The sequence below is a fragment of the Anomaloglossus baeobatrachus genome, chromosome 12, assembly GCF_048569485.1.
Source record: "Anomaloglossus baeobatrachus isolate aAnoBae1 chromosome 12, aAnoBae1.hap1, whole genome shotgun sequence".
Lineage (NCBI taxonomy): Eukaryota > Metazoa > Chordata > Amphibia > Anura > Aromobatidae > Anomaloglossus > Anomaloglossus baeobatrachus.
In genome coordinates, this window is record NC_134364.1 from 93113661 (window position 1) to 93185749 (window position 72089).

The 72089-nt window shown below is 43.4% G+C and overlaps 3 protein-coding genes across 4 annotated transcripts; all 3 read right to left on the reverse strand.

Annotated features, from left to right (window-relative positions):
- Positions 1-19605: 19605 nt before the first annotated feature.
- LOC142257570 (olfactory receptor 5G9-like) lies at positions 19606-25954 on the reverse strand. Its single transcript, XM_075329712.1, has 2 exons — positions 25062-25954; positions 19606-19786 (listed from the first exon to the last, which is right to left on the reverse strand). The coding sequence occupies exons 1-2, from the start codon at positions 25952-25954 to the stop codon at positions 19606-19608; spliced, it is 1074 nt and encodes a 357-aa protein (XP_075185827.1).
- A 5927-nt stretch (positions 25955-31881) lies between these two features.
- Positions 31882-32814, reverse strand: LOC142257572 (olfactory receptor 5AS1-like). The gene has a single exon (XM_075329713.1). The coding sequence runs from the start codon at positions 32812-32814 to the stop codon at positions 31882-31884; it is 933 nt and encodes a 310-aa protein (XP_075185828.1).
- Positions 32815-41861: 9047 nt separating this feature from the next.
- LOC142257804 (olfactory receptor 5AP2-like) lies at positions 41862-45230 on the reverse strand. Of its 2 annotated transcripts, none has more exons than XM_075330027.1 (2): positions 45206-45230; positions 41862-42757 (listed from the first exon to the last, which is right to left on the reverse strand). In XM_075330027.1, the coding sequence occupies exons 1-2, from the start codon at positions 45228-45230 to the stop codon at positions 41862-41864; spliced, it is 921 nt and encodes a 306-aa protein (XP_075186142.1). The 2 variants fall into 2 exon arrangements, with proteins under 2 accessions (XP_075186142.1, XP_075186141.1); XM_075330026.1 differs by having other exon boundaries at positions 41862-42766.
- Between the last annotated feature and the right edge of the window lie 26859 nt (positions 45231-72089).

Genomic DNA, 72089 nt, shown 5'->3' on the forward strand with positions numbered 1-72089 from the left:
TCAGACCAGTAGCGTAGCTAGCAGGGGGGCAGAGGGTGCCGCCGCCCCGGGCCCCGTGCTCAGAGGGGGCCCACCCGGAGCTGCAATACCATTACCTATATCAGCGTGCACAGCGCGCCGATATAGTAACCTCTGTGGCAGTGCGGAGGAGACATGATCTCCCTGCACTGCAGTGCACACGCAGGACACAGCGTGGTGACGTCATCGCACAGCGCCGGGTAGGGGCGGGGAGGCAATTGCACCCCAGGCTGCTCTCCCAGCTATTATTAGAGGGCCGGCCGCCTGCTGCATAATGTCATTATAACACACATGGCTGCGCACAGTGAATTGCGTGCGGCCGTGTCTCTTATACTTACTATGATGTGGCCGGTCACACTGACAGGCGCAGACAGTATAGTAGAGGAGACTCGGCCACTCACTGTGCGGCCATGTGTGTTATAATGACGTCATGCAGCGCGCGCTGCCTCCATCCAGCCGAGGAGCATCAGGCAAGATCCCAGTGGTTAGGAGCTGCCTGTGTAGTAGGCGTGACCAGCTTTGTTAGTGGGCATGGCCATGTTTTTCCCGTCCACTATAATCATGCAGGCTTCGCCCTCCACCTCCCCCCCTGCGCCCCCCTGCACCACACATCTGGAGGTCTTACCTCAGTTCCCGCTTCTATCATAAAGAACTCCAGGACACCTGGAGTTTCTTTCTGTTATCAGCTGCGTTGCTGAGGCCCCGCCCCTTCTGATCACATGGGCGTGACGTCACCACAGGTCCTTTAGCCTAGAGGGATTAACCATCAAAGTCTGTGGCCGCACAAGAGAGAAGAAGTGTCCTCCAATCATCAAAAGTAAAAAGCCCCCCAGCATGTGAGTGTGTGTCTGTGTGTATAGGATTGTGTCTGTGTGTATAGGATTGTGTCTGTGTGTATAGGATTGTGCCCGAGTGTATAGGATTGTGTCTGAGTGTATAGGATTGTGTCTGTGTGTGTATAGGATTGGGTCTGTGTGTATAGGATTGTGTCTGTGTGTATAGGATTGTGTCTGAGTGTATAGGATTGTGTCTGTGTGTATAGGATTGTGTCTGAGTGTATAGGATTGTGTCTGAGTGTATAGGATTGTGTCTGAGTGTATAGGATTGTGTCTGAGTGTATAGGATTGTGTCTGAGTGTATAGGATTGTGTCTGAGTGTATAGGATTGTGTCTGTGTGTGTATAGGATTGTGTCTGTGTGTATAGGATTGTGTCTGAGTGTATAGGATTGTGTCTGAGTGTATAGGATTGTGTCTGTGTGTATAGGATTGTGTCTGAGTGTATAGGATTGTGTCTGAGTGTATAGGATTGTGTCTGTGTGTATAGGATTGTGTCTGAGAGTATAGGATTGTGTCTGTGTGTATAGGATTGTGTCTGTGTGTATAGGATTGTGTCTGTGTGTATAGGATTGTGTATGTGTATAGGATTGTGTCTGTGTGTATGTGTACAAATGAGGCATTTTACCATGTAAAGGGCATTATTATGTGGGAGGCACAGTGGTGGCATTATTATGTGGGGGGCACAGTGGTGGCATTAATATGCGGGGGGCACAGTGGTGGCATTAATATGTGGGGGGCACAGTGGTGGCATTAATATGTGGAGGCACAGTGGTGGCATTATTATGTGGGGGGCACAGTGGTGGCATTAATATGTGGGGGCACATTGGTGGCATTATTATGTGGAGGCACGGTGGCATTATTATGTGGGGGCACAGTGGGGCCATTATGTGGGGGCACAGTAGTGGCATTATTATGTGGGGGCACAGTGGTGGCATTATTATGTGGGGGCACAGTGGTGGCATTATGTGGGGGCACAGTAGTAGCATTATTATGTGGAGGCACAGTGGGGGCATTATTATGTGGGGGCACAGTAGTGGCATTATTATGTGGGGGCACAGTGGTGGCATTATGTGGAGGCACAATGGTGGCATTATTATGTGGGAGGCACAGTGGTGGCACGGTGGCTCAGTGGTTAGCACTGCAGTCTTGCAGCGCTGGGGTCCTGGGTTCAAATCCCACCAAGGACACCATCTGCAAGGAGTTTGTATGTTCTCCCCGTGTTTGCGTGGGTTTCCCCCGGGTTCTCCGGTTTCCTCCCATACTCCAAAAGACATACAGATAGGGACTCTAGATTGTGAGCCCCAATGGGGACAGTGTTGCAAATGTATGTAAAGCGCTGTGGAATTAATAGCGCTATATAAATGAATAAAATTATAAAAAAATTATAATTATTATTATGTGGGGGCACAGTAGTGGCATTATTATGTGGGGGCACAGTGGTGGCATTATTATGTGGGGGCACAGTGGTGGCATTATGTGGGGGCACAGTAGTAGCATTATTATGTGGAGGCACAGTGGGGGCATTATTATGTGGGGGCACAGGGGTGGCATTACTATGTGGGGGCACAGTGGTGGCATTATGTGGAGGCACAGTGGTGGCATTATTATGTGGAGGGCACAGTGGTGGCATTATTATGTGGAGGGCACAGTGGTGGCATTATTATGTGAAGGGCACAGTGGTGCCATTAATATGTGGGGGGCACAGTGGTGGCATTATTACGTGGAGGCACAGTGGTAGCATTATTATGTGAAGGGCACAGTGGTGGCATTATGTGCAGGCATTACTATGTGGGGGCATTATTATGTGGAGGCACAGTGATGGCATTATTATGTGGAGGCATTACTAGGTGGGGGCACAGTGGTGGCATTATTATGTGGGGGCACAGTGGTGGCATTAATATGTGGAGGCATTACTATGTGGGGGCACAGTGGTGGCATTATTATGTGGGGGCACAGTGGTGGCATTAATATGTGGGGGGCACAGTGGTGGCATTATTATTGGGGGCACAGTGGTGGCATTATTATGTGGGGGGCACAGTGGTGGCATTATTATGTGGGAGGCACAGTGGTGGCATTATTATGTGGGGGGCACAGTGGTGGCATTATTATGTGGGAGGCACAGTGGTGGCATTATTATGTGGGGGGCACAGTGGTGGCATTAATATGCGGGGGGCACAGTGGTGGCATTAATATGGGGGGGGCACAGTGGTGGCATTAATATGTGGAGGCACAGTGGTGGCATTATTATGTGGGGGGCACAGTGGTGGCATTAATATGTGGGGGCACAGTGGTGGCATTATTATGTGGGGGCACATTGGTGGCATTATTATGTGGAGGCACGGTGGCATTATTATGTGGGGGCACAGTGGGGGCATTATGTGGGGGCACAGTGGTGGCATTATTATGTGAGGGCACAGTGGTGGCATTATGTGGGGGCACAGTTGTGGCATTATTATGTGGAGGCACAGTGGGGGCATTATTATGTGGAGGCACAGTGGTGGCATTACTATGTGGGGGCACAGTGGTGGCATTATGTGGAGGCACAGTGGTGGCATTATTATGTGGAGGGCACAGTGGTGGCATTATTATGTGGAGGGCACAGTGCTGGCATTATGTGGGGGCACAGTGGGGGCATTAATTTGTGGGGGCACAGTGGTGGCATTATTATGTGGAGGGCACAGTGGTGGTATTACTATGTGGAGGCACAGTGGTGGCATTATTATGTGAAGGGCACAGTGGTGCCATTAATATGTGGGGGGCACAGTGGTGGCATTATTACGTGGAGGCACAGTGGTGGCATTATTATGTGAAGGGCACAGTGGTGGCATTATGTGCAGGCATTACTATGTGGGGGCATTATTATGTGGAGGCACAGTGGTGGCATTATTATGTGGAGGCATTACTATGTGGGGGCACAGTGGTGGCATTATTATGTGGAGGCACAGTGGTGGCATTATTATGTGGAGGCACAGTGGTGGCATTATTATGTGGGGGCACAGTGGTGGCATTATTATGTGGGGGCAGAGTGGTGGCATTATTATGTGGAGGCACAGTGGGGGCATAATTATGTGGGAGGCACAGTGGGGGCATTATTATGTGGGGGCACAGTGGTGGCATTACTATGTGGGGGCACAGTGGTGGCATTATGTGGAGGCACAGTGGTGGCATTATTATGTGGAGGGCACAGTGGTGGCATTATTATGTGGAGGGCACAGTGGTGGCATTATGTGCAGGCATTACTATGTGGGGGCATTATTATGTGGAGGCACAGTGGTGGCATTATTATGTGGAGGCATTACTATGTGGGGGCACAGTGGTGGCATTATTATGTGGAGGCACAGTGGTGGCATTATTATGTGGAGGCACAGTGGTGGCATTATTATGTGGGGGCACAGTGGTGGCATTATTATGTGGGGGCAGAGTGGTGGCATTATTATGTGGAGGCACAGTGGGGGCATAATTATGTGGGAGGCACAGTGGGGGCATTATTATGTGGGGGCACAGTGGTGGCATTACTATGTGGGGGCACAGTGGTGGCATTATGTGGAGGCACAGTGGTGGCATTATTATGTGGAGGGCACAGTGGTGGCATTATTATGTGGAGGGCACAGTGGTGGCATTATGTGGGGGCACAGTGGGGGCATTAATATGTGGGGGCACAGTGGTGGCATTATTATGTGGAGGGCACAGTGGTGGTATTACTATGTGGAAGCACAGTGGTGGCATTATTATGTGAAGGGCACAGTGGTGGCATTATGTGCAGGCATTACTATGTGGGGGCATTATTATGTGGAGGCACAGTGGTGGCATTATTATGTGGAGGCATTACTATGTGGGGGCACAGTGGTGGCATTATTATGTGGAGGCACAGTGGTGGCATTATTATGTGGAGGCACAGTGGTGGCATTATTATGTGGGGGCACAGTGGTGGCATTATTATGTGGGGGCACAGTGGTGGCATTATTATGTGGAGGCACAGTGGGGGCATTATTATGTGGGAGGCATAGTGGGGGCATTATTATGTGGGAGGCACAGTGGGGGCATTATTATGTGGAGGCACAGTGGGGGCATTATTATGTGGGGGCACAGTGGGGGCATTATTATGTGGGGGACATAGTGGGGGCATTATTATGTGGAGGCACAGTGGGTGCATTATTATGTGGGGGACACAGTGGGGGCATTATTATGTGGAGGCACAGTGATGGCATTATTATGTGGGGGCACAGTGGTGGCATTATTATGTGGGGGACACAGTGGGGGCATTATTATGTGGAGGCACAGTGGTGGCATTACTATGTGGGGGCACAGTGGGGGCATTATGTGGGGGCACAGTGGTGGCATTACTATGTGGGGGCACAGTGGGGGCATTATGTGGGGGCACAGTGGTGGCATTGCTATGTGGGGGCACAGTGGGGGCATTATGTGGGGGCACAGTGGTGGCATTACTATGTGGGGGCACAGTGGTGGTATTACTATGTGTGGCAGTAAGAGTCGGTTTTTGTGCACACAGCAGGAGCAGTAATAGGGACACACACGGCAGCAGCGGCTCAGTATTGGGGTGACGGCAGGATAAGGAGTTTTTGCAGGTTGGGATTAGATGGGGTTCGGTGCCGGAAGTGTGAGGAGTCAAGTGTCTTTGTGGTAATTTCTGTAGATGAGTTGTGGCTGGAAGAAGTTGTCATGTCGGTCTGGGCCAGATGGAAAAGACGGAAAAGGTGAACAACTCCATCTGAATGAACGTCAGCAGTAAGTCACCATCTATAACTGCACTGTGATCTCTTGTATGTGCTGCAGCACCGATATCTACCACTATATAGTCACCATACAGCGGTAATATCAGTGTCATCTGCCGAGGTTCCACTATACCCATGATTAGTCTGCGCCATCATAGTTATCATAGTTACCTGGTAAGGGGCCCACTCAGATGTTTTGCCCCCCCTGAGCTGAAACCCTAGCTACGCCACTGAGTCAGACCCAAGTGATTAAAATCATAACAACCGTATGCATAATTGTCCTTTTTTGGTTCTTAACACACTAGGAACCAATTGAATACTAGGAATACATGATACTGCAATTCCTTCACAATACAAATTAGGAATAATCGGAACAATCTCACCCGATCTTAGAACTTGCTAGGGTCCAATTTTTTTATTTTACTGGAACCCAAAATTTGCCATCTGTTTCTCCCAATGCTTCCTCAGGGAAGTGACCTATATGGCATTCTTAGGCTTAGGTATTCCTACACATTAGTCCAAAACATCCGGACTTATTCCAAAAACATGCATGTTACAGCAGTGGTGGCGCTCATATCTCTCTATTGCCCCACTCAGTCCACTTTTAGGCATTTGGCAGTAGTGACGGCATTCCTCGTTCTGTACAGTCACTTTCCTGAGGCGTCTTGTGAGGAAACGCGTTGGGAGAAACAGATGGCAAATTTTGGGTTCCAGTAAAATAAAAAATTGGACCCTAGCAAGTTCTAAGATTGGGTGAGATTGATCCGATAATTCCTAATTTGTACTGTGAAGGAATTGCAGTATCATGTATTCCTAGTATTCAATTGGTTCCTAGTGTTTTAAGGACAAAAAAAGGAAAATTATGCATGCGGTTGTTATGATTTTAGTCACTTGGGTCTGACTGGTGAACTTTTTAAAAAGGTAGTATTAAAAGATAAGTTTTAAGTGCTTTTTTCAAAAATCATTCTAATTAATCACAATTTTGCTTGTTCAAACGATAATTATTTGATTGTGGTGCTACCCAGTAACTGCATTTGTTGTTTACAATTAACTGACTATAGAGATTATTTTTAAGTCATGAATTTATCACCTAGCCACATATGACATCTGTAGCCCCCACCGAGAGCATTAAATGGAGAGATTTCACCACTTCATGACTTGCCTAAGGGACTGTAGGTGGTAGCCAAAAACTACTGCCATAGACGAGTAAGAGTGTGGTGGCCCCTTCAAATGGAGTTTTTCGGTGCCCTATGTTTTTTTTTTTTATCTATTTGGATCTTCAGAAATAAGACAGTTATCACCTATCCTTTCGAAAGACCCTTTAACTTAGACAGTCCCTATAAAGACAGCTTTATTATAGGAAACATTTCTTTAATGGAACCTGTTTTTTTTCACGTCATTGATTTTTGTATTTGAGGGGTTAAGCTGCTTGCTTACTAAGACATATAAGCATTCTAGTTGTGGTCACATGATGTGAAAGCGCCCATCACTAACGCAATTTGGCAATTTTAAGGCACCATCTAGTGGCATAATTATATAATGCAGTGGTCTACATGTTTTGCTTTACAGAACACAAGTGACTGTTTCCTTGAAAACAATGTTTCAGGAGAAAAACACATACTTGTAGATGAGATTATGCCTATATAGGTAAGAGGCAGTGGATCATGTTGTAGTGTCCGGGTAACCCGCCTAACCTAATAGTAAGGGCGTGATAATAGGTTGCTGGCTGGATACCATGCGCATACGAATGTGAACAGTGCCCTATGCGCGCCACTAGTGTGCAATTTACCTTGCACCTGTGAAGTGTCCATCATGTTGAGAGGTTTGTCTGCATCCTGTTGGTGCATTAGATGTGTTGGCCTGGGCTGACTGGACTGGTTGCCCTCTTTTTTGCTGTGAGTATATTAAATTTTTGGAGGAGTTTTTATCTCCTCTTTCTGTTGCTATTTCTTGAAAAGACAGTCAACTCCCATGTCTGTTGAGCCGCCATTTTTCTAGGGATCCCTAACATAAGGGACAGCATAGGAGCCCCTGTCCCTCACTATCTTACAGTCAAATCGTACCAAACTGTTTATGGGAGGGATTTTGCATGCCCTTGACTCTCTTATCAGGGTTTTAAACACCCACATTTTTGGTTGCCATAAATTTCCTTGGTTTACAAATATGCAACCTTCTATTATTTCTGCTTGGTTTTCATCCCTTTCCCTTTAGGACACTATGGAGTTCATCAACCTTTCAACTGTTTTTCATCAGCACTTCCCTTAGTGTCTTTATCCTCTTTACAACACAAGACGTACTTGGGTATGACACGCCCGCCCCAGGGCCTTAGGGATACTCAGAACCGGGCCGGACTAGTCCAGGGATGTCAGCGGTGGCGGGGGTCTGGCTCCGTGACCCTGGCGGTGTCTTTTAATAATTAAAGGGAAGATGATGATGGGAGCTGTAGTTAATGTTTAGTAAAATTCGTGACGCCACTTGTGGTATTTTGCGGCTATGTGGGCCGCCACTGCGCTGTGGGTTTCCCGGGGCATTTGGTGATTGCACAGCTGAGGTGATCTCTTGCTCCCCACAGGTGGAGCGGGTCCCCGGGGTACAGTATCAAAGTCGATTTTGCGAGCCTGGTGGACTTTAGGGTGCAGGGTCTGGATACGGATAATAACAGACCAACACAGCAGTTTCTTTACCTCCTTCCTTTTACTCTGCAACAACTGGTGAAGTCCTGGGAGACCGGTACAGATGGTGGTAGCGTTCCGGTTGGCCTGGAAGCAGTTGGGGGGTATCTCCCTGGCCAGGTGAATATTGAGGCCTTCTCCCTACGCCCTTCTTCTCTTCTACAGGACCCCGCTGCGTTAGTTCGATGGAGTCCCTGCCTTCTCTGCTGGGAGTTGTGGTACTTTCCGTTCCTGTATGGTAGGCTGCGTGGGCCTTCACTGATGCCACTCTGCTGGAGACAACGGACCCCTGAAGTGTGGCTGTACCTTCGGGTTGTTTTTGGGACTGGAGACCTGCAGTCCTGCTGCCCTTCGAATTCGGTTACCGGGACTCAAGCACCCTGGCAACCACGGACTCCGATGTCCGGTTTTTAGCGTTTCTTCTAAGGCGAGCCGGTTCAGCTCCGCTCTCCCCATAATCTTCCTCCTGTGCCTCTCTGCAGACCTCACTTTTCTGGGCTGAGCTATCTTAGCCCCAGACCCCAGCTCGCATGCCCGCACTACTCTAGTTACTCACTCAAGCTCCTCTCTCCTCAGCCATCTGCTTTCAACTTCTGACCGGACTGGACTGGACTCCTGTCAACTGTCAACTGTCACTTTTCTCACATGTCCACACTACTCCAGTTCCTCACTCAAGCTCCTCTCTCCTCAGCCATCTGCTTTTAACTCCTGACTGAACTGGACTCCTAGCAAATACAAAATGGATACAGCCGCACACTAAATGCCATCAATGTATAAGTGAACTCTGGTACTGCATTACTGCTATATGAAAAAATGAGATTTTTAGTTTATGAATTGGCCAATGCATGTAAGCCCAGAAACCAAACGGCAAGGTAAATCTCAATATTCCGGGTCCCTAACTAAAATGCCACTATCTAGGTTAAAACCATCCATGTCTGGGCAGCTAGACTAAAAATCTAACTCAAAAATCTCATTTTTTTCATATAGCAGTAATGCAGTACCAGAGTTCACTTATACATTGATGGCATTTAGTGTGCGGCTGTATCCATTTTGTATTTGCTAGGTTTTTTCAGCTGGCACCTATACACACTTGTAGGATGTGTGGGTCAGTCTTTTGAAATATTTGCAGTGAACTGGACACCTGTCAACTGTCACTTTTCTCTCTAACTGGAAAACTCACTCTGACGAGACCTGGCTGGTTCTAACTGGTTCTCCTCACTATCTCACTACTCCTCCCCCAGGTCAGAGCTCCCCCTGCTGACGTGAGTAGGAACTGCATTATTTGTAGGTAATTACTGGCCAAGGGACTCCCCCTCTTGCTTCCAGACTTAGTATTGACCTTTGTGGGACAACACTACTGTGGCAACCAGACCGCTGGGGCGCCACATTCCCCCTTAGTTAAAATTAGTTCTCCCGGACTGAGGAAACATAAATAAAACATAATATTATAACTTTTTCACCCTTTTGGGAGGCATCATCACTTGAACGTTACAAACTTAAATGACAATAATACAATACTATTTACAATTATTATGAGTCCAGTGGGGCTCCCTGCAGGGTGTCCATTAGACTGTTCCAGATGTAGGTAACAGTCCATGAGGGACCCGCAGCGAGAAAACCCCCAATGTAGGCTCTGGGCGTGCGTCAGAGCATCGATGCCCCATTTCTATGCACGCCGGATGGGTTTTTCTTCTGGGGTATTCAACCGAGCATCCTACCCGGTGCTTAACTATTTACAAATAAAGTTTTGGATATTCATTGTCCATACCCTACAGTCTTTTCTCAATAAATTATATTCATTCAAATAAACTAGTATATTTACATTTTTATGCAAGAAAACATTTTAACTATATACATTTTTTTTACAGATGCCACTTTACTATTCCCTGTATCTAAGGGGAAGCTGTCCCCGGGTGCTACGTTGGGACCTGCGTAGTAGTGGTTGTAATTCCTCACTACCTGGTGTGTGTACTACCTCAATGTTGCAGGTTGGCCTAACTGGTAGGGTTGGCAATCTCCTATGGGTTCTTAGATTCACCATAGGCATTCACCACTGGCAGGGGGTTGATTCTCCTGTTCCACTGCTGGTGTGGCATCTGGTGTTGGGGCCAACAGGTCTTCAGGTAGATCTGGAACCTCTACTTTTTCTGGTACTATTACTTGCGGGAAAGTCAATACTGGTACCACTATAGCCTGGTTTATCTGGGTCCATGTTCTGGGAAATTTTCGAAGTACTGTACATCTCTTCTTTTTCTTGAGGTTGGGAACTTTCTTGATCTTCTTCTTTATTTTTACACCGTTCAGGGCATACCTTCAGACGATCTCTGGAAACTGCTTGATATGTTTTGCCTCCATCTTTACTTATGAGACACACTTTGTTATTGTCAAAGTTTGAGGGAATAATTGTGTAGGGCTCAGTTTCCCACTGGTCATCTAATTTGTGCCTTCTCCGCTTTTTCTTGAGGACCTGTTCTCCAGGTGCTAATGGAGTTGCTGGGGCTGTTTGATTGTAGTTCTTTTCTTGTCTCATTCTTGGTTGGGACAGGCTCTTTTGTACACATTCCTGAACCTTGCCGTACTCTTGTTGCCGCTCTATATTCCAATCTTCCTTCTGCTGGACTGCTTCAGGTGTCAGGTTTCCCATGTCGAAGTCTACAGGTAGTTTACCAGGTCTTGCTCGCATCAGGTAAGCTGGGTTGCAGTTGGTGGAGTTTACTGGGATATGATTGTACAAGTCCACCAGATCTGGTAACTTCTCTGTCCATTGGTTTCTTTCTTCTAGAGGCAGAGTTTTGAGCAAGTCAATAACCACCTGATTCATTTTCTCACACAGTCCATTGATTTTAGGGTGGTATGGTATAGTTCTTATTTTCTTACAGCCGCACAGGTTACAGAATTCTTGGAACACTTCTGCCTTAAATGCAGGGCCCTGATCAGTCAGTACTTTTTCAGGATAACCGTGGGGCCGACAAAAGTGTACTTGGAATGCCTTAGCTGTTGTCTTTGCTGTTTGATCTTTCACAGGCACCACTACCAGGAAAGGGGAGTGATGGTCCACAATGGTGAGAGCATAGACATAGCCTTACCGGCTTGGTGTTAATTTCACATGGTCCAAGGCCACTAACTCAAGGGGCTGCTTTTTGATGATTGACTGCAGGGGAGACCTCTGGTTAGTATCATCTTTCCGCCTCAGGTTACATGGGCCACATTCTCGGCACCACTTCTCGATTGGTTTTCTCATGCCAACCCAGTAGAACCGGTCACGGAGTAGGATCTCCAACTTCTTCCACCCGAAGTGTCCTGGTCCATCGTGGTAAGCTTCTAGGACCATAGGGGCATCTGTTACGAGGGGGACCCGGGGAAGCGTGCCAAGATGGGAAATGGACAGCTTCCGCCGGTCAAGGTCCACTGTGCGGTGTAAGGGACTGCTGCTATGGTCAGGAAAGAGTGAGCGGGTTGCTGCTAGTGATCGTCTGGAACGTCACAGACGATCTATGTACACCGGTCCGCCCTAACACGTGAGGGTTGTATGGCTCGGGGCTTCTCGTACGGTGTACCTGTTGCACGGGGACGCACAGAGGTGCCTACACACGTGTGCCAGCGGGAGTCACAGGAATATGGCACGGGGGTAGCACAGAGGTGCCCACGCACGTGTGCTTCAGAAACCAAGTGAGTCCGACAGAGACTCGAGGAGCTCATCTGGGACAGGAACACAGCCTGCTAAACGGGATACTGCCGGAGCAGCAAGGCAGGGGCAAGACCTGCAAACTAGGTGCTGCCTGAGCAGCAAGGGCAAAGCCCACAAAAGACAATAATGCCTAAGCAGTGGCGTGGCAGCACGCTGCCAGACATCCAAACATAGAAGGACGGTCGCGCACCGCCATGATGGCAGGGGGAGCTTTTAAGGAGGTGTAGCTCCACCCAAGGGCGGGCGCGAGACGGGCGTGACCCAATCAGGGTTCGTGACGTCCTGGCCCAGCCAGTCAGGATTCAGCACATCACCAGCCTCGTCATGGGGCCGTGTGACATCAGTGAGCGAATCAGAAGACGTCACGTGGAGCACATGCTCATCTTCCTGCCTCTGGGTCATAAAGGCGGGATCCCCGGTTTCACAATGTGCAGAGACATGGGAAGTCTTGCTGCTTCCCTGAGCATCTATTCTTTGCACACTGCGCAACCTCCCAGAACCTCCGTGATGCTGAGCAGGAGAGCTCGTGGCAGGCAAGGCAAGGGATGGGAGACCGCTCCATTCCTTGCAAGGAGAGAACCACTAGGTGTCACCCTTCTGCTGTGTCTCTGAGAAGGCAACTCCTGCAGACTGCGCAGTCTCCCAGACCTTTGGTGCTGCTGAGCAGGAGGGCTCGTGGCCGACAAGGAATGGGGGACCACCTCATTCCTTGCAATAAGAGAGCCACGACGTGTAACAGGCATCCCTCTGTGGAACCACTATTTTCCAGACGAGCTCATTGGTCCGCCAGGTAACATATCTTTTTAATAACTTGCCCTTGTAGAGAAACAGTCATCCCCTCTCCTTCCACAGCTGTTGGGCTTCTTGTGGAGCATCAGGACCAAGATGGAGGTCAGCTTGCGCCAGCTTTTCTTTGACTAATCGATGGCCGGGTCACTGTTCTGTGTTTCCTCCCATCCATGTTGAGGCAATGGGTTGAAAGAGACCCCTTGTTGGCTCGAGCGCTTCTCTATTACAGCATGCACATACTGTTGGTGGAAAGCTGGTAACTCTATCTCTTCCAGTTCATCCAGGTCTTCTCCAGACTCGAGTAAGTGAGGCATTCTAGACAGCGCATCAGCATTGGTATTCTTTTGGCCAGCTCTGTACTTGATGGTAAAGTCAAAGTTGGACAGTCAAGCCATCCATCGCTGTTCCAGCGCACCTAGCTTGGCTGTCGCCAGGTGGGTCAATGGATTGTTGTCCGTGAAGATGGTAAACTTGGCAGACGCCAGGTAATGCTTGAAGTGTTGGGTCACTGCCCAGACAATAGCGAGGAACTCCAGCTTAAAGGAACTGTAGTTTTCTGGATTCCTTTCTGTGGGACGAAGCTTTCTACTGGCGTAAGCTATCACCTTCTCTCTGCCTCCCTGTACCTGGGTCAGAACTGCTCCCAATCCCACATTGGTGGCATCTGTGTACAGTACAAATGTCTGGCTATAGTCAGGGTAGGCCAGGATTTCTTCTCCTGTGAGAGCCATCTTCATCCGGACAAAGGATGTTTCTACTTGACTGTTCCATTCAAATGGAGGACTTGCTTCTTAGCCTTCTTTGGCTGACCCACCAGGAGATCTTGAAGGGGGGCTGCTATTTGCGTGAAACCGTTAATGAACCTTCGGTAGTAGCCCACCAGCCCAAGGAACTGCCACACCTCCTTAATCGTGGTGAGTCTTGGCCAGTCATTGATTACTGTGACGTTCTCTGGATTGGGTGCCACACTTTCTGTGCTGACTATATGATCCAGGTACTGTACCTTTGGCTTCAAGAGGTGTCATTTTGACAGCTTTACCTTCAGGTCAAACCCGGACAAAGACTCAAACACTTAGGCCATTTGCTTCAGGTGGTCTTCATAGGTCTTTGAGTAGACTATGACGTCATCCAGGTACAATAGCACGGTTTCAAAGTTGTAATGTCCCAAGCAACACTCCATCAATCTTTGAAATGTTCCCGGTGCGTTGCAGAGCCCAAAAGGCATACAGTTGAACTCGCAGAGGCCCATTGGTGTCGTGAATGTGGTCGTCTCCTTGTCCGCCTCTGCCACGGGAACCTGCCAATACCCACTAGTGAGATCCAAGGTGGAGAAATAATTATCTAATTTTAAGGCTGCTAACGACTCCTCTATTCTGGGTAGTGGATAAGCATCTTTATGTGTAATGCGGTTAATCTGCCTGTAGTCAACACACATTCTCATTATGCCATCTTTTTTCTTTACGAGCACCAGTGGAGCTGCCCAGGGGCTACAACTATCTCTGATCACCCCAGCCTCCTTCATTTCCTGTAACATTTCTTTGGCACTCTGATATTGAGCCGAGGGTGCAGGGCGGTATCTCTCTTCAATGGGATGATGGTTACTAGTGGGGATTTGATGCTGAACCCCTTTTACCTGCCCGACGTCTAGAGGGTGTTTGCTGAAGACCCGCTCGTATTCTTGTACCACCCGGTAAACCCCTTGCTTTTGATGTGAAGGGGTGGAGTCTGTGCCCACATGTAATCTCTGACACTAGTCCTCCAGCTGTCCCTTGGAGCCGTTGTCTTCCACCTGGTCAGACGGGATCAAGGGTTCCACTGTCTTGATGGCGTTATTACTGACAGTGTACAGCTTAGCTACAGTGGCGTACCGGGGTAATTTGGCTTCCTTTTCCCCACAATTCAGGATGCGGACGGGTACTCTCTCCTTGCGGACGTCTACTACCCCTCTGGCTATCAGGATCCCAGGCCTACTGTCTGAATACACAGGTTCTACCAGGGCCTGGTAATCTTGACCCTTGAGGCCAATTGCTGCCCGACACCATATTAACATCTCACTTCTTGGGGGTATTGCAATGGGGAAGGGGTCACTTACCCTCACACTGCCAACTTCACCTCTGGCCAGCTCTACCTGCTGCCTCCTCATTAGGGCTTTGATCTCCTTCTGTAGGACACGCAGCTGCCCGGAGCTGGCAGTTTCAGCCACCTGTTGCAACAAAATTATCACCTCGGCAAGACAATTTTCTATAACATTTGTACCAATTGTTAACATTGGGTTAGATTCTTTGCGATCAACGTCCACAATTATTATTCCCTGGGATGACAATTCTACCCGACCCACTTTAATGGTTACCTCTTTGTACCCAATTTGAGGCAAGGGCTGACCATTACTGGCTAGAATTGTTAAGTCATCATCTGGGCCACGGGTGATGTCTGAATCAGCCCAGTATCTTTTGTACAGTATATAAGATATGGTCATTACCTGGGACCCCGTATCCAGGATGGCAGTCATAGGGATCCCATCCAGAACAATAGGAAGGACTGGTCGTCCTCCCACATACTTGTTGCGCCAGGAAGATGAGCCGGGTTTCCTTATACCTGGGGGTTGGCTCCTGACCCCAGGTTCTGCCCATTTAAAGGACAGCGCCTTGCATAGTGCCCCGCCTGGTTACAGCGGCGGCATATCGGTTGTCCAGTTGAATCGTAACGGTCTGTGTCTTTTCCTCGGGTTGGTGGGATCTTCCTTTGCCGCATCCATGGGACATTATCTGGACTGGATGCCAACTCGATGCTTGCAGGCGAAGGGGTCACCTGTAGAGACTGCACTGTTTTTGTGAGGGCAGCCACACTCTTGGTCAGTTCTTGGACCTGATGTCTGAGGTCTGCAGAGGGGTCATTATCTAGGGTATGTGCCTCTGGCCCTGCAGTTGCTTGGGTTGCGGGCACCACCTCCGGGTATGTGATGGCAAGATGCCAGAGGGATACTGTGTCATTTGGTGTAGATTCTCTCAACACCCGAATGGCCTGGTCCTTAAACTTTGCAAAGTCCAGGGAAGGGTTCTGCAGGACCATAATATGCAGCTGTGTCCTGTGAGCGTCTAACAGGAGCCCTTCTATAAACTGCTCGGTCAGTAGTTTGTCTTCATCATGCACACTCCCTGGGTCCACCTGTTTAACTTCTCTCAGTGCCTCTTGCAAGTTTAAGGCATAGACCCGTATAGTCTTGTGCCCTTTGTTTGCACCCAAATAATTTAATTTTAATTTCTCCCGTGCGGGTGTCAAAGTGTCCTTTAACCTGGCCAGTATATGGGTTACTGTCCCTTTATCAGTGTCAGGCCAGGACTTTACTTCACGCTGGGCTGCACCAGTTAACTGTCCTATTATTATGCCCACTTTCTGGCTTTCGCTCATGGGGTATACTTCAAATAGCCTTTGCAGCCTCTTTTTAAACTCGCTCAGAGTATGCGACTCCCCTGAATATTGTGGTAACCAGGCCGCTCCTGGGAGATATGACATTGTGAGCGGCATTACGGGCACTGCAGCTGGAGCTGTAGCGGCAGCCTCATCTCCACCTGGGCTGGACATCTTCTTCCCCCTTTAGTGGATCTTTCCAGGCTCCGCGTTTCTCTTCCAGGTCTCTCTTCCAAGTAGCGCAGGGTTAACTAACCGTTGCTCTGATGGCGGGCTTTTTCCGCGCTCTTTTTCTGGCACGCCCCCTTTCTTCCTGCGCCTGTCAGTTTTAATGGTGGCGTCAGTTTCCGCCAACAGTAAAACACAGTCTATTAAATACAGTTCTGAGGCACACAGTACCCAGTGGTACTGGGCATGATGATCCTGTTCGTGACGCCAAAAGTGACACGCCCACTCCAGGGCCTTAGGGATACTCGGAACCGGGCCAGACTAGTCCGGGGATGTCAGCGGTGGCAGAGGTCCGGCTCCATGACCCTGGCGGTGTCTTTTAATAATTAAAGGGAAGATGATGATGGGAGTTGTAGTTAATGTTTGGTAAAATTCGTGACGCCACCTGTGGTATTTTGCGGCTATGTGGGCCGCCGCTGCGCGGCGGGTTCCCTGGGGCAGTTGGTGATGGCGCAGCTGAGGTGATCTCTTGCTCCCCATAGGTGGAGGGGGTCCCCGGGGCACAGTATCAAAGTCGATTTTGGGAGCCTGGTGGACTTCAGGGCGCGGGACCGGGATACGGATAATAACAGAACAACACAGCAGCTTCTTTACCGCCTTCCTTTTACTCTGCAACAACCGGTGAAGTCCTGGGAGACCGGTATGTGTCGCCCCCACGCCAGTCGTCGAGCTGCTCAGATCCGGATCTGCGGTGTGGCTTGAGGGGTTCTTCCGGACCCGGGGGTCGCGCGGACACTTTGAATAAAAGGGGACGTACAGTCATATGACTGTATTTGAACGGAATTTGCTGTAATTAGTATGCGACGCCACACACGGTGTGTGGTGCACCACTGCTGCTGTTATAGGGTACCCGGGGATGATGGGATGGGCAGCTGGATATCTACCCCTGGGTAGGGATGGATGCCCCCGGGGCCCAGCGTTGTGCAGGGTTAGAGGGACCAGTAAGCTCACAGTTTGGTTGTCCTGGTGCTGGATGAGGCTGCACCGATGTGGGGAGTCAATAGTTGTTGTGGTGCTGGATGAGGTTGCACTGATATGTGGAGTCAATAAACACAAAGTCCTTTTGATAAACCAAGGTATTGGTGGCCGGCCGCCGTGGCCGGGTGTATCTGATCCCACACCCGGGCTGGTGGTCAGTGTCTCTTCCCTCTGCACTCTGTGTTTGGTGTGTTGGACTTCCCGGTGTGAAACACGGGAGTCCGCTCCCGGTCCTTTTGTTGGGAGCCTTGCCCGCTGACGCTGACCCTTGGGATCTACCAGGCCCTGGCGGATGCCCTATCGCTCTTGGTGGGTGGTTGTCTGCTTTTGGGACTTTGTTTGTGACAGGATCTAAAATCCTGCCCTCAATTGGTTAATTAGCTAGGCCGTTGGTTCCAGTCCTGGCTTCAGGGTCCAAGTACCCCCTCTGTGCATGGTTTACGGGTCGGTTCTCCGGTGTTGATACCGACGGGCTCCAACCCTGTCCCGGTCCACCTCGGATCTCCGGCAGCCATCTTCCCGTCTCCTGCAGACATGGACCACCGTCTGCCACCTAGCCAAGGCGTCAGGGCTCTGACCCTGACGCCTGTCCTCTCTCCTACTCCTCTCTCCACTTGAACTTCAAGCACGAACTGACTGTTTTTCCGCCCCGGGCTCTCCAGACCCCTAGGTGGGCGTTTCTCATCCGCCTGGTCCGGACCACTGGTGTGTCCGTCCTACTCTAAGGGGGGGTGGCTAGGGTTTCAGGTCGGCTGTATGTAACCCTGTGTGGGAAGGTATTATGCGGGGGCCTCTCTGTGTGACTACCTGGTTTAGGTAGGTCGTCACATGTACAGATGGTGGTAGAGTTCCGGTTGGCCTGGAAGAAGTTGGGGGGTATCTCCCTGGCCAGTTGAGTATTGAGGCCTTCTCCCTACGCCCTTCTTCTCTTCTACAGGACCCTGCTGCGTTAGTTCGATGGAGGCCCTGCCCTCTCTGCTGGGACTTGTGGTACTTCCCGTTCCCGTATGGTAGTCTGCGCGGGCCTTCACTGATGCCACACTGCTGGAGACAACAACGGGCCCCTGAAGTTCGGCTGTACCTTTGGGTTGTTTTGGGGCCAGGAGACCTGCAGTCCTCCTGCCCTTCGGATTCGGTTACCGGGACTCAACCACCCTGGCAACCACGGACTCCGATGTCCGGTTTTTAGCGTTTCTTCTGAGGCGAGCCGGTTCAGCTCCATTCTCCCCAGAATCTTCCTCCTGTGCTTCCCTGCAGACCTCACTTTTCTGGGCTGAGCTATCTTAGCCCCAGACCCCAGCTCACATGTCCACACTACTCCAGTTCCTCACTCAAGCTCCTCTCTCCTCAGCCATCTGCTTTCAACTCCTGACTGAACTGGACTCCTGTCAACTGTCACTTTTCTCTCTAACTGGAAAACTCACTCTGACGAGACCTGGCTGGTTTTAACCGGTTCTCCTCACTACCCACTACTCCTCCTCCAGGTCAGAGCTCCCCCTGCTGACCTGAGTAGGAACTGCATTGTTTGTAGGTAATTACTGGCCAAGGTACTCCGCCTCTTGCTTCCAGGCTTGGTATTGACCTTTGTGGGACAACACTACTGTGGCAACCAGACTGCTGGGGCGCCACAGGTACGTCATGGCTCATGTTCGGGTAATCACCACCGGCTGCTGCTGTGAGCCAGCGGTGAGTCCCGCACATGTCAGCTGATTTGAACAGCTGACATGTGCGGCTTTCAGATGCAGGTGGATCGGCGATCCACCTTTGCCTGTTAACCCCTTAGATTGCGCTGTCTAAAAATGTGACAGTGCGATGTAAATGCCCATAGCGGTGAACGCATCTTTCCTCGCTGCCTTCGGAGGCCCTGTGACGTGATCACGTGGAGCCGATGGTGCTATGGTAGCACATCATGTGATGACTTCTTTCACTATCATGACTCTCTTCCTCTTACTGCTGGCAGAGTGCTGGCTTTAAGAGAAGTGCAGCATATCTGTAGATCAGAACTCAGCAGCTGTGATCTCCAGAAATGAACAAGCGATCAGAATAATGATTCTTATAGCCCCATAGGGGGACTAGTAAAATAAAAAAAAGTAAAAAGAAAGTTTTAAAAAATTGAAAAAAGGAAAAAAAACCCCTGAAAGTTCAATTCACCCTCCATTCACTCCATTGAAAATTAAAAGGTTAAAAAAACAAAAAATATCGACATATTTGGTATCACTGCATTCAGAAATGCCTGAGCTATCAAAATATAAAATCAATTAATCTGATTGGTAAACTGTGTAACGGCAAAAAAATATCCAAACGTCAAAATTAGGTTTTTTGGTCTTCCCAAATTTGGTGCAAAATGCAATAACAGGCGATTAAAACGTAGCAACTGCGCAAAAATAGTTTTTCCACACTTGGAATTCATTTTGCTGTTTTCCAGTACACTATTTGGTAAGACTTGTGGTTTCATTTAAAGTACAACTCGTCTCGCAAAAAATAAGCTCTCATATGGCAAGGTTGATTTTAAAATAAAAAAGTTACGGCTCGCAGAAGAACGGGAGCAAAAAAAAAAAACAAATGGAAAATCGCATGGGGGTGAAGGGGTTATATACCTTCACTTCCTACTACTTGGTGCTACTGATAGCTCTTATACCCTAAACAAATCTTCAGTGCAAGTAGTCGGCTTGTATACATCTGGAGAAACTTTGTAGTTGTTGCAGTTCCTCTCCCTGAGTCATCTGCAATAGAGTTGATTGAACCCACCAATAACCGGGACTGGCGGACCACAGCCGGATTTTAAAAAGAGTCCGATCCGCTCCGGAATCCAGTGCCCATATAAGTTAATGGGGACCAGAATCCGGAGATTAAAAAGTTTGTGGAGGGGATAGGGGGGTAGTAGGAAGCGCGGCATACTCACAGAGGCACTGTCATGGCGGCAAACTCCTTCTTGGTCACGCTTTTCCCTTCCGGAGCCGACAATTCAATATTTACTACTTAGCCCACCCACCGGCCCGTGTAATTGGTTGCAGTTAGATGTGCCCCCACCCTGAGTGGCAGCGTGTCAGCTGACTGCAACCAATCACAGGCGGCAGGATGGTCGGTGGGTGGGGAAAGCAGTATATCTCTCGCAAGTGTGACTCCGGATTTTTTTTTAATGTAAATAATTAATGAAAAAAAAACAAAAACGTGCGGTTCCCCCTAATTTTCATCCCCAGCCGTGATAAAGCCAGCTGGGGGCGGGTATGTACAGCCCGTAGCCGCCCAGTATTGCCGCATCTATTAGGTGTGACAATCCCGGTGCAAAACTGACGACATCTACAACTCCTGCGTATATTCATACTCCTGGCTCTTTTCTTTCATTTAATGCTCTTTATCTGCCAGCCATTTTGCATATTCTGCTGTCCTGGTCCTTGCTAATTTACTACTTTCCATCAAGTTTTGCTCACTGTTCAATCGCTTTCTGTCCATGTTCACCTTGACTTTCCTGGCAAAAGATTGATTGCTCTCAATGGGAGAACAAATTAATAATCTTATCATTATGATACATTTTAATGGCTAATAAAAATAAAATAATTGATGTTACAAACCAAGCTTTCGAGACTACTTAATTGTCTTCATCAGTAATGGTACCATGCCTGATGAAGATACCTTAACAGTCTCGAAAGCTTGCTTTGTAATTATTTATTTTTATTAGCCATTTCTTTTTACAAGAGTCAAATCAAATTTCCCCTTTTAGCTCTGCCCCAGACCGTTATTTCATTATCTGCTCAGCTGCTCCTGACTGCTATCCCGCAGAAATCAGTTGGTGAAAGAATCCAGCACTCTATGTGGATATAATAGGTACTATTTATTCAAGTGATTTAAAGGGTATAAGAGTAACGATTCAGTCCTACGTATCAGACATAAATATGGTAATACAATAGACTTAAATAGAAGGAAAGTTACTATGGGAAGGTGGAAAAGTGAATAATGTGATTATCATCGCTATGGGGTAAGCTCCTCAACAAAAATAACCTCATGGGTTTATGATGAATTGGACACATCAGACTAATCTAGTAAGCTTCCATTAATATGTAAGTTCCAGAGTGGTCCACGGTAATGCTCTGAATGTTGCATATCATCTGTTGTAGCGCCACTTAAGAAAAAAATTGAGAAATAAAATGAGAGAACCAAGGTTAGATGAAATATATATAATTGGGTTAACAACTGGTTCAGTTTAAAAAAACAGAGAGTAGCTATTAATAGAAACAAACTTTGATTGGGTCATAATTAACATTGGGGAAATACAGGGGTCAGTATTGGACTCTCTTCTTTTTAACATATGTATTAATGGCCATGTAGCGGACATTCAAAATAGAATTGCAATATTTGCAGATGATACTAAACTATGCAGGATAATCAACACAAAGGAGGATAATTTAATATTACATACGGCTCTAATCTGGAGATTCGAGCTAAAAAAATAGCAAATGAAGTTTAATGTAGATAAATGAAAGGTTATATTCTTGGGAAAAGAAATAACATACACTATTACACAGTATGTATCAAGTGGCAAAACACTGGGTAAAACTATCACTGAAAAAGACTTGGGTGTATGAGTGGATAACAAACTCACCTTACATGACCAATGCCAGGCAGATGCTCATAAGAAGATAGTTTTGCTCTTATAGAAGTCCCTAGTGCGACCACACTTGGAAGACAGTGTATTAGACTTCACTGTATACGAATTACATAGCTGAACTACATTATACTTATACATTATAATGATGCCATTCTCTACATGCTGTCGACATGTTGAGGTTTCCAGCTTCAATCTCAGCTTATTATGAGTATTGAAGAGTTGACATACAGTAGTTATTTTCTCTTTTTTTCTATGCAGGATTGAAAAACAGCAGAATTACCCTTAAGACTAAGTAAACCTCATATCCAGAAAACAAGTTAAATATGAAGAAAATACCATGTACCATGACTAGGGATGAGTGAACCCAAGCTTCGGTGTTCGTATTAAACACAGACTTTACAAAAAAAAAAAAAAAACAGTTTGGTGGCTTTACGCATTCAAACCACTCACGCAAGCATCACTGTGCTCGGGTATGCCCGATGCTTACCCCAGTCCTTGAATGGATTCGCTCTGGGGGTAACAATAGTGTGATAGGATGTAGTGTGTCCACAAAAAATGGAAAATCCCACGCACCCTGCCCCAGTAGTGTTCTGTTTATGGCTGGCTGTATGTGGGCAGAGACCCGAACTGCCCAATTATTGATATCCATTGGAGTTCAGGTCAAGTCTAGGTCCCAAACCGAACTTTATCTCAAGTCCGGATGAAGCTGCTAAACCGACCTTCCACGGGTCCGCTCATCTCTAATCATGATAGGTCTTGTAGCTGTTCTGCTCTGACTCAAAGGTCAGATTACGGGATCACCAGTGAGGTCCAAATTGATCTTAGCTATCAAGCGCTTGGAGAAAGGACATGCACACTTGTTGTGAGCAAAATCAGCTTCTGTTTATTTATCAGTGGATGCATAATTTATATAATTTACTGACCAATGTACTACTGTACCGCCCCCATGGAAGCAGCCGAGCTGTTCGGATCCGGGTTCGCTGTGGCTTGAGGTCTCCAGACCCGGGGGTTGTGCGGCCACTCGAATGAAAAAGGGGGGTATTTACAGGGCAGTTATAGTTCGTGACGCCACCCGTGGTGTGTGGTAATTTGGAGTACCACCGCTGCCGTTGAGAGTACCTGGGGATGATGGAGCGGGGGCAGCAAGGTGTTGTAACCCTCCACGGGTAGGGGGTGCCCTGGATCTCAGTGAGGGGTGCCGTGGGAATGCAGGGGTCACTCTCGTACTCACTCAGTTCATAGGCAGACACTGACAACCAGGTAAACCAAGTCTCTGGATACCGCTGCCGCTGAGGGGAGCTCGTCCGGGCCCCGTCCACAAGAGGTGCTGCCTAGTGATACGTCACCTGCCTCCTGGCACTTAGTTAGACTTCAACTTGATGGCCCGGTATCATGGACGTAGATGGTCCTCGCTTCCTACTATGGCTAAGCATGGGAGCTTGCTCTCAGGGCTCACGCTTGGGAATTTCTGGACCATTTTGGTGGAATGGATTGTGAAGGCTCTGTTCTCCTGAGGTGAATTGTCGCGTTGCCTGAAGCTACTCCCCGACCTAGGGTCCGTGTACCCCGTCGTGCCTTCGGTCCCGGACCGGTAATAGGGCTAGGCTGCCAGCCGTCCTCCTCGACTGGTCCGAGCACCTTACCACAATCCCCTGCGACTGGGGGTCTGACTTCTCTAGGCCCAGACCACCGCACCGTCTTCAACCTAGGCAGCTACTTCAGGAGTCACCACTCCCGACTTCCTCTGAGCTCTTCTCAGCTTGAGGAATACTTCCAACTCTTTCTCCACTCACAGACAGACTCTACTCTCCACACTCCTCACCTCCCCTCCCTAACCCCCCCTGATGGGCGACTCTTTTTCACTCAAGCCGGCCACTGGTGTGTCAGGTGGGTGTGGTGCAGGGAGTCTCTAGGATTTGATTTGCTGTTGGAGGCAACACCATTTCAGTAGGGACCCAGAACCAAGAGAGAGGCGGAATACTGCACGCTGCACGGAAGGGCAGCTTGTACAGTACCCTGTGATGACCTGATAGTCCAGGGGCGTCACAATATTGCATAAATGCTTCAGTGGAAATTTACCAGTTACACCCCCCCCGTGTCATATATGACCTTTAAGTCTCAGAAATACAAAGACAGAGTCTTGCATATGAGATAGGAAAATAAAACCTTGAATATGAGACTATGAGGCTGGTATGTACTAAACAAAATGTTATAATTAACACTAAACGAAATAATAAAATATTTAAAATATAGAATTATAGAAACTATTATCCTTCTATATCACAGGTAATGTGGGGGCCCTGTGAAATGGACACTCTTATTAGGTAGGGATGTAATCTCTTATCTTAAAGGAACCTAGGAACCTATTACCGCATCTTGGGCCACTAAACCACCAGTATGTTGTTATGCATATGGGATTCGCCGTGACATGGCAGTGGGTTTTACACAGTCTTATCAGAATGTTAAACCAAGAACCTCATGTTCAGGCATTTCATTTTTGCCTAGCGGCTTTAGATCAAAGTGTGGTTTTGGGATGTGTGAGTCATGTCTATTTCTACAGTTGTTGTATATTGTTATGCATATGGGATTTAGTTTATAAACATGATCATGTTGGAACTATACATTTTGGAATTTGGCTGTTGAAGAGCTTTTATGATACCTGAAATGAGTTCCGGACTCCGTTCTCTTTGACATAAGGTAGAACCATGGGCACTATACTGCAATTATCTGCACATGCTCAAGTCCCTTTATGCACCATTATCTGCACTTTTTGCCTCTTAAGGAGAGTTCCGGACTTATCTTGGGTAAATAATACATTTTTAACTAGTTAATTCCAGAATGAGTGTTTTTTCTATAGGCCTAGTTGGAAAGCTAAATCCCAACTCCCTAACGTCGTAATGGTCCAAAATCTACTGATGCTTTCTGTTCATTATAACATTAAATAAGGGTTGTAACCTACTATGTTCCAAAATATTTGATCTTCTGTTATTTTTGGTTGCTAGTTCTAAGATTTTTTCCATATTTGAAAATATAAAGAATGATATTGTTGAGAACACATTTAATGGTCTAATAACTGCCCATTAAATATTATTCTTATAGTTCCTTTAACATCCGTATTCCTCATACTGTAGATGATGGGATTCAACATTGGAGTTACCGCCGTATACAGTATGGATATGATCTTGTCCGTCTCAGGAGAGTGCAAGGAGCGAGGTCTCAGATACATGAACATAATAGTCCCATAATAGAGAGACACCACCGTAAGGTGTAATGCACACGTTGAGAAAGCTTTTTGCCTCCCTTGTGAAGAACGGATCCTTAAAATGGAAGAGATGATGTGGACATATGAAATTAGAATCAAGACAACAGAACATGAGGGAATGATTCCAGCTGAGATGTACATTGCTATTTCATTGAACCAAGTGTCTTTGCAAGACAATTGAAAGAATGGAGGCATCTCACAGAAGAAGTGGTTGACATGGTGGGATCTACAGAAGGGTAGATGAAAGGTGAGGACCACATGAATGGCTGAGTTCATGAAGCAAAAACTCCATGACCCAGCAGCTAAACAGGAGCACAATGTCTTGTTCATGATGTTGGTGTAGTGCAGGGGCTTACAAATGGCTACAAATCTATCATAAGCCATAACGGCAAGTACTATGCATTCTGTGGCACCCAACGCCAAATGGAAATACATTTGAAGAGCACATCCCAATCGGGAAATACTTCTGTCCACGGAAATAGTATTTATAAGAATTTTGGGGACTATGGTGGAGGAGAAGCAGATGTCAATAATCGAGAGATTGCTCAAAAAGAAGTACATGGGCGTCTGTAGCTTCAAATTGATCCTCACCGCGATAATTAGTAGAGAATTCCCTGTCAAAGTTAATATATACATCACCAAGAATAAGATAAAACAGAGGATCTGGAGATACAGGATATTAGACAGGCCAAGGAGGATGAACCTTTCTGGAGATGTTTGGTTTAACCCTTCCATAATTCTTTTGGTTGCTGGGCAATAATTGAAAAAGTACATATTTAGATATACAGATGGCAATAGTGTATATACAGTCTGGGAGATCCTCTGGTCATCTGGTGCGACTGTCTGCACCTGGATCTGATACGACTCTCCATTTCAAGCCTGCACCATTTATAATGCCTTTCTCATCTTATCTTATCCCTCTTTGTATCCCCCTATAAGTCTGATTTAACACACAGGATTTTGCAGAAAACATGGCACTTTTCATTGTGTAATTCATGGCATCAGTCATGGCCAAAAACAATAGTCTATATTTAAAAAGAAACATGCAAAACTGTGGATTTTTTTTGGATTAGTAGCTTTTTTAATGCAAAATTGTCTTGGTATTTTTTCTGGCATTTTTTTCCCATAGGGTCTGAGACTTATAAAATGTCAGGAAAAAAAATGATGTACATAACAATATAAATATACATAAATATATAATATAATATGCATAAAAAATGCCACTAGCAAATCCATAAAATACCGTATTTTAGTATTTTATAGGTGTTTTTTCATTCATTTTCAAGCACCCAAGGAAAAGTTCACTTTGGTCAAGGAAAGTTAAAAACCTTTCTTGTTTCTGGAATTCCCATTTCCAAAGCTTGGCGCGAGGACTTCAAGGAGTGGAGACAGTAAGACCAAGAAAAGAAGCTATTGAGTATAAATTGGGTGTAGCTACCCAGCAGGACACCATCTAAAATCATTGTATAATGCATTGAGTGAATTAAATTACATTTTTATATTTTATTTTAAGATGATTTCCATGGACTCTGGTGATTTTAACTCTTTTTTTCAATAAAAACCTACCTACCTTATGGAAAACACGTCTTTTGTTGCTCTTTGGCCAAACTGAAAGATAATTCCTTCATTAGGTTGAAACAATCGCATAATCAAATTATGGGGAACCTTCCAGAATGACCATCCCCATCAAAGTGCAAATTGTAATGATGGTCGTCATATTTATGTTGTGTTATCAGGATTTATAAGTCCCTCGTGTAAATGTTTCAACCGGAGACGTACATTTTAGAGATTTCCCTGTAGTCATCATGCTCTCAAGGTATCTGTAATTTTTTTTTCAGTCAAGGAAGTTTTGAAAAAAACATTCAAAACTTCTACTTAACTGTTTATAGGATTTCATAACATTTGACACTAAAGTTTTTATTTTATTTTAAAATGACTTAAATGAAATTTTTGACCCTGTAATACTTGTCCTGCTAAATTGGTGACCTCACTTTCAATGGCTTGCCAAACCTAAAAAAAGAAGAAACAGCAAGTACAAGCAGTAGACCAAGTAAGCAAACCCAAGTGTAACGGGTGCCTTTCTTTCCACACCATTTTGTTTTAGCCTTTTCATGCTAGACCCTGTTTTTGCCTTCGTGACCGGGCCAAGTTTTTCATTTCTGACCATTATCACTTTGACAGGTCATAATTCTGGAACACTTCAATAAATCCCAGTGATTCTGAGATTGTTTTTTTCCGTGACATTTTGTACTTCAGGATAGGTAGAAAATTAAGATGATATCTTTTGCGTGTATTTGTGAAAATATCAGAAATTTGGCAAACATTTTGAACATTTTCCAGTTTTCAAACTTTTAATTTTTATACTCTTAATCCAGAGAGTTCTGTCAATAGTTACTAAATAGCATTTCCCACCTGTCTACTTTATATCAGCATCATTTGTTTTTGTTAGGCGGTTAGAAGGGTTCAACGTTCATCAGCAACTTTTCAGTTTTCCAACAAAATTTACAAAACCATTTTTTTAGGGACCACATCACATTTGAAGTGACCTTGAGAGGCCTAGGTGACAGAAAATACCAAAAAGTGACACCAATCTAAACACTGCACCCCTCACACTGCTCAGAACCACATCCAATAAGTTTATTAACCCTTTAGGGGCTTCACAGGAACCAAAGTAATGTGGAAGGAAAAAATGAAAAAGACTTGGGTGTATGAGTTAATAACAAACTGACCTTATGTGACCAATGTCAGGCAGCTGCTACCAAGGCTAATAAAAACTTGGATGCATTAAAAGAGGCCTGGATACTCGTGAAACGAAGATGGTTTTGTTCTTATACAAGTCCCTAGTGAGGTCACACTTGGAACACTTTGTATTAGGCTCCAGTGTGTAAGAATTACAAAGCTGAACTACGTTGAATACAGGTGATTCAATTTTGAAAAATGGATCATGTGAATGTTGTAATGATGCCATTCTCTTTATGCTGTCGACATGTTGAGGTTCAAAGCTTTAATCTAAGCTTAATATTAGTATTCCAGAATTGACATTATTTTTTTTTATTTTTTCCATAAAATATTGAAAAACATCAAAATTACCCTTAAGACAAAAAAAACCTTATATCCAGAAATCAAATTAAATATGAAGAAAATACCATGTACCATGACTAGAGATGAGTGAACTTGAGGTTTGGTGTTCGGATCAAACACAGACTTTACGAAAACATCAGAGTTTGGGTGTTTTACGTATGCATACCACTGACGCGAGCATCACTGTGCTCAGGTATGCCCGATGCTCACCCCAGTGCTTGAATGGATGCGCACTGGGGGTAACAACAGTGTGATAGGATGTAGTATGTCCAATAAAAATGGAAAATCTCACCCACCCTCCCCTGGTAGTGTCCTGTTGATGGGTGGCTGTATGTGGGCAGAGACCCGAACTGCCCAATTAGTGACTTCCATGGGAGTTCAGGTCAAGTCTAGGTCCTAAACCGAACTTTATTTCAAGTCTGGATGAAGCTGCTAAACCGACCTTCCACAGGTCCGCTCATCTCTAATCATGATAGGTCTTGTAGCTGTTCTGCTTTGACTCAAAGGTCAGATTACGGGATCACCAGTGAGGCTCAAATTTGAATTAGGCCTCTTAGATATCAATCGCTTGGAGAAAGGAAATGCACACTTGTGTGATCAAAATCAGCTTCTGTTTATTTACCAGTACACGCATAATTTATACCATTTACAGACCAATGGGATATTACATAAATGCTTCAGTGGAAATTTGCCAGTTGCCTCTCCCACCCCCCCCCCCCCGCATCAGATATGACCTTTAAGTCTCAGAAATACAGAGACAGAGTCTTACATATAAGATAAGAACATATTTTAAACAAAAATAAAACCTTGAATATGAGATCATGAGGGTGGTATGTACTAAACAAAATGTACTAACTAACACTAAATGTAATAATAAAATATTTAAAATATAGAATTATAGAAACTATTATCCTTCTATATCACAGGTAATGTGGGGGTCCTGTGAAATGGACACTCTTATTAACCCCTTAACGACCCATGATGTACTGGGTACGTCATGGATCGTGTGCAGTTAATCCCTGCCCCCTGCTGTGGGCAGGCGGCGGCGATCCACGCACATATCAGCTGTTTTCAACAGCTGACATGTGTGCCTGCTAGTCGCGGGTGGAATCGCGGCCATTAACCCCTTACATCTCGCTGTCAAAATCTGGCAGCGAGATGTATATGCGCGCCACCATGACAGTCACTTACCCCGCCCCCATCGGAAGTCACGTGACATGATCACATGACTTTCGGTGGTTGCCATGGTAGCACAGGGTCATGTGATGACGCCTGTAGCTAGCATGAGTCACTTCCTCTCAATGCCGGAATACAGCCGGAATTGAAAGTAAAGCACCAAATCTGCAGTTCTCATCTCTGTAGCTGAGATCTGCAGATAGTGCAGAGCGATGGGATTTCTGATCGCTATAGCCCCCTAGGGAGACTAGTAAAATAAAAAAAAAGTTAAAAAAAAGTTTTAAAAAATTAAAAAAATAAAAAAACCTAAAAGTTCAAATCACCCCCTTTCATCCCATTGAAAATTAAAGGGTTAAAAAAATAAAAAATATACACATATTGGGTATCGCCGCGTTCAGAAATGCCCGATCTATCAAAATATAAAATTAATTAATCTGATCAGTAAACGGCGTAGCGGCAAAAAAATTCCAAACGGCAAAATTATGTTTTTTTGGTCGCCACATATTTTGCGCAAAATGCAATAACAGGCGATCAAAACGTAGCATCTGCGCAAAAATGGTACCGTTAAAAATGTTAGGTCGAGACGCAAAAAGTAAGCCATCACTGAGCCATAGATCCCGAAAAATGAGACCGCTATGGGTTTTGGAAAATGGCGCAAAACGTGCGCCACGTTTATTGGACAAGCTTGTGAATTTTTTTAACCCCTTAAATACAAGTAAACCTATTCATGTTTGGTGTCTACAAACTCACACTGACCTGAGGCATCACATAGATACATCAGTTTTACCATATAGTGAACACGGTGAATATAATATCCCAAAAACTATTGTACGATCATACTTTTTTTGAAATTTTTCCGTACTTGGAATTTTTTTGCCATTTTCCAGTATATTATATGGTAAAACTTATGGTTTCATTTAAAAGTACAACTCGTCCCGCATAAAACAAGCCCTCATATGGCAAGATTGTCAGAAAAATAAAAAAGTTACGCCTCTCGGAAGAAGGGGAGCAAAAGACAAAAACGCAAAAACGGAAAGTGCCCGGGGGCTGAAGGGGTAGGAATGTAACCTCTTATCGTAAAGGAACCTGTTACCAGTTCTTGGGCCACTAAGCCACCAGTATGTTGTTATGCATATGGGATTCGCCGTGACATGGTAGTGGGTTCCACACAGTCTGATCAGAATGTTAAACCAAGAACCTAAAGTTCAGGTATTGAATTTTTGCCTATCGGCTTTAGATCAAAGTTTGATTTTGGGATGTACGATTCATGTCTTTTTCTACAGTTGTTGCATATTGTTATGCAAATGGGATTTAGTTTACAAACATGACCATGTTAGAACTATACATTTTGGAATTTGGTAGTAGAAGAGCTTATATGTTATCTGAAATGAGTTCCGGACTCCGTTTTCTTCAACATCAGGCGCATTGTGAGGTAGCACCATGGGCCGTCAAGCTACCGCTAGGGGGTGCTGGGACTCAAGTAGAAAAGAGAACTCCTGAGTGCAGTAAGACCAAAGCCCACTAGAGGTCGCTAACACAAGAGCAGGGGTAGTCGATCAGTCAGGGTCTATGCCGGGATGTCATGTCTGAACCAAGGAGAAAATAAGACAAATTCAAAGAATAGGGCTGAGGTTGGAGACCGAGAGAGCAAGTAAGCACAGGGGAGGGAGTGGAGGACAGAAAACAGGACCGGAGTCCGGAGGACAGGGAGGAATGGAGGTAAGGTCGAGAAAGAGGGACAGACGTCAGGACAGGCAGGAGGGATGGAGGTCAGGACAGGCTGGGAAAACTGAGAGGTCAGGTCAGGTCAGGCAGGAGGTACTGAGGTCAGGATGAAATTCTCTCAGGAATGCACGCAGCAAAGTCGGAAATTTTACTGGCGGCGTCCCGGAGGTAGCAGCACCAACATATGGCAGCACAACACCCGGAATGAGGCCAGAACGAACAGGCCCCTCCCAAGGGACCTAAACCCTGGAGGCAGGAAACATGCATCGGCTCAGGAACAGCAGAGCCATACATGAATCATGGCATGGTCACTATACTGCAATTATCTGCACATGCTCAAGTCCTTTTATGCACCATTATCTGCACTGATTGCCTCTTGAGGAGAGTCCCAGACTTATCTTGGGTAAATAATACATTTTTTCACTAGTTAATTCCAAAATAACTGGCTTTGCTATGGGCATAGTTGGAAAGCTAAATCCCAACACCTTAACATCGTAATGGTCCAAAATCTGCTGATGATTTCTGTTTATTATAACATTTAATAAGTGTCGGAATCTATTAATATGTTCAAAAATATTTGATCTTCTGTTATTTCTGGTTGCTATTACTAAGATTTTTTTCATGTTTGAAAATATAAAGACTGATATTGTTGAGAAAACATAGCTAGAACCCATTTAATGTTATAATGAATGCCCAATAAATATTATTCTTATAGTTCCTTTAACATCCTTATTCCTCATACTGTAGATGATGGGATTCAACATTGGAGTTACCGCCGTATACAGTATGGATATGATCTTGTCCGTCTCAGGAGAGTGCAAGGAGGGAGGTCTCAGATACATGAACATAATAGTCCCATAATAGAGAGACACCACCGTAAGGTGTGATGCACACGTTGAGAAAGCTTTTTGCCTCCCTTGTGAAGAACGGATCCTTAAAATGGAAGAGATTATGTTGACATATGAAATTAGAATCAAGACAAAAGAACATGTGGCAATGATTCCAGCTGAGATGTACATTACTATTTCATTGAACCAAGTGTCTTTGCAAGACAGTCGAAAGAATGGAGGCATCTCACAGAAGAAGTGGTTGACATGGTGAGATCTACAGAAGGGTAGATGAAATGTGAGGACCACATGAATGGCTGAGTTCATGAAGCAAAAACTCCATGACCCAGCAGCTAAACAGGAGCACAACATCTTGCTCATGATGTTGGTGTAGTGCAGGGGGTTACAAATGGCTACAAATCTATCATAAGCCATGATGGCAAGTACTATGCATTCTGTGGCACCCAACGCCAAATGGAAATACATTTGAAGAGCACATCCCAATCGGGAAATACTTCTGTCCACGGAAATAGTATTTATAAGAATTTTGGGGACTATGGTGGAGGAAAAGCAGATGTCAAGAATTGAGAGATTGCTCAAAAAGAAGTACATGGGCGTCTGTAGCTTCAAATTGATCCTCACCGCGATAATTAGTAGAGAATTCCCTGTCAAAGTTAATACATACATCACCAAGAATACGAAAAAGCAGAGGATCTGGAGATACAGAATATTAGACAGACCAATGAGGATGAATCTTTCTGGAGATGTTTGGTTTGACCCTTCCATTATTCTTTTGGTTGCTGGGCAATAATTGAGAAAATACATTTTTAGAGACACAGATGGCTATAGTGTATATACAGTCTGGGAGATCCTCTGGTCATCTGGTGCGACTGTAGGCACCTGGATCTGATACGACTCTCCATTTCAACAAAGAAACAACAAAGAGCCAGCACCAATGTGCACCAAGGCATCAAATATTCCAAACTGCATTATAAAAATTTTTTTGAGATTTTTGGCAAAAAATTGCAATTTCTTGAGCTGCTTCGCCACGTCACGGCAAATCTCATTTGAAGCAGTCCTACACTAAAATATTTTTATAAAATGTGCCATGCGGCCTCACATATAAATAGCAGAACTGCTCTCAGCAGCACTCACCTGGTCTATTGCAGTCCCGTACCCATGACTGAGTCATGGCTGTGGGCGGGACAGGTCCAAGCAAATGCTGCATGAAGTATATATATAGCCTGTGGACAAAGCCAGATGACCCAATGTGAACAGTCACCAAACGTCAAAATCTATACAGATGGAATACATCCCAAATTGGGGTGCATAGCAAGGTGGAGGTCAACCACCGACCAATTCAACAAAGAAACAACAAAGAGCCAGCACCAATGTGCACCAAGGCATCAAATATTCCAAACTGCATTATAAAAATTTTTTTGAGATTTTTGGCAAAAAATTGCAATTTCTTGAGCTGCTTCGCCACGTCACGGCAAATCTCATTTGAAGCAGTCCTACACTAAAATATTTTTATAAAATGTGCCATGCGGCCTCACATATAAATAGCAGAACTGCTCTCAGCAGCACTCACCTGGTCTATTGCAGTCCCGTACCCATGACTGAGTCATGGCTGTGGGCGGGACAGGTCCAAGCAAATGCTGCATGAAGTATATATATAGCCTGTGGACAAAGCCAGATGACCCAATGTGAACAGTCACCAAACGCCAAAATCTATACAGATGGAATACATCCCAAATTGGGGTGCATAGCAAGGTGGAGGTCAACCACCGACCAATTCAACAAAGAAACAACAAAGAGCCAGCACCAATGTGCACCAAGGCATCAAATATTCCAAACTGCATTATAAAAATTTTTTTGAGATTTTTGGCAAAAAATTGCAATTTCTTGAGCTGCTTCGCCACGTCACGGCAAATCTCATTTGAAGCAGTCCTACACTAAAATATTTTTATAAAATGTGCCATGCGGCCTCACATATAAATAGCAGAACTGCTCTCAGCAGCACTCACCTGGTCTATTGCAGTCCCGTACCCATGACTGAGTCATGGCTGTGGGCGGGACAGGTCCAAGCAAATGCTGCATGAAGTATATATATAGCCTGTGGACAAAGCCAGATGACCCAATGTGAACAGTCACCAAACGCCAAAATCTATACAGATGGAATACATCCCAAATTGGGGTGCATAGCAAGGTGGAGGTCAACCACCGACCAATTCAACAAAGAAACAACAAAGAGCCAGCACCAATGTGCACCAAGGCATCAAATATTCCAAACTGCATTATAAAAATTTTTTTGAGATTTTTGGCAAAAAATTGCAATTTCTTGAGCTGCTTCGCCACGTCACGGCAAATCTCATTTGAAGCAGTCCTACACTAAAATATTTTTATAAAATGTGCCATGCGGCCTCACATATAAATAGCAGAACTGCTCTCAGCAGCACTCACCTGGTCTATTGCAGTCCCGTACCCATGACTGAGTCATGGCTGTGGGCGGGACAGGTCCAAGCAAATGCTGCATGAAGTATATATATAGCCTGTGGACAAAGCCAGATGACCCAATGTGAACAGTCACCAAACGCCAAAATCTATACAGATGGAATACATCCCAAATTGGGGTGCATAGCAAGGTGGAGGTCAACCACCGACCAATTCAACAAAGAAACAACAAAGAGCCAGCACCAATGTGCACCAAGGCATCAAATATTCCAAACTGCATTATAAAAATTTTTTTGAGATTTTTGGCAAAAAATTGCAATTTCTTGAGCTGCTTCGCCACGTCACGGCAAATCTCATTTGAAGCAGTCCTACACTAAAATATTTTTATAAAATGTGCCATGCGGCCTCACATATAAATAGCAGAACTGCTCTCAGCAGCACTCACCTGGTCTATTGCAGTCCCGTACCCATGACTGAGTCATGGCTGTGGGCGGGACAGGTCCAAGCAAATGCTGCATGAAGTATATATATAGCCTGTGGACAAAGCCAGATGACCCAATGTGAACAGTCACCAAACGCCAAAATCTATACAGATGGAATACATCCCAAATTGGGGTGCATAGCAAGGTGGAGGTCAACCACCGACCAATTCAACAAAGAAACAACAAAGAGCCAGCACCAATGTGCACCAAGGCATCAAATATTCCAAACTGCATTATAAAAATTTTTTTGAGATTTTTGGCAAAAAATTGCAATTTCTTGAGCTGCTTCGCCACGTCACGGCAAATCTCATTTGAAGCAGTCCTACACTAAAATATTTTTATAAAATGTGCCATGCGGCCTCACATATAAATAGCAGAACTGCTCTCAGCAGCACTCACCTGGTCTATTGCAGTCCCGTACCCATGACTGAGTCATGGCTGTGGGCGGGACAGGTCCAAGCAAATGCTGCATGAAGTATATATATAGCCTGTGGACAAAGCCAGATGACCCAATGTGAACAGTCACCAAACGCCAAAATCTATACAGATGGAATACATCCCAAATTGGGGTGCATAGCAAGGTGGAGGTCAACCACCGACCAATTCAACAAAGAAACAACAAAGAGCCAGCACCAATGTGCACCAAGGCATCAAATATTCCAAACTGCATTATAAAAATTTTTTTGAGATTTTTGGCAAAAAATTGCAATTTCTTGAGCTGCTTCGCCACGTCACGGCAAATCTCATTTGAAGCAGTCCTACACTAAAATATTTTTATAAAATGTGCCATGCGGCCTCACATATAAATAGCAGAACTGCTCTCAGCAGCACTCACCTGGTCTATTGCAGTCCCGTACCCATGACTGAGTCATGGCTGTGGGCGGGACAGGTCCAAGCAAATGCTGCATGAAGTATATATATAGCCTGTGGACAAAGCCAGATGACCCAATGTGAACAGTCACCAAACGCCAAAATCTATACAGATGGAATACATCCCAAATTGGGGTGCATAGCAAGGTGGAGGTCAACCACCGACCAATTCAACAAGAAACAACAAAGTGTAGGACTGCTTCAAATGAGATTTGCCGTGACGTGGCGAAGCAGCTCAAGAAATTGCAATTTTTTGCCAAAAATCTCAAAAAAAAAAAAAAAAAAAAAAAAAAAAAATTTTTTATAATGCAGTTTGGAATATTTGATGCCTTAGTGCACATTGGTGCTGGCTCTTTGTTGTTTCTTTGTTGAATTGGTCGGTGGTTGACCTCCACCTTGCTATGCACCCCAATTTGGGATGTATTCCATCTGTATAGATTTTGGCGTTTGGTGACTGTTCACATTGGGTCATCAGGCTTTGTCCACAGGCTATATATATACTTCATGCAGCATTTGCTTGGACCTGTCCCGCCCACAGCCATGACTCAGTCATGGGTACGGGACTGCAATAGACCAGGTGAGTGCTGCTGAGAGCAGTTCTGCTATTTATATGTGATGCCGCATGGCACATTTTATAAAAATATTTTAGTGTAGGACTGCTTCAAATGAGATTTGCCGTGACGTGGCGAAGCAGCTCAAGAAATTGCAATTTTTTGCCAAAAATCTCAAAAAAAAAAAAAAAAAAAAAAAAAAAAAATTTTATAATGCAGTTTGGAATATTTGATGCCTTAGTGCACATTGGTGCTGGCTCTTTGTTGACTCTCCATTTCAAGCCTGCACCATTTATAATGCCTTTCTCATCTTATCTTATCCCTCTTTTTTTCCCTATAAGTCTGATTTAGCAAACAGGATTTTACAGAAAACATCACAGTTTGATCTTTCATGGCATCAGTCTTGACCAAAAACAAGAGTGTATATTTAAATAGAAAACATAATGCATACAAAAATGTGGCTTTTTATTGTCTTAGTAGCATTTTCTATTTAAAATTGTTTTGCTATTTTTCTGGCATTTTTCCCCATAGGCTCTGGTTCTTAAAAAATGTCAGGAAAAAAAACCCAATATAGAATATATTATAATATACTGTACAATATAATATACATAAAAAATGCCATTAATCACTTCACAACCAATGACATCACTGCTATGGTGAGCCGGGGGGATAATCCTTGCACATGTCTACTGATTTGAACAGCTGACATGTGGGGCTATGAGGTGTTGGTGGATCTGCGATCCACCCGCGCCTGCATATCACTTTAAATGGCCGCAGCGGGGATTGCGCTGTTCCCTGCTGCCATCAGAGGCCCCTGATTTGATCATGGGGAGCCAATGGTTGCATGGTAGCTCAAGGTCATATGATGAACCCTGACACAATCATGACATATTTCATGTGAGAGCCGACAGAGCGCCGGCTATTGGAGGAATACTTCATGTCTGCTGATCAACAGAAATGCACAGGCGATCAGACTTATGATCCATATCGTCCCCTAAGGGAACTAGTAAAATAAATAAAAAAAATTAAAAAAAGTTTTTAAAAATATGAAGAAATAGAAAAACCCTAAAAGTTCAAACCACGCCCTTGAAAATAAAACTTTTTTAAAAATAAAAAATCTACACATATTTGTTATTGCCCCATTCAGAAATGCTCCATCTATCAAAATATACAGTCAATTAATCTGATTAGTACATGGTTGGTGAGAAAAAAAGTTTCGAACGCCAACATTACATTTTTTAGTCACCTCAAACATTTTTTAAAAATGCCATAAGAGCTGATCAACACATAGCATCTGTACAATAAAGGTATGATTAAAAACATCAGCTCAAGACGCAAAAAATAAGCCATCACTGAGCCCCAGATACTGAAAAATGAGAACGGGACGGGTCGCGGAATATGGCGCAATTCATTTTTTGGACAAATTTCAGATTTTTTTTTAACCCCTTAAATAAAAATAAAGGTATACATATTTGGTGTCTACAAACTCATACTAAGCTGTGGAATCACCAGGACACATTAGTTTTCCCATACGGTGCATTAAAAAAATTCCCAAAACAATTGTGCAGTTTCACTTTTTTGCAATTTAAGCGCACTTGAGATTATTTTCCCATTTTACAGTAAACTATATGGTAAAACTAATGATTCTTTTGAAAAGTACAACTTGTCCTGGAAAAAATAAGCCCTCTAATGGCAATATTGACGGAAAAATTAAAAAGTTATGGTTCTCAGAAGAAGGGGAGGAAAAAACTAAAACGCAAAATTGCTCGCGGTGAAGGGGTTAAAATCACATGTAAAATATTCTGCTGTTTTATAAGTATTTTTTCATTTATTCATTTTAAAGTGCCCAAAGAAAAGTTCGTTTTGGCCAAAGAAAGTAAAAACCTTTGTCTTTTCTGGAATCCCAATTTCCAAAGCTTGGCATGAGGACTTCAAGGAGTGGAGATGGTAAGACCAAGAAAATAAGGTGTTTTAGTGAAACTTGAGTGTAGATACCGGGCAGAACACATCCAAATCATTGTATGACACAGTCGGTAAATTACATTTTTACATTTTTAAGATGACTTCCATGGACTCTGGTGATATTAAACTTTATTTTTTCAATAAAAACCTACCTTATGAAAAACACGTCTTTAGTTGCTCTTTGGGCAAACTTGAAAGTTAATTCCTTTCTAAGGTTGAAACAATCGCAGAATTGAATTATGGTAAACCTTCCAGAATGACCGTCCCCATCAAAGAGCAAATTGTAATGATGGTAGTCATATTTATGTTGTGTTATCAGGATTTATAAGTCCCTCGTGTAAATGTTTCAATAGAAGACGTACATTTTAGAGATTTCCCTGCAGTCGTCGTGCTCTCAAGGTATCTGTAATTTTTTGTTTTACAGTTAAGGTAATTTTGAAAAACAATTTCAAAACTTCTACTTAACTGTTTATAGGATTTCATAACATTTGACATTAAAGGTTTTATTTTATTTTAAAATGACTCAAATGAATTTTTTGAGCCTCTAATACTTGTCCTGCTAAATTGGTGACCCCACTTTCAATGGCATGCCAAACCTAAAAAAAGAGGAGACAAACAAGTACAAGCAGTTGACCAAGTAAGCAAACCCAAGAGTATTGAGTGCCCTCTTTTCCACTACATTTTGTCCTACAGGAAATGTACCAGATGATCAGCAGCTATGTTGTAGTAGAAAAGACAGTCAACTCTCATCTCTGTTGAGCCCGATTTTTTCTATTGATGACTGGCCTTGTTGCTCTCTATTCAGCTCAGGAGTCAAGGAGCCTTTGCGCTGGAAGCCATTCTCATCTACTGATAACTGTGTCAAATGGAGATTTTTACAAACATCGCCGGCTGTCATCTTGGTCTCGGGATCTGTTCAGACTACATATTCTGACACTCCACCTGATTACTTTTCTGATTTTCTTGATCAGAGCAGGTAGACTCTGGCATCAACCAACAGGTTGGTAGTTCATAGGCATGCTAGTTAAACTCTGCTGGTCTGCTTGTTAGTCTCATTTGATCACATATGGGGGAACTAATCACATCTGCTCTCATTCTATATATGCTGGCTAGATCCTTACTTCTGTGTCAGCTATAGTTTATCTTAGCTGATCTGGTGAGGTTCTGTGATCCAGATTAACTAGTGGTTGTATTAGTTGTTGGTGTGTGCAGTTATGGAGTTAACCCTTGTAGTCTTTTTGTTGCTACCATCCTCTTCTTGCTTTTCTCCTGAGTCTCTCATTGTTTGTTCCTGTTAGTTTTCAGGGTGTCTGAGTTTTATTTTTCTACTTTCTGCCTGTATCTGTGTTTTCATCTCACTTTTGACCCTTCCTTCCCTGGTGAGAGGGTGGTAACAGATTAGATCTGGTCAGGAGAATAGTAAGGCATGGGACTCTGGTGTCTTCACCATTAGGGGTAATCCAGATGTTAGGGATAGCCTAGGGTCCCCTAGCTTGAGGCCCCGTCCCTCACTATGCTATAGTCACATCATGACAAACTATATATGATGGGTATTCCATGCTGTTGACTGGCTTATCAGGGTTTTTAAACACTCACATTTTTGGTTGGTTGTGACTCGCTCGCCCCAGGGCCTTAGGTGACTCGGTGTCGAGCCGGACTAGTCCGGGGTAGTCAGCAGTGGTGGGCCCGACTCTGTGACCCTGGTGGAGCCAATTAATGTGGCAGTATTGGCAAGGATGGTAGTAAAGTTTATAACCTGTTTGTGACGCCAAAGTGACTTGCCCGCCCCAGGGCCTTAGGGATACTCGGTGTCTGGCTGGACTAGTCCGGGGTAGTCAGCGGTGGTGGGGCCTGTCTCCATGACCCTGGCGGAGTCAATTGATATGGCGGTATGGGGGGGATGGTAATAAAGTTTATAAAAGATTTATGACGCCACCTGTGGAATTTTGCGGCTATGGAGCCGCGGCTGCTGGATGGGATCTCCGGGGATGGTGTTGTGGCGGCTGAGGTGTTTCTTGCTCCCCACAGGTGGAGCGGGTACCCCGGGGCAACCGTTGGGAAAGTCTATGGTGGATGTTGATGAGGTGCAGGACAAAGCAGATGACACGGGGCTTGCAGTTAAGATATTTTTACTAACTGTTCGTTATGCCTGCAAGGTGCCGGTTTCCACCATGATGGGCTCCAGGTGATCCCGAACTCCTCGGATCCCAGTGGCGGTTGTGACCCGGTGAATTGTTTTCTCATGCACCTCTCTGTTACTAGTGGGTCCCCGTAGCCTGTAGCTTTCGAAGGTCCCTGCTTGGCTTTTTGTATAAAAAGTCCCGGTCCGTTCGCAGGCAGCGCGAACCTTTCAATGGGCTGTACCTCTGTACCAATTCCCAGGCTCTGAGTCTGCTGCTGTGTTTCGTTCACTATGGTGGGCCGAGAAACGTACAATCTTCTCTCCCTGTAGATATATTAGGCGAGCCTAAAGCGTCCCCTAATCTAGGGCTCTACACCCTGACGGTGCTCGGTCCTGTAAGAAATCACACTTCACTCCCCAGCGACCGCACTGCTCTTTTCACTAAAGTCACTAGTGAGCTCTGACTTGAACTGATTGGGACTGTCAGCTGTCTCCCTTCTTCTCTTCAGACCGACTGACTAGACTCTCTCTAACTAGTCTCAACCAGTTCTCCTCAACTGACTTAAGGCTCCATAACCAGATATACTGGTTGCTGCTTCCCAGTATTAATGGAGTACCTGCCTGAAACCCTGACCGGGGGTGCGTCCCGACAGCTGGCGTGTGTTGAGATGTGATGTTGTGTAGAACCGACACTGATCACCCAGGAATCCAGGATAAGCACAGCACCTAAAATCAGGTGCTGTGCCCTGTGGTGTCTGAAGCCTCAGGGGCGCCACAGTTGCCATAACTTTCCTTGGTTTACAGGAGTTCAAATTTATTCCTTATTAGATGAAAAGATACCCTCAATAAACAATATTCTACTAGAAACTATGGGTTCCCACTTAAGTTCACTTACACAAACACAAATTATACTTAATCTCTGAGACTGTCAGGGCACTAGAGTAGATTGCTTTTTTTCATCTTTGTCAGTTTAATTTTGGATGAGGAAACCATACCCTTTGCAGGTATCAAACCAACTTACCATCACTAACTTGGTCAACTTTTACTTATTCCACCATACAACTGTCTTCAATCTCTTTACCACCTGGCGATTTTGTGTTTTTCGTTTATTTCTTCTCTTATTCCAAGAGCCATAACTTTTTTACTTATCCATCGATATAGCCGTGGGAGGGCTTGTTCTTTAAGGGATGAGTTGTACTTTTGAATGGCATCATTCATTTTTGGGTCAGCTCCTCACAAAGTAGGGCTGATGTGACTATCTCCAAAGCTGTGAGAGGAGGTACTAATAGATTTATTGGCCAGACATTATGGCATATTATGTCCATTTCGTGCAAATTTTTAAAACCACTCTATTTACTAAATGTTTACAGAAAGTATCTTGCCTCAATGGGTTTATTGCCTAAATAGTTTAATTTTGATAGTGTCTTTAACGTCCTTGTTCCTCATGCTGTAGATGACAGGATTCAACATTGGTGTCACCACTGTATATAGAATGGACACAATCTTGCCTATCTCAGGAGAGTAGGTGGAGCGAGGTTTCAGGTACATGAACATAATGGTCCCATAGTACACAGACACAACAGTGAGGTGGGAAGTGCATGTGGAGAAAGCTTTTTGTCTCCCTTGGGAAGAACGGATCTTGAAGATGGTAAAGATGATGTGGACATATGAAACTAATGTCAATAAGAAAGCAAACATGATAACGATCTGTCCCGCAACCTGCATGACTATTTCATTAGTATGAGTATCTTTGCACGAGAGTTGAAAGAAAGGAGGCATCTCACAGAAGAAGTGGTTGACATGGAATTTGCAAAAGGGTAGTTGGAAAGTGAGCAGCGTATGGATAAGGGAATTTCCTAAGCCTACAGTCCAAGATATGGAGGCTAAACAAGCACATATCCTCTTGCTAATAATTGTTTGGTAGTGTAATGGTCTACAAATGGCCACAAATCGATCATAGGCCATAATGGCAAGAAGGACACACTCGGTGCCTCCTAACCCCATATGGAAATACATTTGAACTGCACATCCCAAGAGAGAAATGCTCCTGTCTTCGGATAGGGTATTTATTAGAATTATTGGCACAATATTGGAGGAGAAAGAAATGTCGATAACGGAAAGATTACTCAAGAAGAAGTACATTGGTGTTTGCAGCTTTGAGTTGATTTTCACCACAAGGATCAGAAGAATATTCCCAGACAAGGTTGTTACGTACATCATCAGGAACATAATAAAGCAGATGACCTGGAGATACAGGACATTGGACAGGCCAAGGAGAAAGAATCGTCCTGGAGATACTACTAGACCTTGTACTAACCAATAGGCCAGACCGCATATCAAATATACAAGTTGGGGGTTACTTGGGGAATAGTGATCACAAAATAATAAGTTTTCATGTATTCTTTAGTAAGATGTCTAGTAGAGGTGCTACAAGGACACTAAACTTCAGGAAAGCAAATTTTAAACGGTTGAGAGATGATCTTAGTGCAATAAACTGGGATGATGTACTAAGTAATAAAAGTACACAAAGCAAATGGGAGACTTTTATGAGCATCCTGAATAGGGCTTGTGCAGAAAATATACCCTATGGGAACAAACATGCTAGAAATAGGAGGAAACCCCTATGGCTAAATAGAGCTGTAAGGGAAGCAATAAAAGAAAAACAGAAAGCCTTAAAAGAATTAAAGAGGGTAGGTAGTGATGAGGCATTATATAATTATAGAAAATTAAATAAAATATGTAAAAAGCAAATTAAGTTAGCTAAGTTTGAGACAGAGAGACTCATTGCGAGAGAAAGTAAAAATAATCCTAAAATATTCTTTAACTACATAAACAGTAAAAAACTGAAAAGCGATAGTGTTGGCCCCCTTAAAAATAGTCTTGGTGAAATGGTGGAAGGGGATGAGGGTAAAGCCAACCTGCTGAATGACTTTTTTTCTACGGTTTTTATACAAGAAAATGCCATGGCAGATGACATGACCAGTGATACCATAAATTCACACTTGAATATTACCTGCTTAACCCAGCAGGAAGTACGCCGCCGCCTCGAAATCACTAAGGTTGACAAATCTCCGGGCCCGGATGGCATACACCCCAGAGTACTACAGGAATTGAGTTCTGTGATAGATAGACCATTATTTTTAATCTTCTCAGATTCCTTAATAACAGGGTCGGTACCGCAGGACTGGCGCATAGCAAATGTGGTGCCAATATTCAAAAAGGGGACAAAAACTGAGCCGGGAAATTATAGGCCGGTAAGTTTAACCTCTACGGTTGGTAAAATCCTTGAGGGTTTCTTGAGAGATGCTATATTGGAGTATCTCAAGAAAAATAACCTTATGACAGAGTATCAACATGGGTTTATGAGGGATCGATCCTGTCAAACTAATTTGATCAGCTTCTATGAAGAGGTAAGTTCAAGTCTGGACCAGGGAAATGCAGTGGATGTTGTGTATATGGACTTTTCAAAAGCTTTTGATACGGTGCCACACAAAAGGTTGGTACATAAAATGAGAATAATGGGGATAGGGGAAAATATGTGTAACTGGGTTAAAAACTGGCTAAGTGATAGGAAACAAAGGGTGGTTATTAATGGTACGTACTCGGACTGGGTCTCAGTTCATAGTGGGGTACCACAGGGGTCAGTATTGGGCCCACTTCTTTTCAACATATTTATAAATGACCTTGTTGGGGGCATGCGGAGTAGAATTTCAATATTTGCAGATGATACTAAACTCTGCAGGGTAATCAATACAGAGGAGGATAATTTTATATTACAGGGAGATTTATGTAAATTGGAGGATTGGGCTGAGAAGTGGCAATTGAAGTTTAATGTAGATAAATGTAAGGTCATGCACTTGGGTAGAGGAAATAACATTTATGATTATGTACTTAATCGTAGAACACTGGGTAAAACAGACACAGAAAAAGACTTGGGTGTATTGGTGGATGGTAAACTTCACTTTAGTGGACAGTGTCAGGCAGCTGCTGCCAGGGCTAATAAAATAATGGGATGTATTAAAAGAGGTATAAGTGTTCATGAAAAAAATATAGTTCTACCTCTGTACAAGTCACTAGTGCGACCACACTTAGAATACTGTGTACAATTCTGGTCACCGATATATAAGAAGGACATAGCTGAACTAGAGAGGGTGCAGAGAAGAGCCACCAAGATTATTAGAGGAATGGGTGGGCTGCAATACCAAGACAGGTTATTAAACTTGGGGTTATTTAGTTTGGAAAAACGAAGGCTTAGGGGGGATCTAATCACAATGTATAAATATATGAGGGGACAGTACAGAGACCTTTCCAAAGATCTTTTTACACCAAGGCCTGCGACTGGAACACGGGGGCATCCACTACGTCTTGAGGAAAGAAGGTTTAATCATAATCACAGACGAGGATTCTTTACTGTACGAGCAGTGAGACTATGGAACTCTCTGCCACATGATGTTGTAATGAGTGATTCACTACTAACATTTAAGCAGAGCCTGGACGCCTTTCTTGAAAAATGTAATATTACCAGTTATGTATATTAGATTTTATGACAGGGTATTGATCCAGGGAACTAGTCTGATTGCCGGATGTGGAGTCAGGAAGGAAATTTTTTCCCCATTGGAACTTGTTTGCCACATTGGGGTTTTTTTGCCTTCCTCTGGATCAACATGTTAGGCTACAGGTTGAACTAGATGGACTTAGAGTCTCCCTTCAACCTTAAAAACTATGAACTATGATACTAGATGTTTGATTTGAGTCTCCCATTTTATGTACTGTAGCTGGTGAATGGGAGACAAACAATAAAATAGATAAATGTACCCATAGTTGAATGTTCTCTTTTATTTGCATATAGAAAAGCACAAATTTAGCATTGTTCCAGAGCATATGACTTTAAGCTGCTTTCTCAGATGATTTAGGGGGGCTTTACACGTTGCGACATCGCTACCGATATATCATCGGGGGTCACATCGTTAGTGACGCACATCCAGCGCCGGTAGCGACATCGCAACATGTAAATCCTTGGTGCGACGATGAACGAGCACAGAAGCGTACAATATCACTGATCTGTGTAACGTCGTTCATTTCCATAATGTCGGTTCAACCACAGGTACGATGTTGTTCTTGCAGCTCCACACATCGCTGTGGGTAAACACGCAGGAGCAACAAACATCTCCTTACCTGTGTCCTGCCAGCAATGCGGAAGGGAGAAGGCGGGCGGGATGTTATGTCCTGCTCATCTCCGCCCCTCCGCTTCTATTGGCCGGCCGAATAGGGACGTCATGGTGACATCGCTGTGACACCGAACGCACTTCACCCTTGAAGGAGGGATTGTTCAGCAGTCACAGCGACGTCGCAGAGCAGGTATGTGCGTGTGAAAGAAGCTGCAGTAGCGATAATGTTCACTATGGCAGCAATCACCACATATCGCATGTGCGACGGGGCGGGTGCTGTCGCACTGGACATCGCTAGCAATTGCTAGCGATGTCGCAATGTGTAAAGCCCGCCTTAGCCTCCATCTTTTGGAGGAACATCCAATACTTTCTGGACTTTCTTGCTGAGCCCAACCACTGTGGTGGTGTATCTACCAGGAGGTAGGTACACTTTAAGTTGATTTGTCAGTTCTCGTACATGAAGTCATCATATAAGAGAAAATGAGGAGCTGAGAACTATATTTTTTTTTACTTGATTTAGTATTTTTATATAGAAAGCTGTTTAAATGTTGCCTGGACTTAAAGAGGAAGCCTGTGAGTCTTGCTTCCCTCACACTCATATCATACACTGTGTGCTTAATTATTAGGCAAGGGTGTATTTTATCATCTTTCCCCCATCTCACTCAACCCATCCAAAACTGATCTATCCATGAGAGTCGCTCACTCTCCCCGGTCCCGCAAGCTTGCTGCCTCAGGTTAACCCTTGACTCTGCTTTCTCCTTGAAGCCACATAACCAAGCCCTTGTCTGGGCCAAGAAATATCTGAAGACAGATTTTTCAAAGGTTTTATGGACTAATGAAATGAGATTGCCTCCTAGTGAACCAGATGGATGGGTCAAGACTGGATCAATAATGGGTACAGACCTCCACTTCCACTCTGAGACCAAGAAGATGGAAGTGGGCTAGCTGCTGTGAGCTAATATTTAATAATATGAAATTATCTAGATGGACTTTTTTGGGTTGAAGATGGACTCAAAATAAATTAATAAATCTTCTGCCAATTTTTACAATACACTTTCTTCAAACAGTAGTAGAAGAAAAGTTTTCTTCTCTCAAGAAAACCCTGATTTTTATACTGTACAATGCTCCATCGTAGCATCAATGTCTCCACTGCTTGGCTGCCAATAAAAGTCTTAAAGATGAAAAGATAATGACCCGGCCCCTTCTTCACCGGACATAAACTCTACTGAAGATTTGTGGCTCTTCTTAAATGGGAGATTTATTGTGAAGGAGAACAGTGATTAATGTCTTAGGCTGTGGTTGGTGCTGCCCAAAAAGATGACCGTCAACAGATAAAGAAACAGACGGATTCCTATTTAGTAACATAGCCTCTCTTCGGCTATTGAAATGAAAGGGAGGCTATATTACTATATTGGTTACTTAATTTTTTGGGAAACATATTTTTGTACATTGAGTTATATGGATATAAACAATTGAGATGGGAGAATTTAGGTTTTCCATTTAGGTGCCCAATAATTCTGCATAGAGATATTCTCCTAAGAAAGACAAAACTTCACTTTTACTTTATTAACTATTCAGGCTTTTGGATTCTAATGTTCTTCAATAAATAATAATAATGATAATAAATTAAATAATCAATTAAAAAAAATAAACAAAATTAGTCTTTAAAAATACAAATTGCTTAATAATTGTGCTCACAGTATAGAGAAAGCCTGAGATTCCTGCATTCCCTGCCCATTCATAGAAAAAGTATGCGAGTCCTGCTTCCTGCCCATACCATGATTGACAGTTCTACATATATACAAACTCTGGAGCAGGACTCACAGACTTCTACTATGAATGGGCAGTGAATGAAAGACTCACAGGCTTTAGGACTCGCATGCTTTAGGACTCTCAGGCTTTAGGACTCACAGGCTTTTTCTTAGAGTTACGGGAAACAGGAGTCATAGGTTTCTCTACAAGTGGGTGTGGGAAGCAAAACTTATAGACTTCCTTTATGAGGGCCCATGAAGACAGGGGTCACAGACTTTCTTTTTTGTGCAAAACAGAAAAGAATAACCTTATGTTTTATTATGAAATACATCAGCTTTTCAGCAAAAAAATCTTGAAAATGTATAATATTATAACAAATGATATATTTTAGCAATGTATTATTAAAAATAATTAAGAGATTTGGGCACTTGTAAATGAGGTTTTGTCCTCATTTGCATGAGAGGCTCTATAAGACGTCTTTTGTTGTGTTGACTGATTTTTTTTCCGGACAGAATTTGAACCCATAGAAAAAAATTGACGTATTCACATATCCATACGAATCACGAACCTGAGAATGGGATCCATGAGACTCAGTTCATGACCTGTATGTTGGAAAGCCTCCAGTTTGCTTCCATTTTGCATTCATGTCTAAAAATTTGACCTTCCAAGTTTTTTTTTACTTGGAAGCAAGCACTCCTGTTCAATGAAAAAAAAAAAGAGAAAAATTAAGAAGCAGCTAAGGTGACTCCTGAGAAAAAAATTGGTCCCCGTTTCTCAGGGATAAGACTAACATGGTTTTGTGTATCTAGCCTAAGTGCCCCCATCTACATTAGACTAATGCTTCCCAAACCCACTGATTTTATTGGGTTTGACCAATGCTCTAATGTGTATCGGGGTGGCGGTGGAGTGTAGTATTCTGGCACTGTTGATAGACAGCCACACTCCTCCCTGTTTAGTGTGTTGTATAATTATAGTTTCCATCATATTCCATACTGTGCAGCTGTTACCAGTCCACTGCCACTGCTAATACATAGTCACACATCACGTGCCTTTCCATGGTATTCTTTAGCTATACTGGATTGCTGCTGCTTCTTGGGCTGCCTGTTTTGGCCCTACCCAACCGAACATCTCCTTACTAGTCCCATCATATTCTATACTGCACAGTTGCTGCCCCTTCTGATTCACATTCATTCACACCTCTCTGGCTCTCAGCTTGTACAAAGTAAATAATGTATGAAATAGAGAGAAATACATCAGCTCACCTGTTTCTGGGACGCCATAGAGAAAAGTGATGCATGTGACTACAGTCCAACCTCCTGGATAACAATAGCTATGTGACTAAAGAATTGAAAATCTCCAGCAACTATAGAGGGAAATAGTCCAAATTTAAGACATATATCACAGAAAGCACCCTTAGGTAAACTACCTGGGTATTTTGAAGAAACGCTAAGAAATAAATTCAAAAGGTTTTTTCATTCCATCATTTTTTATTTTTTATTCAAACAAACACCACACCACAAAGGAGATTATGTTACATCCAAAAAACTGTCACAGGTTAGAAAGGTTTGGCAATACATATCCTGCTATGCAGTTATCATCAATTTTTTTAAAATTTTTATTTTTTTATATATATATATATATATATATGGTTTGATTCATACAGTGCAGCGGCTCATCATACTGGCAAAGAAGTATTGAATTTTGCCTCTGAAAATATCAATTAACCGGCTAAATTTTACATGTGGAAAGCAGTAATAGGGGACACAAAATATCGGCCTCTATTTTAAAGACATATGTCTAAACATAACGCCAAACGACTAGGGGAGGAACTTCCATACCATATAGTCTAATATTATGTTCAAGATACCTTTCTGGCAAAACAATCCTACTAACAGCCGATAAATAGATAATACTGGCGGTTTCACCTAGGTTTAGGCATAAAAGCAGTGACACACTAATGGCAGTATATGTCCGACAATGTCACATGGCACCGCACCTGGGTTTATGCATACAATACAGTGACACACTTCTGCCTATCAATCCACAAGTAAAGCCGTAATTAGCCTTTTGCCACACAAAGCTGTAATAAGTGTGGCCAGAACTAATATAAATTCACAGTGTATGACCGATAGTGTCACACAGCACCGCACGAATCATGTATACCATATTACTTTAACATCATTATACATTAAGACGTTAGCCTAACTCTAATAATACCTGAGCAGTGGATGACTCTCTCCTTTCCCCGACGTACGCACGTTTCGCGCCAGCTTTCTCAAGAGGGGCATGTCGGGTAGGGAGAAAGTTGCTGCTGATATATCAGTCCGCAACCAATAAAGCGAGAGAGGGTGTGTGGTAACTAGCCAATAAACTACAGAGGAGGCGTGTATAGGGTGCGCGTCACTGATGCCATACAGGGGAACACCATCGGAATCTCCCCAAACCTATAACTGCGCATGTCAGCGCCAGAAAGAATCACTCCCTGCCACGTGCGCTGGACCGCACATCCAAGCCGCACATTGTATCGCAATACTGTAATCTGAAGTCTTCCAAACAACATTGGAGTGAATATCAATGGCGCTACAGTGTCAATAGCGCCCGTCAGCATCAGCATCAGCATCCAGGATATTACGATCCACATCTATAAATGCATTTATACATGTGCATGCCGTCCCATAAAAATACAGCTAGAATTAGAAAAACAGAGAAAGTAGCCAGCAACATATAGTCACTACTATCACAATCGCAAATATAACATGGTTTCTTCTGATAATATCACAAGAAGAGGGGTGCTCACATACTCATTAAAGAAATATCCCATATATATGTCGCATATCATGAATATGACAGTTACTCAATAGATAGATGGTATAAAGTAATTTTAGATATATTTCCCTTATATCCATCTTTTTTTGAAAATAAAGAATTATACTTTCATGAACACCCAATAGACCTGATATATAGCTACATTGCTCTTATACCTCATCGTTCAAAATACTCATAACAAACCCATAGGGCACACTATATTTAGATCATATTAATTACCCCCTTATTTTTATTTACAGTAGCTCAGCCGAACAGAAAGGTGCGAGAAGGATCATAAGTGCAATCTACTGGGACAACCCGCAGGTAGCTCCTGCAGTAGCCACCCACTGGGCAGTCACCAGAGAACGCAACAGTGACCCCACAAATCGCACCGCAGGCCGAGACAACCACGATGTTCCAGATATTAAAGACATTGATATAAATAAATCTCCGACACAGAGCAATAAATACATAATATCCAAATATACTATAAACATATGAATATATATGAAAATTCACATCAATTCAATATCATTATATAATTCATTAGAAATTCATAAAAAATTCATAAAAAATTCTTAAAAAAGGGGGGTGATTCCAGCCCAACGTTGCCTCTGAATTTTCTTCCAGTAGGGAATTGAATACCGCCACTCTCTTTTTTTCTCTTTTTTCCTTTTTTTTGTTATAGAGAAAAAATCCCTCATCCATTGTTCTCCAATAGTGCCTTGTTGGTAAAGGTTGGTTAAAGCAGACCTGATATTAGATAATTATCTAGAACGAACACAAAAATGGAATTATTAACTTAAAAACAACAACTAAATACAAAAACTAAGTTAAAATCACCCACCCATAAAAAGACTACCTGAATACTCATTTTTAATTTTTGACTATGCAGAAGAAATAGACTAATACCTTGAACTACACAATATTGGATTTCCCACACTGAACCCAAGAGAATCTACTGCTGGAAATTTCTCTTCCTGAATACATTTAGTTCCCAAGAAACGATCCATATCCATGGCTTTCATTTAGCCCTTGTGGGGACATAGATCCCAGATAGTAGATCCACTTGCATTCAACCCTGGCTAAAGCCTGACCTATATTCCCTCCTCTTGGTCCAAGACTAACTTGGTCAATAGCTTTAAATTTCAGGCCATTGGGGTTGCATTGATGAAATGTTTTAAAGTGCCTGGGTACACTTTTTAGGAGAGTATCGTCCTCAATTGTTTTAGCATTTTTGATGTCCCTGAGATGCTCAAGGACTCGTACCTTCATTTCACGTGTTGTGAGACCAACGTACATTTTTGGACATGGGCATTCAGCCACATATACAATTCCCATGGATGAACAGGTCAAAGTTTTGCGGATGTCGTATACAACAGATCCATCGAAATTCTGAAATGTTTTAGTCTTAGTACAATTTCCACACGCCTTACAAAGGCCACATGGAAAGAATCCCCACAAGGTGGTATTGGGCTTTTTATTGCCCTGTTTTTTCTCATAATGGCTATGTACAAGCAAATCTCGCAAGTTCTTCTAGCGTCTAGCCACAATTGATGGCTTTGTGGGAATGTAATTCTTTAGAACCGGATCCGTCAATAGGACACCCCAATGCTTTTCAACTATTGACTTGAAATCACTCCATTGGGAACTGTAAGTGGCAATCAATCGTGTAATTTTAGAGGAATCTTTTTCATCGCTGTTTCTGTTGCCAAAAAGGAGATCATCCCTCTTGGCCTGAAAAGCTCGTTTATAGCCGCGCTTAATGCATCGCCGGCTATATCCGCGATCTTCAAATCTGCGGGCAATATCTTTGGCCTGCCTATGAAAATCATTGTCTTGTGTGCATATCCTCCTGGCTCTGAGAAATTGGCAAACGGGAATCCCATTGACAGTAGCCAGGGGATGGGAGGACGTGGCATGAAGCAAGGAATTCGTGGCAGTCTTCTTTCGAAACATATCAGTCACTAGGTCCCCATTCTCTAAAGCTGAAATCTTGATGTCCAGGAAATCTAGTTGTTTACCATACTTATACGTAAGCTTGATATTAAATTTATTATTGTTTAAATTGGACATCAGTCTTTCCAACTCAGAGATAGGTCCGGACCACAGAAACCATATGTCATCAATGTATCGCATTTTGGATGTAACATAATCTCCTTTGTGGTGTGGTGTTTGTTTGAATAAAAAATAAAAAATGATGGAATGAAAAAACCTTTTGAATTTATTTCTTAGCGTTTCTTCAAAATACCCAGGTAGTTTACCTAAGGGTGCTTTCTGTGATATAGTTGCGTCTTTGAAGGCTAATTTAATATGTTTTTGGACCTTGTGTGTTTCTAATTGTCTAATTGCTGTTTTACTACAGTTGTCCACCATATTGTTCAATATGGATTTCAAGGCCAAGGAGACTCTTTGGCTATCTAAAGCTACGGATCTGTTCAAACAAGGAGCCCCCACAGTCGTACCTAAGACTACTAGTGACTATAAAGATCATTTAAAACAGTATAAATTTTGTATGCAGAAAAAAACGAAATTATGGTGGAACAAAACGTTACTTGATAATTATTTGATGCAAAAAATCATTCCTAGAGGGTTGAGGATTCAGCTCTTTCCTTCCTTTGAATTGCACAATGAAGAATTAGTTAATAGATGGATTAAGGCGGCAGAAGGCTGTTCCCTCGAATTTATAAGGATTATTATCGACAATAATATACTGTCACTTAATAAATTGGATGAAGAAATTGAAAATCTCATGCTAATGATTAAAAAAGATCTCTCTCTGGAGCAGCTCAATAAATATATAAGCGAACTTGAGAAAGATATAGACAAATGGGAGCTGGACATCAGCCAATTAAAAGCCAAAAAGTACCAACGTGATATGGGAGACTATGAAAGTAAGATTATCTACAGGTGGCAACAACAGAAAAGTAATAATTTGAGGAAGCCATCTATACAATCTAGTGAGTACAATGCTACTGCCTCCATGTCGGACAGCTGTGCCTCCTCCAGTGATCTGGATGATGCAGGTGACATTTATCAACGAACACGCACACGCAGCAAACAATTAATCAAATATCCGGATATTTTTGATTCGAGAAAAAAACGTAAGGACAAATATGATCAATACAAGGTAATTAACTTGTCCGATTATGCGTTGTCCGATATTCAGTTGCGGGTTTTGGAAAGGGGTTTGACGTTCTCTCCTTCTCAATATTTAGATGAATTCACGGCGGTAAAGGACGTCAACCTTTTCGCGCGAAAGTTGGTCTTGCGTCGCCTGCACCATAGATCAGATAATAAGGAGATTTTTACCACAGATGTTGAAGAGAGGCTTTGGAGAATTTGGAGGCATTGGCATTGGAAAGTGAGATGTCTACTGGTAAGTTCCCTAAACATTTATTTGAAAAAAGTAAAACCTTCCCGTCATTGAGCTTGTGTCCAGCTACTGAAGTATTTACAAAATTGGTTATTAATGATATCAAGAAACTTAAAACTACTAAAACCATCAGGGCATCCAATTTAAATTATAAAGAAAGAGAGGCTCTTAAACAATTGCAACAGCTGGATGATGTTTTATTCAAACCAGCCGACAAGGGCGGCAACTTAGTTGTGTGGCCTTGTCGGCTGTATGAGAAACAAGCTTATCATCTGCTTAACGACTTAAAATGTTATAAGGTGTTGGACAAAAATCCAACTGCAGAGTTTCAGAACCAGCTGGTAGCAATATTGGAAAGAGCCTTCTCTGAGGGTATAATCCCTAAGACGTTTTTGGACAGTATGAAAAAGCTACAGCCCCGTATGCCCACACTATATTTGATCCCTAAGATCCACAAAGATCCACTTGATCCACCAGGGAGACCAATAATTTCGGGCAATGGGAGCCTGAGTGAGATCGTCGCCGTCACCATCGACCACTTCCTCAAACCTCTAGTATCAGCACTTCCATCATTTATAAAAGACACTACTTCGGCTCTACAGAGGTTGAATCATATTCATTTGGAGGATGAGATGGTCATGGTGATGGCTGACGTCGAGGCCCTATACACCTCAATAAGGCATGAGGACGGTTTGCGGGCTGTATCATGGTATTTGAATGAAAGTAATATGGACGCATCCACTTCTGGCCTCCTGTTAACATTGCTGGAATACATTTTATATCATAATTTTTTTACATTTAATGGCCGGATTTATTTACAGCAACAAGGAACGGCAATGGGGGCGGCATGTGCCCCCTCATATGCTAATTTATTTTTAGGTTTTTGGGAACGTCAGATTTTTTTAGGTGATTTTTTGCCAGCGATGTCGGGAGTCCAGGAGTGGATGCGATACATTGATGACATATGGTTTCTGTGGTCCGGACCTATCTCTGAGTTGGAAAGACTGATGTCCAATTTAAACAATAATAAATTTAATATCAAGCTTACGTATAAGTATGGTAAACAACTAGATTTCCTGGACATCAAGATTTCAGCTTTAGAGAATGGGGACCTAGTGACTGATATGTTTCGAAATAAGACTGCCACGAATTCCTTGCTTCATGCCACGTCCTCCCATCCCCTGGCTACTGTCAATGGGATTCCCGTTGGCCAATTTCTCAGAGCCAGGAGGATATGCACACAAGACAATGATTTTCATAGGCAGGCCAAAGATATTGCCCGCAGATTTGAAGATCGCGGATATAGCCGGCGATGCATTAAGCGCAGCTATAAACGAGCTTTTCAGGCCAAGAGGGATGATCTCCTTTTTGGCAACAGAAACAGCGATGAAAAAGATTCCTCTAAAATTACACGATTGATTGCCACTTACAGTTCCCAATGGAGTGATTTCAAGTCAATAGTTGAAAAGCATTGGGGTGTCCTATTGACGGATCCGGTTCTAAAGAATTACATTCCCACAAAGCCATCAATTGTGGCTAGACGCTCGAAGAACTTGCGAGATTTGCTTGTACATAGCCATTATGAGAAAAAACAGGGCAATAAAAAGCCCAATACCACCTTGTGGGGATTCTTTCCATGTGGCCTTTGTAAGGCGTGTGGAAATTGTACTAAGACTAAAACATTTCAGAATTTCGATGGATCTGTTGTATACGACATCCGCAAAACTTTGACCTGTTCATCCATGGGAATTGTATATGTGGCTGAATGCCCATGTCCAAAAATTTACGTTGGTCTCACAACGCGTGAAATGAAGGTACGAGTCCTTGAGCATCTCAGGGACATAAAAAATGCTAAAACAATTGAGGACGATACTCTCCTAAAAAGTGTACCCAGGCACTTTAAAACATTTCATCAATGCAACCCCAATGGCCTGAAATTTAAAGCTATTGACCAAGTTAGTCTTGGACCAAGAGGAGGGAATATAGGTCAGGCTTTAGCCAGGGTTGAATGCAAGTGGATCTACTATCTGGGATCTATGTCCCCACAAGGGCTAAATGAAAGCCATGGATATGGATCGTTTCTTGGGAACTAAATGTATTCAGGAAGAGAAATTTCCAGCAGTAGATTCTCTTGGGTTCAGTGTGGGAAATCCAATATTGTGTAGTTCAAGGTATTAGTCTATTTCTTCTGCATAGTCAAAAATTAAAAATGAGTATTCAGGTAGTCTTTTTATGGGTGGGTGATTTTAACTTAGTTTTTGTATTTAGTTGTTGTTTTTAAGTTAATAATTCCATTTTTGTGTTCGTTCTAGATAATTATCTAATATCAGGTCTGCTTTAACCAACCTTTACCAACAAGGCACTATTGGAGAACAATGGATGAGGGATTTTTTCTCTATAACAAAAAAAAGGAAAAAAGAGAAAAAAAGAGAGTGGCGGTATTCAATTCCCTACTGGAAGAAAATTCAGAGGCAACGTTGGGCTGGAATCACCCCCCTTTTTTAAGAATTTTTTATGAATTTTTTATGAATTTCTAATGAATTATATAATGATATTGAATTGATGTGAATTTTCATATATATTCATATGTTTATAGTATATTTGGATATTATGTATTTATTGCTCTGTGTCGGAGATTTATTTATATCAATGTCTTTAATATCTGGAACATCGTGGTTGTCTCGGCCTGCGGTGCGATTTGTGGGGTCACTGTTGCGTTCTCTGGTGACTGCCCAGTGGGTGGCTACTGCAGGAGCTACCTGCGGGTTGTCCCAGTAGATTGCACTTATGATCCTTCTCGCACCTTTCTGTTCGGCTGAGCTACTGTAAATAAAAATAAGGGGGTGATTAATATGATCTAAATATAGTGTGCCCTATGGGTTTGTTATGAGTATTTTGAACGATGAGGTATAAGAGCAATGTAGCTATATATCAGGTCTATTGGGTGTTCATGAAAGTATAATTCTTTATTTTCAAAAAAAGATGGATATAAGGGAAATATATCTAAAATTACTTTATACCATCTATCTATTGAGTAACTGTCATATTCATGATATGCGACATATATATGGGATATTTCTTTAATGAGTATGTGAGCACCCCTCTTCTTGTGATATTATCAGAAGAAACCATGTTATATTTGCGATTGTGATAGTAGTGACTATATGTTGCTGGCTACTTTCTCTGTTTTTCTAATTCTAGCTGTATTTTTATGGGACGGCATGCACATGTATAAATGCATTTATAGATGTGGATCGTAATATCCTGGATGCTGATGCTGATGCTGACGGGCGCTATTGACACTGTAGCGCCATTGATATTCACTCCAATGTTGTTTGGAAGACTTCAGATTACAGTATTGCGATACAATGTGCGGCTTGGATGTGCGGTCCAGCGCGCGTGGCAGGGAGTGATTCTTTCTGGCGCTGACATGCGCAGTTATAGGTTTGGGGAGATTCCGATGGTGTTCCCCTGTATGGCATCAGTGACGCGCACCCTATACACGCCTCCTCTGTAGTTTATTGGCTAGTTACCACACACCCTCTCTCGCTTTATTGGTTGCGGACTGATATATCAGCAGCAACTTTCTCCCTACCCGACATGCCCCTCTTGAGAAAGCTGGCGCGAAACGTGCGTACGTCGGGGAAAGGAGAGAGTCATCCACTGCTCAGGTATTATTAGAGTTAGGCTAACGTCTTAATGTATAATGATGTTAAAGTAATATGGTATACATGATTCGTGCGGTGCTGTGTGACACTATCGGTCATACACTGTGAATTTATATTAGTTCTGGCCACACTTATTACAGCTTTGTGTGGCAAAAGGCTAATTACGGCTTTACTTGTGGATTGATAGGCAGAAGTGTGTCACTGTATTGTATGCATAAACCCAGGTGCGGTGCCATGTGACATTGTCGGACATATACTGCCATTAGTGTGTCACTGCTTTTATGCCTAAACCTAGGTGAAACCGCCAGTATTATCTATTTATCGGCTGTTAGTAGGATTGTTTTGCCAGAAAGGTATCTTGAACATAATATTAGACTATATGGTATGGAAGTTCCTCCCCTAGTCGTTTGTGGCGTTATGTTTAGACATATGTCTTTAAAATAGAGGCCGATATTTTGTGTCCCCTATTACTGCTTTCCACATGTAAAATTTAGCCGGTTAATTGATATTTTCAGAGGCAAAATTCAATACTTCTTTGCCAGTATGATGAGCCGCTGCACTGTATGAATCAAACCATATATATATATATATATATATAAAAAATAAAAATTTAAAAAAATTGATGATAACTGCATAGCAGGATATGTATTGCCAAACCTTTCTAACCTGTGACAGTTTTTTGGATGTAACATAATCTCCTTTGTGGTGTGGTGTTTGTTTGAATAAAAAATAAAAAATGATGGAATGAAAAAACCTTTTGAATTTATTTCTTAGCGTTTCTTCAAAATACCCAGGTAGTTTACCTAAGGGTGCTTTCTGTGATATAGTTGCGTCTTTGAAGGCTAATTTAATATGTTTTTGGACCTTGTGTGTTTCAAATTTAAGACATCACTTTTATTGGAAATATTAAAAAAATATATAAGTAACAAAAAACAAGTGTAGAAACCGGTCTATGTGTTTCCTGCTTAGCAAGCTCTTAATCATGACAAGGAAAGTCTGAAACTGAATAAAGATATGATATACTAAATGAAAAGAAAGTACAGTGTACAAAGAAAGAGTGTGGGCGGAAACGCAGTTTTTCTTTTCTTTTAGTAAATATCTTTGTTCAGTTTCAGACTTTCCTTGTCATGACTAAGAGCTTACTAGGCTCAAAATGCGTAGACCGGTTTCTACACTTAAACCTCCTGCTCTGTGACCTCCCTTCTAACACTCTTGCACCCCTCCACTCTATCCTAAACTCTGCTGCCCGACAAATCCACCTGTCCCCTCTCTAGTCCCCGGCCTCGCCACTCTGTCAATCCCTTCACTGGTTTCCTATTGCCCAAAGACTCCAGTTCAAAACATTAACCATGACATACAAAGCCACCCACAACCTGTCTCCTCCTTACATCTGGGACCTAGCCTCCTGGTACCTTCCTGCACGTAACCTTCGATCCTCACAAAATCTCCTTTTTTACTCTTTTATCTCCTCTTTCCACATTCGTATCCAAGATTTCTCTCGCACCTCTTCCATTTTCTGGAACTTTCTACCGCAGCATATAAGACACTCAGCTACTGTGGAAAACTTCAAAAGGAACCTGAAGACCCCCTCTTCCGTAAAGCCTACAACCTACAATAACCCTCAGTCCAGTACACCACTGCACAACCAGCTCTACCCTCACCTACTGTATCCTCACCCATCCCCTGTAGACTGTGAGCCCTCGCAGGCAGGGTCCTCTCTTCTGTAGACTGTGAGCCCTTATGGGTTCCAGTCTGTGCCTTGTATTGTACATGATTATTGTACTTGTCTTTGATGTATACATGTTTACTTGTAAAGCGCCATGTATTAAATGGTGCTATAATAATAATAATAATAATAATAATAATAATAATAATAATAATATTATATTATTATTATTATTATTATTATTATTATTATTATTATTATACACTTGTTTTTTTATTGCTTATGTTTAATATTTCCAATAAACGTGATGTTTTAAATATGGACTATTTCCATCCTCAGTTGCTGGACATATTCAACTGTTTTTTCAGAACGTAAATAAACCTGAAACCGCTCCCAAAAATAGAATTATTTTTTTGCATGGCTTTTAAGAATCCATTGCTCTTCACTTTCCAAACAACAAACCTGTTGCTGCTCCCAAATAAAGTATAATTTTTGGAAGGTATAATTTTTGGACAGCCGTCATTTGGCACCAAAAAAGAGATAACTTTTTACATTTAAAAAGGCATAAAAAGTCAATCAATGTGGTATAATAAACAGCCTCTTGGTTACCATTCTTTTACCCCTAGCCTTATATGTTGAGGTCACTGTGTGTGGAAGAGCTTGAAGGGATGGAACATTATTAAAAAAGTTATAGTTTAGTTTTCTTTAAATTCTAGCTTTGAATTCTCTATTAGTAGACCTAGCCGGAGAAATATTTGTCCACCCTCAGAAGTAATATTATTTTATTTTTTTTATTATTATTATTAACGTACCTTATGGAGAATACATCTTTGGCTTTTCTTATGACAAACTGGTAGACATTTTCTTCTTTGGTTTAAATACATTAATTGTAATAATATCTGAAAGTTTATCCTTCTCTTCTAAGTATTTCTTCCTGTGGTGAAATTCCCGGTTCACCAGCCAGAATGATTGTCCACATAAAAAAAAAAAATTGCACAATGCTGACAGCTTTACACATACTGTATATATATGTTGTGTTATCAGTATGTATAAGTCCCTTGTGTAAATGCTTTAACTGAAAGGTAAATTATATTGATTTCCCTATAGACGTCGTACTCTCAAAATTGTTCTAAGTTTCTTTTTGTACTTTCAAAGTACTATAGTAAACATTTCCAAAACTTTTAATAATAACTTTTCACCTATACTCCTGCTGGAGATGTAGTATCAATTTTGGGCAGCAACACTAAAAAGAAAAGCTAAAAGAATTATCAACAATTGGGTACATTTACCGATCCCATAATAAAATCACAATGATATTAAATATATTATAATTTTTTTTATAATTAAAAAACTTTAATGGTTTAATGACTGGTCCATAAGCTTTATTCTTATATTGCCTTTAACATCCTTGTTCCTCATGCTGTAGATAAGTGTTCCCCAACTCCAGTCATTAAGAGCCACCAATGGATCATGTTTCTATTATTTCATAGTATTGCGAAAGTGTAAATTTCCATGGAAACCCTGAAATCATTATCTGTTGGTGGCTCTTGAGGGCTGGAGTTTAGGAACACTTATCTACAGCATGAGAAACAAATGGTAAGAAAGAAATGGTAGTGTCATGATTCATGCATGGCTCTGCCGTTCCTAAGCCGGTGCATGTATCCTGCCTCCAAGGTTTAGGTCTCTGGAAAGGGTATGTTCGTTCTGGCCTATTTCCAGGGGTCACTCCGTCATATCTTGGTGATGCTACCTCCGGGACGTCGCCAGTAATGTTTCTGGCTCTGCTACATGCACTGTTCCTGTGAGAAGTTCTCTGTTCTTTTCCTGCTACCCGATACTGTTTGTACTGACCTCCATCCCCCTTGCCCGACCTGACCTCCATTTTTCTGATCTGTCTTTACCTCCATCTCTCCTGCTCTTCCTGACCTCTGTCCCTCTTGTCCGACCTGTCCTCTGCACCTCCCTGTCCTCCAGACTCCGGTCCTGTTCCGTGTCTTCCACTCCCTCCCCGGTGCTTACTTGCTCTCCCAGTGTCTGACCTCGGCTCTGTTCTATAACTTTTTTTCCCTTAGGTACAGACGTGATATCTCGACATGGACCCTGACTGATCACTATCCCTGCTCTGGTGTTAGCGACCTCTAGTGGGATTCTGTCTAACTTCACTCAGGAGTTCTTTTCTTACCTGAGTCCCTGCGCCCCCTAGTGGTAGCTTGACAGGTAGATGATTGGATTAAAATTTGGGCTTACCACTGTATACAGAATAGACACAGTAAGGAAAGCTTTTGCCTTCTCTATGAATAACAGATCTTAAAAATTGCAGAGCTAATGTGGACTTTTGAAAGATTTGAATTTGCAAACTTTGACAAGTTGTCTCCAAAATTGTGAGTCTTGGCGAATAAATGTTAATACTGGAAAGCTTGTAACTGAAAATTTTTCAAAAGAGACTATTTACTTACAGGTATACAGAATTACTTTTTGTGACAGATTATACCTACTTATTCATAAAATTACATTTTATTAGAATATATATATTTAAAACCAAAACTCAGGGTTGACACTACTAAGAATCTCAAATGTCTTATCTATTCAAAATATCCCTTAAAGGGGAGGGAAGGCCTTATAGGTTAATGTATATAAGTTATCAAGGGTATCCTTTATTAGAAAGGGAATGACCTCTATATCTTATTCCTGAACAACTTACTCCTGCCTGCCAATGGAGTACATCCTTATTTTAGCGATGCCCCCATTCCTCGACGGCTTTACCATTTTTTGATCCGTGGAGACCACATTGCTGAAGGGTGCTATTACGCCATACTATAAATCTCCTGATGAACTCCATCTAGTACGGAGATGGAGGGAAACGCGTCGTTTTCAAATATGAATTTTTACGAATATGAAAACATCTCAGCGCATTGATAAATGTGAAACAGCAGATAAGTGATATGAATATTTTTGATTAGTCCCGTATATATAGTTGGTTTGAGCTACAATTTAAGGCAGTGAATCACTAAGGGACTGTTACGGGGGGCTGTCTGATAACCTAAAAGAGTATCAGACAGTCAGGGTCCACCGTGCAAAGACTCTGCTGCAGACTATGGCAGAGTGCAATACCTCTGTTAACTCACAGAAGGATATAATAAGTAAGTAAAGCAATTCCTCCCTTACTTGGAGGGTGTGTGGAATGATCTCTGTTAATAATCACAGAGACAAAGGCAATGTGTGCGAAATGGCACCTACCTAGGTCCGCTCTTCTAGTGGTGCAAAAGAGACGAACAGCAGCGTAAGCCGCACAAAGCTCCTACCTGCGTTCGCTCCACTAGTGTGCGAGGACACGAACCACTAGATATGGCACCTGCCTAGGTCCGCTCTTCTAGTGGTGCAAAAGAGACGAACAGCAGCGTAAGCCGCACAAAGCTCCTACCTCTGTTCGCTCCCCTAGTGTGCGAGGATACGAACAACTGCCAAACGCAGTATAAGGAACGTTACCCTAGCGGCAACGTCCACCTACGAGTCGAACTACAAGGCCCAGCCAGACCATGTGCCTCAGGCACCTGCCTATGTCCGCTCCCCTAAGAGGTAAGGATACGGACAGCAGCCGAAGCTGTAAGGTATAAGAACGCTACCCTGCCGGTAGCGCTCACCTAGCATAGACAGAGGAATGCCTAGAGGAACGCGCACAGAGTGTCTACTCTTATGCATGAACCAAGAGGACTGAGCGCCATGCGGCGTGTGTCAGGGTCTTATATAGACTCTGTGCCTCATCCAAGATGGAGGACACCAGAGCCAATCCGCTGCCAGAACGACAGGAGTGACGTCATGCTGGCCTATCACCGAGCAAGGCATCACAAGCACATGACCAGCGACCAATCAGCATAGAAGGTGTCAGAGACATGTGACCTCGTGTCAGCGATGATGTCACCCGCACATGTGCAATGGCTCCAAGATAGGACTTAGTCTCCGGCGCTCGCACATGTGCAGTAGCAAGAAATCTGGACTTAGTCTCCAGCGCTCGCACATGTGCAGTAGCAAGAAATCTGGACTTAGTCTCCAGCGCTCGCACATGTGCAGTAGTAAGAAATCTGGACTTAGTCTCCAGTGCTCGCAGCAACCGTAACAGTACCTCCCCCTCAAGGGCCCCCCTCCCGGCGACGCAGGTAATCGGCAACTAAGTCGGGAGCATGGACAGCCTCCTCAGGCTCCCAAGAGCGATGTTCCGGGCCGTAACCCTCCCAATCTATCAAGAAGAACCTGCGCCCTCTAACCATCTTAGAACCAACTATGGCTCGTACCTCATAGCTAGAGCGAGAGGAATCAGAGGCAGGAGAGTGCACTTCACGAGCGTGAGGTAAAATAGCCGGCTTTAGCAGTGAGACATGGAATTTGTCATGAATCTTAAGATGGACGGGTAACATCAATTGGTAGACTACAGGATTTACCTGTCGAAGAACCTCATAAGGACCCAGGAAGCGAGGAGCAAATTTGACAGAGCTCACTCTAAGTCTCACGTGTTTTGCAGAGAGCCACACAAAGTCCCCTGGAGAAAAGACAGGAGCCGGGCGACGAAACCGATCGGACACCGTCTTCATACGGTCCTTAACTGCTTGGATCGTCTCTTGAGTCCGATCCCAAACCTCTCTGGCATTAGTTGCCCAGTCGGCCACAAGAGGAGGAGGTGCAGCAGCGGGAAACGGTACCGGTACCCTAGGGTGTTGCCCATTATTGAGTACGAACGGTGTCTGCCCAGTGGCCTCAGCCAGCGAATTGTTAAGGGCAAATTCTGCCCAGGGTAGGAGGGAGGACCAGTTATCGTGGTTCTCAGCAACAAAGTGTCAAAGGTATATAATCATAGATTGATTGGTACGCTCAACCAAACCATTGGTCTCCGGATGGTATGCCGAAGAGAGATTCAACTCAATTTTCAGAAGGCTACAAAGATCTCGCCAGAAACGGGAAGTAAATTGAGGGCCTCTATCACAAATGATACGATCTGGCATCCCGTGAAGCCTAAAGACATGCTTGAGGAATAGTTTGGCTAGTACCCTGGAAGATGGGATTCTCGATAACGGTACGAGATGAACCATCCGGGAGAAATGGTCCGTAATGACCCACACAAATCTATGTCCCTGTGAACATGGAAGATCACCCACAAAGTCCATGCCTACCACCTCCCATGGTCTATCTGGCACTGGTAAAGGATGCAAGAGTCCAGCCGGTCTCTGCCGTAATGGGCGGTTGCGAGCACACGAGTAGCAGGAACCGACATATCTCTTGACGTGGCTGGCTAAGTGTGGCCACCAATACCACCTCTCCAGTAACTCTCGTGTCCGCCTAATACCAAAATGCCCACCCACCTTTGAGGTGTGGGCCCATGACAGTATATCATTCTGTCGATCAGGCGGAACAAAGGTCTTGCCCGGTGGGATTTGGTCTAACGTCACAGGGGAGAGCGTATGAAAAACCCTGGAGGGAAGGATAAGACGAGGTTCGTCAATCTCCTCCTGGGTAGAAAGCATAGAGCGAGACAGGGCGTCTGCCTTGTTATTCTTACTCCCAGACAGATAGTTGATGGAGAAGTGAAAGCGGGAGAAAAACAAGGACCAGCGGGCTTGACGAGGATTCAGACGCTGAGCGGTTTGTAAGTACGTCAGATTCTTATGGTCTGTATAGACCTGGAAAGGATGTTTCGCTCCTTCCAGCAAGTGACGCCACTCCTCCAAGGCTAATCTCAAGGCGAGCAGTTCCCTATCCCCAATGGTATAGTTTCTCTCTGCTGGTGAAAAGGTTTTCGCAAAGAAGAAACACGGCCTTTTTCTACCTGCACCGTTCTTTTGATACAAGACCGCACCAGCACCCACTGAAGAGGCATCAACCTCTAAGAGGAAGGGCTTACTCTCATCGGGTCTTTGAAGAACGGGAGCAGTTGAAAAGTGTCTTTTTACTGCCTCAAAAGCCTGAGATGTCTCCGTAGACCAGGCTTTGGGATTAGCACCTTTCTTAGTCAAGGCCACCAAAGGGGCCACCAAAGTAGAAAAATGGGGTATGAACTGCCTGTAATAATTTATGAATCCTAAGAAGCGTTGCACCGCCTTCAAGGAATGAGGTTCGGACCATTGCAGGACAGCAGAGAGCTTCGCAGGATCCATAGCCAGGCCCTCTTGTGAGATAATGTAACCCAAAAAAGGCAATGAGGACTGCTCGAATACACATTTCTCGAGTTTAGCAAACAATGAGTGCTCCCTTAAACGGGAAAGGACACGAACGACATCCTGACGATGAGTCTCCAGATCAGGAGAAAAAATCAGGATGTCGTCCAGATACACCACTACTGAGGATAACAGTAAATCCCTGAACACATCGTTTACGAAGTCCTTAAATACTGCGGGTGCATTACATAACCCAAAAGGCATGACGAGGTATTCATAGTGACCGTCTCGGGTGTTAAAAGCGGTCTTCCATTCGTCACCCTTTCGAATTCGTACCAAGTTATACGCACCCCGCAGATCCAACTTTGTAAAAACTTGAGCTCCTCTCAATCTGTCAAAGAGCTCCGAAATTAAAGGTAATGGGTATTTGTTCTTTATTGTGATTGCGTTGAGACCCCTGTAATCTATGCAGGGACGCAAATCACCCTCTTTCTTCCGAACAAAGAAAAACCCAGCTCCCGCGGGAGAGACAGACTTACGAATGAACCCCTTCTCTAAACTCTCTCTTATATAGGTCGACATGGCCTCCGACTCAGGTATCGACAGGGGGTAAACCCTGCCTTTAGGTGGAACCGAACCTGGGATAAGGTCTATGGCACAGTCATACGGCCTATGGGGTGGAAGAACCTCAGCACCCTGTTTGGAGAACACGTCAGCGAAATCCAGATAGGGTGTAGGTATGGGAGAGAGATCAGTAGATGCAACCGCAATGACCTTAGGTGGTAAGGGAAGACATCGGGACTGACATTTCGAACCCCAACTAATAATGCTGTCAGACTCCCAGTCAATGTGAGGAGCATGAGTCCGAAGCCATGGGAGACCCAGAAGGATGTCGTCTATACCCTCAGGCAAAACAAGAAAAGAAATCTCCTCTATGTGACCCTGAGACAGGGAAAGGCGCAAGGGAACTGTCCTCAATGTAATGGAGTCAGACAACATAGTTCCATTAACAACACGGACAGGAATAGGCGCCTCTAACATGATAGAGGGAATATTGTGTCCCTTTACAAATCCTGAGGACACAAAAGTCCCGTCAGCTCCGGAATCCACAAAAGCCATAATAGGCCATGTATTCTCAGATAACGAGAGCTGACCTGGGATACAACACTTAGAGGGTGCAGAAGACGTCTCTAGTAACCCCCCTCTAATGGTTACTAGGCCAGGGAGTTTCCCTGACGACTAGGACACTTGTTGGCATAGTGCCCAGCCTGACGACATACGTAACATATAGGAGGACCAGACTTGCGTAGTCTGGAAGACGTATGACCTAACTCCATAGGAGTGGGAGATGTTTCAGGTGCTGAGGAAGATGGTAGTGGACCCTCAACAACTGGAATAGCCCGATGCTTAGTGCGTGAGGAAGAGACCTCGAGTCTACGTTCCTTATGGCGTACATCGATCCTCGTTGCTACTGTGATCAAGTCCTCCAGAGAAGCAGGGACCTCACGAGTAGCAAGAGCATCCTTGACATAGCCTGCCAACCCTCTCCAGAAGATAGGAATCAACACCTTCTCTGGCCAATCTAGTTCTGCCACCAGAGTTCTAAAAGCAATGGCATAAGAACTAGTGGATAACGAACCCTGAGATAGATCTAACAGTCTCAGGGCCGCATCATGGGTAACCTGCGGACCCATGAATACCGCCTTAAGAGCATCAAGAAAGTCTTGATGTCTCAGAGTAACCACATCAGAGCGCTCCCATAGGGGAGTCGCCCATTCTAACGCTTTGTCCTGAAGTAAGGAGATGATAAAGCCTACTCTGGACCTCTCCGTAGAGAAGCGAGAAGAGTTGACCTCTAGGTGTATCTGACACTGACTAATGAAACCACGACATGATCTGGCATCGCCAGAATATCTGTTTGGCAGAGCAAGTCGAGGATCATGTGCAGATGTCACCATGGTCTGAGGTTTATCCTCTATACTCTTGAGCCGTGACTCAAGTACTTGTATGTAACGGTGTAACTGCTGATATTCTGCCATAACTGCCAGACCCTTGGCTCAGTCCTAATGTTACGGGGGGCTGTCTGATAACCTAAAAGAGTATCAGACAGTCAGGGTCCACCGTGCAAAGACTCTGCTGCAGACTATGGCAGAGTGCAATACCTCTGTTAACTCACAGAAGGATATAATAAGTAAGTAAAGCAATTCCTCCCTTACTTGGAGGGTGTGTGGAATGATCTCTGTTAATAATCACAGAGACAAAGGCAATGTGTGCGAAATGGCACCTACCTAGGTCCGCTCTTCTAGTGGTGCAAAAGAGACGAACAGCAGCGTAAGCCGCACAAAGCTCCTACCTGCGTTCGCTCCACTAGTGTGCGAGGACACGAACCACTAGATATGGCACCTGCCTAGGTCCGCTCTTCTAGTAGTGCAAAAGAGACGAACAGCAGCGTAAGCCGCACAAAGCTCCTACCTCTGTTCGCTCCCCTAGTGTGCGAGGATACGAACAACTGCCAAACGCAGTATAAGGAACGTTACCCTAGCGGCAACGTCCACCTACGAGTCGAACTACAAGGCCCAGCCAGACCATGTGCCTCAGGCACCTGCCTATGTCCGCTCCCCTAAGAGGTAAGGATACGGACAGCAGCCGAAGCTGTAAGGTATAAGAACGCTACCCTGCCGGTAGCGCTCACCTAGCATAGACAGAGGAATGCCTAGAGGAACGCGCACAGAGCGTCTACTCTTATGCATGAACCAAGAGGACTGAGCGCCATGCGGCGTGTGTCAGGGTCTTATATAGACTCTGTGCCTCATCCAAGATGGAGGACACCAGAGCCAATCCGCTGCCAGAACGACAGGAGTGACGTCATGCTGGCCTATCACCGAGCAAGGCATCACAAGCACATGACCAGCGACCAATCAGCATAGAAGGTGTCAGAGACATGTGACCTCGTGTCAGCGATGATGTCACCCGCACATGTGCAATGGCTCCAAGATAGGACTTAGTCTCCGGCGCTCGCACATGTGCAGTAGCAAGAAATCTGGACTTAGTCTCCAGCGCTCGCACATGTGCAGTAGCAAGAAATCTGGACTTAGTCTCCAGCGCTCGCACATGTGCAGTAGTAAGAAATCTGGACTTAGTCTCCAGTGCTCGCAGCAACCGTAACAGGGACAGCCGCTAAAAATGGGGGCATTGTAAAAATCAGAATGTACTCCATTGTCAGGCAGGGCACAGAATACCGAGGGACATTCTAGGAATAAATGTATGAAAATGGTTTTTTGATCTTGAGACAAACCTCTGTGTAAAGTGTCTCATAACAAAAATGAATTGCAATAGGCTGAGATGTTTAAATAATGGGTTGTCACTGCTCAATAAAATAAGGAAAAAATCCCTCTCCAATTGCTCAAAAAGCTGTGTGTCTAATTTGGGAGAAAAGGGTGAGAGAAGGTAAAGCCGTCGAGGAATGGGGGCATCGCTAAAATAAGGATGTACTCCATTGGCAGGCAGGAATAAGTTGTTCAGGGATAAGATATAGAGGTCATTCCCTTTCTAATAAAGGATACCCTTAATAACTTATATACATTAACCTATAAGGCCTTCCCTCCCCTGTATGGTATATTTTGAATAGATAAGGCATTTGGGATTTTTAGTAGTGTCAACCCTTATTAGGTGTGATTTTCGTAGTAGTTTTTGTTGAGTTTTGGTTTTAAATATATATATTCTAATAAAATGTAATTTTATGAATATGTAGGTGTAATCTGTCACAAAAAGCTTGTAACTGGTTATAAAGTACACATGGGGAGAGAGTGGATCCTAGACATTTTCTTATAATTATCAAGGCTGGTGAGACTTCACATGTGTGCCACATGTCACATTGATGATGTCACTCCAGGCTGGCTAATCAAACGCCGCTTCTGGGAACCCAAAAGCTCAATAAATTCCCCTCTTGTCACCAGCTACAGAGCATTGACCTGAACCATGTATCAAAGTTAAACAAAGCCATCCGCTCAAGTCTACTTTCGACCATCAACTGCTTTCACAATTTATCCTATCTGCACATTGTATACTTTTAGAGTAGAGATAGGAGAAAGCCTTATATTCTTGATATACCAGCTCAACCTCTGTTTTAGGGAGAGAGAAGGAAGTAGGTCTTGCAGGCATTGTCTATGAAGTAGAAGAGGAAATAGAAATTTGCATAGTTTTTCAATCCATTGGTGGGGGGAAGCGTAACTTACATGATTTTTTTGTAAGTGGGGGGAGTATGTAGGATTCACAGGCTTTTGCTATGCGTGGGGGAGAGAAGCAGAGCTCATAGATGGGAATACCTGTAAAAACTGGAATCACAGTCTTTCTGAGTAGGTGGAAGATGCAAGACCCTTATGTTTTCTTAGCCTCATTCGGCGTGCAGTTATGCCATATGCCAACTCCCTGACTATGCGGGCTTACAAGCCAGCCCACATCTGTCCCGGCGGATGATAGCTGTAGTATTCACCGGACAGGAAAAGCTTAATTTTTCTTGAATTATCTTTTTTTTAACTTTTTTTGGTCATTTCTTGAGCGTTTTATTAACTGTTTTTGACTACCTTGTTTTTTTTTAACATTTATCAAAAGTTTTTGTGGCTTCTTTTTTACTGGCATTTATGAACATTCATTTTTTTACTCCAGCATCTGTTAGCAATTTTTGAAGCAAAAAACAACTTAAAAAAATGCTGATAAAGATGTCAAGGCATCCTCTGGGCATCTCTTCACGCTTTCTATTGACTTGTACAATAAAGTTCTTGTAAAGTACAGAGCGCCTTCAGGTCAGAAAAAACACTCACAGTTTTTAATCATTTGCTGTTTTTGAAAACTTAAAAGACAATAGAAAAACTAAATCTATGCTCAGCAATTTAGTTTTACATAGAAATGCAAATGTCCATTCATATGAGCGTTTAGTTAGCACTATCTCAGGCAATTTTGGAGCCGACTGGCCTAAAAAAAACAATTTGTGCACATACTGTCAGAGTTACAAATTCATCACTGAAAGTTCTTAGTTTACTGATTCTGCAGCCAGCAATTTGTACGGAAACAAAAATTCTGTTTGCTCCTTTAATCGCATGTTGTGGGGAGAACTATCACATCTGCTCCCCTCCTGTTTATACTGGTGGAATCCTTCTACCCATGCCAGCTATAGTTTATTCTATGTTGGTCTGTGAGGTGTGGTGTTGCAGGTTCTATGGTGAAAGTTGTGCTTATTGCTTGGATCAGTTGTGGAGTGTACTATTGTTATTTTCTAGCTAACTTCCTGCTCTTGTTTGTCCTTCTGAATCTCTTATTATCTTTACCATTGTGTGTGCGTGCTGTGTGACAGAGTTTTGTTTATTCCTTGTTTGACTTTATTTGTGGGTCTCCACACACTCCTTTCCCATCCCTCCCTTTTGGGAGGGGAAGGGGAAATCAGATCACGACTGGTCAGACTCAGGAGCAGAGCCGGGAAGGAGACTCAGGCCTCTCCACCATCAGCAGTATCCTTGAGATTAGAGATAGCATAGGGCACCCTAGATTTAGGGACAGCTTAGGGGCCCCGCTTCCCCACTATCCCACAGTCATCATGACAGTTATATTTGTAATACCCCTTCATTTCTACTTTACAGTGAACTTTTAATCCCTTTTGTGCATAAGTGAAGTCAAAGAAATTGTAAAGTTCCAGAAATTCCCTTTTGTATTATTACCCTGTAGACACTTCAGACGTTCCAAGTTGCTTAAACGTTCCTTTGATTTTTCCATAAAGTTCCTTCAAGTTCTAGTTTGTAGACTTTAGATTTTAACACTTTATATTATTTATTATACTATTTTTTTTATTTTTTACATTAAGTGTATATGATAAACTTTTTACACCTTGGCTAATGTTTTTGTTTCATTTATCGTTTTGAGTTTTTTCCTCCCCTTCTTTCAACATTTTTTGTTTCGCTTTCTATCCCCTTAGGCATACAAGGGTTAGTATTTTGCAGGCCAAGTTGTAGTTTTGAAGGAAATTGAATTCCAAATTCTGAGATCTGGTGAAAAAAAATTCAATTCCAATTTTTTTTAATTTTTTTGAGTTTTGTTTTTACAACGTTCAATGTGCGGTAAAATCATGTGACCTGATTCTCAAATATTACGTCAATAACATTACATTGATAACTATTTCTGTAAAACAACAATTCTGTCATGTGCCATGTAGGTTATTTAATTTTAAACTGTATTGATCAGATTTTTGCGAATAAACCCGTGTGAGCATTCATGATGGAAAATTCGCCATATCACCCAGCAGAGGACTATTTCACTGTCCTATTTACATGGTAAACTCTACCCATTCCATCATACACACGTGATCAAAATTGTTGGTACCACTTGTTTAATGAAAGAAAAACCCACAATGGTCACATAAATAACTTGAATCTAACAAAAGTAATAATAAATAAAAAAGATCTATGAAAATGAACAAATGAAAGTCAGACATTGCTACTTTTTAACCATGGTTCCACAGAATGTTTTTTTTTAAAATAAAGCTCATAAATTAGGCCTGGACAGAAATGATGGTACCTCTGAAAATAATGTAACAAAAGGGTTAAATCAAGGTGTGTCCACTAATGAGCATCACAGGTATCTACAATCTTGTAATCAGTCAGTGGGCCTGTATATTAAGCTACAGATACTCACTGTGCTGTTTGGTGACATGGTGTGTACCACACTCAACATGGACCAGAGGAAGCGAAAGAAAAAGTGGTCTCAGGAGATTAGAAAGAAAATTATAGACAAGCATGTTAAAAGGTAAAGGTTATAAGACCATCTCCAAGCAATTGATGTTCCTGTGACTACAGTTGCACATCATATTATTCAGAAATGTAAGATCCATGGGACTGTAGCCAACTTCCCTGGACGTGGCCACAGGAGGAAAATTGATGACAAATGAAGAGATGGATAATACGAATAGTAACAAAACAGCCCAGAAAAACTTCTAAAGAGATTAAAGATGAACTTCAAGCTCAAGGAACATCAGTGTCAGATCGCACCATCCGTT

Coding starts and splice junctions, on each gene's coding strand:
- LOC142257570 (XM_075329712.1), bottom strand. CDS start 25,954: ATGGAAGGGTTAAACCAAACATCTCCAGAAAGGTTCATCCTCCTTGGC. Junction 19,787..25,061: donor ATGAGGAATACGGATGTTAA/AGGAACTATAAG, acceptor ACAAGTCTTACC/AAATAGTGTACTGGAAAACA.
- LOC142257572 (XM_075329713.1), bottom strand. CDS start 32,814: ATGGAAGGGTCAAACCAAACATCTCCAGAAAGATTCATCCTCATTGGT.
- LOC142257804 (XM_075330026.1), bottom strand. CDS start 45,230: ATGGGAGACTCAAATCAAACATCTA. Junction 42,767..45,205: donor AGACTCAAATCAAACATCTA/GTATCATAGTTC, acceptor AAGGTCTAGTAG/TATCTCCAGGACGATTCTTT.